This window comes from Erythranthe guttata, chromosome 9, assembly GCF_056151865.1.
Source record: "Erythranthe guttata isolate IM_541 chromosome 9, IM_541, whole genome shotgun sequence".
Taxonomy (NCBI): Eukaryota; Viridiplantae; Streptophyta; class Magnoliopsida; order Lamiales; family Phrymaceae; genus Erythranthe; species Erythranthe guttata.
Genome location: NC_142541.1, coordinates 5,537,008 through 5,609,096, shown reverse-complemented (window position 1 = coordinate 5,609,096; position 72,089 = coordinate 5,537,008). Strand labels below are relative to the sequence as shown.

At 35.0% G+C, this 72,089-nt stretch overlaps 4 protein-coding genes across 8 annotated transcripts; all 4 read right to left on the bottom strand.

Annotated features, from left to right (window-relative positions):
* Positions 1-16,049: 16,049 nt before the first annotated feature.
* On the bottom strand, positions 16,050-22,741 carry LOC105949247 (uncharacterized). Its single transcript, XM_012972533.2, has 17 exons — positions 22,076-22,741; positions 21,198-21,299; positions 21,039-21,105; positions 20,775-20,950; positions 20,412-20,663; positions 20,074-20,157; positions 19,940-19,987; positions 19,778-19,842; positions 19,048-19,096; positions 18,339-18,666; positions 17,656-17,792; positions 17,332-17,412; positions 17,178-17,252; positions 16,987-17,041; positions 16,832-16,892; positions 16,596-16,746; positions 16,050-16,518 (listed from the first exon to the last, which is right to left on the bottom strand). The coding sequence occupies exons 1-17, from the start codon at positions 22,691-22,693 to the stop codon at positions 16,315-16,317; spliced, it is 2,553 nt and encodes an 850-aa protein (XP_012827987.2). The 5' UTR covers positions 22,694-22,741; the 3' UTR covers positions 16,050-16,314.
* A 9,529-nt stretch (positions 22,742-32,270) lies between these two features.
* LOC105949248 (uncharacterized) lies at positions 32,271-40,134 on the bottom strand. The gene is made up of 17 exons (XM_088822648.1): positions 39,503-40,134; positions 38,409-38,510; positions 38,248-38,314; positions 37,992-38,152; positions 37,491-37,748; positions 36,949-37,032; positions 36,801-36,848; positions 36,658-36,722; positions 35,813-35,861; positions 35,244-35,481; positions 34,520-34,626; positions 34,095-34,175; positions 33,934-34,008; positions 33,281-33,335; positions 33,128-33,188; positions 32,888-33,038; positions 32,271-32,811 (listed from the first exon to the last, which is right to left on the bottom strand). The coding sequence occupies exons 1-17, from the start codon at positions 39,953-39,955 to the stop codon at positions 32,611-32,613; spliced, it is 2,256 nt and encodes a 751-aa protein (XP_088678774.1). The 5' UTR covers positions 39,956-40,134; the 3' UTR covers positions 32,271-32,610.
* Positions 40,135-44,737: 4,603 nt separating this feature from the next.
* On the bottom strand, positions 44,738-51,668 carry LOC105949244 (uncharacterized). Of its 2 annotated transcripts, XM_088822646.1 has the most exons (18): positions 51,539-51,668; positions 50,858-51,304; positions 49,883-49,984; positions 49,728-49,794; positions 49,376-49,536; positions 48,967-49,221; positions 48,509-48,592; positions 48,369-48,416; positions 48,228-48,292; positions 47,703-47,751; positions 47,260-47,536; positions 46,679-46,800; positions 46,376-46,456; positions 46,208-46,282; positions 45,747-45,801; positions 45,609-45,669; positions 45,375-45,525; positions 44,738-45,273 (listed from the first exon to the last, which is right to left on the bottom strand). In XM_088822646.1, the coding sequence occupies exons 2-18, from the start codon at positions 51,281-51,283 to the stop codon at positions 45,076-45,078; spliced, it is 2,277 nt and encodes a 758-aa protein (XP_088678772.1). In that variant the 5' UTR covers positions 51,284-51,304; positions 51,539-51,668; the 3' UTR covers positions 44,738-45,075. The 2 variants fall into 2 exon arrangements, with proteins under 2 accessions (XP_088678772.1, XP_088678773.1); XM_088822647.1 differs by lacking the exon at positions 51,539-51,668 and having other exon boundaries at positions 50,858-51,396.
* A 13,428-nt stretch (positions 51,669-65,096) lies between these two features.
* On the bottom strand, positions 65,097-72,078 carry LOC105949243 (uncharacterized). 4 transcript variants are annotated; one of them, XM_012972530.2, is made up of 17 exons: positions 71,563-72,078; positions 70,776-70,877; positions 70,607-70,673; positions 70,256-70,434; positions 69,660-69,914; positions 68,927-69,010; positions 68,780-68,827; positions 68,636-68,691; positions 67,845-67,893; positions 67,095-67,359; positions 66,799-66,920; positions 66,579-66,659; positions 66,428-66,502; positions 66,165-66,216; positions 66,014-66,083; positions 65,753-65,903; positions 65,097-65,683 (listed from the first exon to the last, which is right to left on the bottom strand). In XM_012972530.2, the coding sequence occupies exons 1-17, from the start codon at positions 71,983-71,985 to the stop codon at positions 65,483-65,485; spliced, it is 2,280 nt and encodes a 759-aa protein (XP_012827984.2). In that variant the 5' UTR covers positions 71,986-72,078; the 3' UTR covers positions 65,097-65,482. The 4 variants fall into 4 exon arrangements, with proteins under 4 accessions (XP_012827984.2, XP_088678769.1, XP_088678770.1 ...); XM_088822643.1 differs by having other exon boundaries at positions 65,240-65,683; positions 66,014-66,074; positions 71,563-72,067; XM_088822644.1 differs by having other exon boundaries at positions 65,240-65,683; positions 68,945-69,010; positions 71,563-72,067.
* Positions 72,079-72,089: the final 11 nt, after the last annotated feature.

The following is a 72,089-nucleotide window of genomic DNA, read 5'->3' as shown; positions in this document are numbered from 1 at the left end:
GCAACAAAATACGGCGTGTCTTTTTGGAGTGAAAAATATCTCTCTTTTCTTTGTTGCTTATACAGGAGTCTTTCCCAGGCTATATAAAAAAGAGAAGCACCAACAGAATATGGCGAGTCTTTTTGGAGACAAACATATCTCTCTTTTCTTTGTTGTTGTTGTTGTGTGCTTTTTGGAGAGAAAAATATTTCTCTTTTCCTTGTTGCTCTTCCGGCGACTTTTTATCGAGAGAAGAGTTCAGAGAAAATATTTTTTTTCTTCTCGATTTTATTGCTCGATTGTGATACGTGTTTTTTTATAGAAAATATATCGGCTTCAAGACTTTGTAGTAAAGACACCAAGATTCAAGGATTATCACAAGTTTGCTTCTTCTATACAAAAAGAAGATCGGTTCTTCGGGGGAGGGGCTTAAACATATCTCAGGAGGAGATCGATCCGCCTACTGAGGGATTCAGCGTTGAAGGGAGTTCAACCGTTCGGAGCAAGGGACGTGCTACAAATTGAAGATTTATAATTCAGCGCAGTATACAAGAACGGCGTCAACGAAGAGGGAGTCTTTGTATTTTTATTAAGTCCTACTATTGTATTCGTAAAACAAAAAAATAGTAAATTTTGTTTGCAGGTCTTCGTGGATGTAGGGTACAATTGTATCCAAACCACATTAAATTTGTGTCTCGTTTATTTCTATTTTTACGAAATGTTTCACGAACTGTTGAAACACTTTACGCAATAGTAACGAAAAACTGAATCTAACACAAATATTTAATCTGTACGAAATAAATTCTAACAATTGGTATTAGAGCTGTGTAGCAGAAACACCTTCTCTTCACAATGCTCGTTATTTGTCCTGTATTTCTGTACAATTTCAACAACTGTCTGATGCACTGTCTCAACAGTTGTCTGAACTCCTCCTGCATTCCTGCACTGTTCTAGCAACTGTCTGATGCACTGTAGCAACAGTTGTCGGAACTCCCCCTGTGTTCATGCCAGCGTAGCTGTTATTTTCTCCCCCTTTCTAGGCAATCACCATGCATAGATAAATCAAAATGGACTATTGATCTCGATGTTTCGAGCAATCTATTCAAACACTTAACAAAAAGATCAAACGAAGAGAGAATCTAGAAAGCAAGTGAGAAGAGTCACCATACATAACGTGCACACAAAATCACAAACTCATAAAGTCAATACCACACGAAAATTACAATGCGAAAAATCAAAGGATAGTGATATCAAATCCGACATTAAATAACAAATACTACAGACTTTGCCAAACTTCATACGAAACGTGGAAATGTGAGAAGTAAGCTCAATAGATCCGGATCCAACAAAAAAATAAATTTAACCGGCACATAAACAAAAATCCCGTCCCTTTTTTTTTTTTTTAATGCGTGAATGGGATGGACAAACAAAACATATGAGATTTATCTTCACATTCACGATAGTAAACATGAGTGAAGAGACATGTGTAAATAGGATGGACAAACAAAACATATGAGATTTATCTTCACATTCACGATAAGCGCAATTCCCAAAAATCCGACTGCGAATGCAACCAATAAACTTAATAATCCCAAGTCAAAAAAAATATGCCCTTATTAGGTAGCGTACACACACGTCTAATGGTAGCCTTTTCCCATTGAAAACAGAGCAATTAAAAGGAACGAGATTATGGTGGTCGTGCAATGTGTAGTCCCCTGGGCTTTCTAATTGACCCTTGCAGTGAGTGTTCGGTCAAGTGGTTTACTGGCTCGACTCAACTAGGCTTCGAACGATTCACTGACCATATATATAATTTATATTGGTCGTGCAATGTGTAGTCCCCTGGGCTTTCTAATTGAGCCTTGTAGCGAGCTTTCGGCCACGTGATTTACTGACTCGACTCAAAAAAACTTCGAACTACTCACTGACCAAATGGTTGTAGATATATATATTAGTAACAGTAGTTCAAGAGTAGCTTTCACTCATTAAAAGAGGCAGCTTTTCCGTACAAAAACATCCAACCATGACAAGACTATTCAGAGAAATAAATAAGTTGGATCCTTTTAAGTAATCATTTTGGGAATTGGTGAAGTTCTACCCCCACAAAGTTTAGAAGTGCTCGTAGTATCAAATTCACATTTGTCTCAATCATATGCACTATGCTTAATGCAATTCCTATATGAGATGCAAAAACATATGAAGTGTCCTACCACTTAAAGTTGCAAGTCTGGACACACAGACTGTTCCAACAGTTCATGCAATTGCATCAGATTAAACAACATAAATTCCGAGCGATTTTCGCAAGGAATCAAATCTCTGTGCATCAAGGGTTTTTGCAAGTCTACCAAGACAAGTAAACAGAGGGGAAGAATGAAGTCATGTACAAAAGGAGCTCTGCCCACGGACCACCTACAGGGGGGGAAACACATGCAGGGGGAGCTGACTCCGTTGTGAACCACCTGCCAAAGCCACTACTTTTGGAACAGTTGCTCTAACTGTGGCACTTACTGCTACAATAGTTCATGCCACTCTTGTTGCCAAAAGAGATGATGATGATGAGTTGTTCCTTTGATGTTGAGGATGATCATTGGTTTTATTGCTTCCTTCTATCCTCTATTGTTTCATTTTCAGGAATTTTACTCAGGGGGAGAAAATGATTAGAATCAATCAATAACAAAGGGGGAGATTGTAAGAATCTAATTGGATTCTAATAAACAAGGGATGAGTAAAGACTTGTGCAACAAGTCCTTATGTACCGTGGAACACAAAAGGGAAGTCTTCTTGTTTAGTTTAATTCCTTAATTTGTCATTAATTGTTTCTTTTATATAGGAAACTATCTTATTAATTAAAAAGAGTTATTCTTAACTTAATGACTTGTGTAGAAGTCTTGTGAAAGAAGAATTCTTTCTTTCCATACATTTCACACAGACGTGTGGGAATCAAGAGAAGGGATAATTCCTTTATAATTTTTTTCTTATATTGTCATTAAATGGAATATTATTATTTATATGGGATCTCTCTTTTATTTTAATAATATATTATTAGATAGGTATCTTATAAATATCCTACATCTCCTATACGTATCTAACCTTAATTAGTTTGCTTATACACAAGTCATTAAGTTAAGAATAACTCTATTTAATTAGTAAGATAGTTTCCTATATAAAAGAAACAATTAATGACAAATTAAAGAATTAAAGTAAACAAGGAGACTTCCCTTTTGTGTTTCACGGTACATAAGGACTTGTTGTTCAAGTCTTTACTCACCCCTTGTTTATTAGAATCCAATTAGATTCTAGCAGATACATTACAAAATAATACAAACACTATTACCATCAGATGATCAAATTGCCGACAAAATAAAAATGGATTAACAATCATCCAGTTCTACATGACACATGGGAAAATCAATATGTATGGAAGAAAAGATTCGTCTCACATTTCTCTACGCCGTACGATAAGAAGAACCACATGATGATTTCTTGCTCAGAGAACTTTGCCAGAAAAAAGGAAAAAATCTATGATAATTTTTTCTAGAGGAAAAATTGATTATGAATTAAGGAGATTGATGTAAGTGGGTCTAAAGTTCAAGAAAAACTATTAGCTTTGACTATAATATTTTTTTTTTCATTTGATATGAATTAAGTTTTAATTATTAATTTTCTAATTAAATTTCCAGTTTAATTAAAAAGTTGTTTAATGTAATTTTACTTGTAACGTATGTACCGTACTATTTTGTAGTGGGTACGTACTAATCCTATGTGGAGCATTTGTATTGGCCGGTAATGGTCCGACAAGTACAACCCTCTCGAACCCTAGAAAACCCCATGTTTGTTTAGGTTTTCAAATTCTTCTCATTATATTCCCAAAATAAAATTATCTTTCTCAAATATTTTCAAAAACTTCCCCAAAAAATAATTCAAATATTTCTCTATCTAACAGATATGATTTGACTGCTACAGTGAAGATTGTTTTCACTAAATTACAAACTAAAATCACTTTATCTTTCAAATTCTTCTTTCAGAATACCTTTTTCCAACACATTTTAAACATGATTTAACTTGCTACAGTACAAATTGTCTCATCTCAAAATACACACAACCTTTATTTTGTTTTCAAATTCTTCTCCCAAAACGTCTTTTCTCCATAATAAAATGGAAATGGAAGCCCAAAAGCTCACCAAACATATCCATTATTCTTTCATATTTCCCGTCAAACAAAAGCCACCCACCCGACCCCACATTTTCATCATCTTCACCGTCATACCAAACCCATCAACCACCATCCCATCTCTAAACCCAAGCCCAACACCTCTCTGTTATAGACCTCAAAAATTTGAAAAATTGAATTGAAAAATTCAAAAACTTCATTTTGGGTTGAATCTGTAATTTTTTAAAATTGTAATTTAAACAGTATTTTGGTCTTTCGGGTCAAAAAGTAACCCCCGGTAGCCCACTCTGCGCGCGGTGTCCACGATAAGCTGCCAAGGACCTATTTTGATTTGACTGATTTTCATTGGAGGGTCCTTGTTGATTTTTTTAACATGAGGATTTTTTCGGTAATTCCAAATTACAAAGGGCTGATTTTTGCCTTTATTAAATGGGGCACTTTGAGAACGTCCAAAAACTTTCATTAATTGGGATATGTCCAACCCATATTTCAATCCTGCCATGGGTTATTTTAGAATTTCACTAAAGAAACCGAGGGTTTTCGTGGCTGGTTGAGGAATTCGGGTTTCGGTCAGAGGTGACCCTAGCCGTTTAGGAAATAGAAATCGAAATTGACATTTTTCGATGAGGTCAAGATAGACATTTTTCGATGAGGAGGAGATGTTGTGTTAAGGATTGAATTAAAAATTGAGATCGATGTTCCAATTTTGAGTTAATTTAGAGAGAGGGCGCTTCTGAAAATTTGAAAATTTGAATTGAATATTTCAAAAACTTCATTTTGGGTTGAATCTGTAATTTTTAAAATTATAATTCAAACAGTATTTTGGTCTTTCGGGTCAAAAAGTCACCCCCGGTAGCCCACTCTGCGCGCGGTGTCCACGCTAAGCTTTTCAAGGACCTATTTTGATTTGCCTGATTTTCATTGGAGGGTCCTTGTTGATTTATTTAACATGCGGATTTTTTCGGTAATTCCAAATTACAAAGGGCTGATTTTTGCCTTTATTAAATGGGGCACTTTGAGAAAGTCCAAAAACTTCCATTAATAGGGATATGTCCAACCCATATTTCACACTTTGATGTAAACCCAGGCTCCTTTCCGTTCCTCAATAATCCACTATCTTTTTTCCAACTACACACATCCCCAGTTTGGTTCCTCCATTTTCTTAATTAATTTTTGTTTTTAATTTTTAATTTTTTAATATCTTTTTAATTTAAAAAAAAAAAAAAACTGTTTTTATTATTATTTTTTTACAATTTTTTGTAATACTTTTTCTCTGTCAGGAATCAATCGACTAAGGGAATAGTTGATTAACGAACTAACAACTAAAATTGTGGTTGAATAATAAAATTAATTACTAAAAGTAACAACAAAAACAACCGTAATATATTCAATAAAAACCAACACGATTAAAAAAATAATCCAAACAATAACGAACCGAAACAAATAACAAAAACAACTACAAAAAAGAAAATGAAAATCAGCTATTTTTTACAAAACAAAAGATATACAAAAATTGTATTGATTTATAGAAATTGGATGATGGATTGACAATGACAGAACAAAATCACATTACATAAATTCCCCAAGTCCGACTACACGTGGCAAAATCGGGAATCAATAACCAAAAGTTCAAAAATGAATTAAAAAACGTAATGATTAACTTTAATCGACTATTGATCATAGTCGATTAAACCTTAATTAACTACTGAGCATAGTCGATTAAAACTTCATATAGTCGATTAGGGGTCTAGCATGCGCGACTTTCTCCGCCCCGCCGGATCTAACCAAAAACTCTAGATATGTCTTTCCATTGTCACCATACCGTTGTCACACCACACCATCACCATCCCCACCATCGGCACCACAAAAACACCGTCTAATTTCCACCCGCATGAAGACTGGTCTCATTCTTCTCGGACGACAATAATAGATCGACTCTCATGGCGAGAAGGGGTTGTTGTTGCTCACGAGAGCAGCATCGTGGTGGTTCAGGCCTCATGGAGCGCCGCCATGAGGGCATAGAAGATATGGGGCGCAGACAATTCTCTGTCTGACCACTTGCTTCTGTGAGAGAGAAGAAGGATGTGGACGAAAATTGGAAGGGGATAATTACAACTCTCGTCCCTATATTATACACCATTTTCGATTTTGGTCGATAATTTTTTTCTAGCACGAAATTGGTCCTCAAATAACCAGTTTTCTTACAATTTTCGTCCACCGTTTGAAATTGCCGTGTGTTTGGATGGAAAAGTCACGTGTGAGGCACGTGAAAATGCACATTAAACTCTTCTTTTTACCTATACTGTTTATTTATCCTTAATATCACTTTATTCTTAGAATTTCGTCCAAATTAAATTCGAGTTGCAATCTCTTTCGATAATAGCATTATGTTAGTAAATAGACATTTTACTCTGTACAACTTATCATCAGAGTAAAACTTCTGAACAAAGAACATAGAAAATAAAAAGTATGAAGCATGAAATTTCAATTGTGACAAAAAATTAAAAAAAATAGCACACAAGAAATTATAAATTATGGAGCTCACGACTTCGACAATCTAACTTTTCCCTTTTGTTTATATATACTACAAGCATCAAAATAAAATAAAACAAATCCCCCCCACATTGGTGAAATCAAAAGTTGCGACATTCCCACTGCCGTCTCTAGTCCATTGGACCAGTTCATTCTGTTGCTGGTGATAATCTCTAAGATGGAATGGACGAAATGGCCCCGTTTTCAAGATCCTCATCAGAAGTTTTCTATTGAATGTTGTCGATCACATTTATTTTGAAGACAAAAAGAGGATATATACCTAATAATCTCCTCCAAGAGTGCAAGTTTTGAAGCGAGCCCACAGCCAGGTTTTGGCCATTTAGCAAAATTGACAAAAAAAAATAATTTTTTTATGGAGGTTAGAGCCTTCGATGATGAATTGAACGAAGAATGATAATGTCATGATTTTACAGTTCAACATGAGCTATGACTTTGTTTTATCATATACCATAAAATTTGATAGCCATAGTTAAAACAACACGTGTAAGGAAATTAGATCACATGCTGCTTGCATGATCTGAATCCTGCACAAAAAGCTAAATAAAATGATTGCCAATTTAAATGGGAACAAAAGGTCAGAATTTATTCTTTCTTGTTTGCTACAGAAAATACTTATTGTGCTTAATTAACTGGCAAATTCAAATATCGAGGGATCTTTTCAGTAAAAGTATCCATGCATTTTCCTCAACCAACGTGATATGAGGCTTCATATCTTGTCACCTAAAAATGATAAACTGATACTCCAAGTTCAAGTTTAAGTTAGCTATTGATACCATATGGCAAACGTTCTTTTCAAACTTATATATATATATATATATATATATATTATATGTATTTTGTGAATGAGGGAATCCATTTCTAGCTAATTGAAGAGAGAAAATAATGGAGAGAAGAGAGAAATGGAGAGAAAATTCAAGAAATTAGGGTTTTAAATGGAAAAGACAAAAATAACCTTGGATTTCGAATGTGCAGCGCACATGGGTTCAGAACCGGTCATTTTGACCTGGAAACGGACAAAAAAGGGTAAAGTGGCACAATTAATTGAGTATAGGTGAACTCGTACAAAAAAAAATTGTTCAGGAGGTGATCCGCAAAAACTTAAAAAGTTCAGGTGGTTCAATGCTATTTACCCTTATTTTTATGATGTCCAAGTTCCAACCTCTACTATTTGTGTCATCTTGAAAAATTGTTTTAATCACATGTTAATTTGTTGTCTTAAGTTACTATTCACTCAAGTAATCGAGCAAATTTATGGCCATATGAAGCAATTATAACTCCATCCTTTTGTGACCACAGACAAGATAAAGAAGGCATAGACCCTATGCCTAACCCTCAACTGCTTCAACAACCCTCGATGGTTTTGCAAATTTCCGCAGCAAATCAACCTCGAGAGGTAAAGTAGATGATCTAGATGTGTATATATATACACACATATACATATACATATACATACATATATATGTACATATGTATATATATATATATATATATATATATATATATATATATATATATATATATATATATAATTTTGTGGAATCTTTTTTATTTATTTGTTGCATCATGGACTTTATCATGCTGTTACCATAGATTTTGAGATATGTTTTTGCATAATTTTAATCAACTTTTGTACTTTCAACTTATTTGGGAACATAACTTGGAGCGAGAACAAGTCGGAGAAGGTTCTGTGAGGCCTTGTGGACCTTCGAAGAAGAAAAAAGCGAAATTAGGTGGTTCAACAAAGGTATGCCTTCTCTTGTAGCTATGTTATCCTTGCATGCAAGTGTCATTTTGTCGCGTATATATCCTGCTATCTATGTTGTATTAAATAAATTAATTCTTGCTTGCAACAATTGAATAGATTAAGAGATTTGGACATGGAAACAATGACCTGTCAACTGTGAATGGAGGCTTCAATTTTTTAAATATTAATTTTATTTAACATTTTGTGCAGAAGCCAATTAACAAAAGAAAAGTGGATGACAACTCGTGGATGCGCCGAAGGATGGGTGAAACGAGTAAACAAAAGGTCGTTGACTGGAAAATTTACCGGATACGAAGACAAGGTAATTTACGCTATATTAATTGTTATATCTTTATTAGTTTGTCCGAAATTGCAATAATTTTTCTACATTCAAAGGCATAAAAACTCCAAAACATTTTGATAAAATATGTATTTCTCTCGAGTATGTATATGAGTATCACCTAGGGGTGGATTCTGTACGGTTGTCGAAAATTTGGCGCAGTACTGCGTACCTATCATATCTTATGGTATTGAATAATTTAATACTATTGCCTTACCAAAAATTGCGGTATGCCAATGTTCGATGTACCGTTACTTTCGGTACGGCATAATCGGTACATGGTACTCTACCATCAATTCATTATAGGTGGGCTTAGAGTGATTTAAACTAAAAATGTGAGAGAAAATTATATTTTTCAGTTCTTAAAAATAAATAGGGTAAATTACACCCACACCCCTAAGGTATGCTTAAATAACTGTAAGGTCCCTGTGGTATCGATAATTACACTCACCCCCCTGAAAGGTAGTTAAAAACTTTAACGGGATAATGCATTGGATACATTATTCCGATAGGGTTCTAATGGACTATTGGTTTCAGGAAGTGGTGAAGACAACAAAGAGTTATAGGTGATTTAAAAAATATTGGGGGAGCCATGTCACCCCATAACTCCCCATAACTCTATGTTATCTCCACAACTACCTTTCAGGGGGGTGAGTGTAATTATTGATACCATAGGGACCTTACAGTTATTTAAGCATACCTCAGGGGTGTGGGTGTAATTTACCCAAATAAATATATCAAACCTCAAAATAACACAAGAAAACAATACGAGATTGAAACTGTTTTAAAATATGACTATTACTTTAAAGAAATCAAATAAACTGTTACATGGTAAACAGTTGATACTCAAATTACAGTAAATAGATTAAATGATGAGAACTGAAAAGATGGTTCACAACAGCCATGATAGAATAAGAGTTATGATATCAAAAAAATTATCGACGGCCATGATAGAATAAGAGTCAATGATGAATTGATGTTTTTGTTTTTATGCAGAAATACTACGCACCGGGTGTTTCAAGAGCATTCCGGTCAAAAGTTAAAGCTCTAAGATACATAGAGTAACGGCAAAATCTACGGCCACTTGTATTTATTGGCATTTAATCATTTCTTTGTATGGCTTTTAATGTTCATTTTCTTTATTATGGAAAACTATGTTGAAGTGTGCTCATATTTGAGGAAGTAAGTTATTTTTTTGTTAGAATATAGAGGTGAATTAGCCTTGTCATAGAATTTACAAATATTACTAGATTGGCATTGCATAGGAATAACTTTCCTTGTATCGACTAGATTCGTAAAAGTTGAATGCATGCATCTATTTATTGCTTTAGTCACTCAAACTATTTTACGTGTGTAGAAATATTTTCCTAATTTATACTTTTTGTGCACCCAAAATGCTCTTTTTTTCTCATCATTTCGGAAATATAAGAAACAGTTTTGGCTATCCTTTTGCACACACTTGCTGATTTATTTTTATGATGTCCAAGTTCCGACCTCTACTATCTGTGCCATCTTGGAAAATTGTTATATATATATATATATATATATATATATATATATATATATATATATATATATATATATATATATATATATATATATATATATATATATATATATATATATATATATATATGAAATTATATTAAAGAAAGCCCCACCTACTATCCGAAATGGCAACACCACATTTAACATGCTTGTTAATAATATATAACATAATAGAATGAGAAGTCGACTAGATTAATTTGGGTGTGTATATGTATATGTACGTTATCTTGTGTTATTACTTATTTATTGAGTTGGTCGTATATATCAGGTCTGAAAATTTTGGAGGGGCTGTAGATTAAGGTGGGCTAATTACGTGTGGCATAACATTAGATTTGATAACCATTATTTGATGACGAGAATAGAATACATTGTATACTATATGAAAGAACTTAAACAGTAAGCAAGACTTCTATCATTTTGCGTTGATTAAAAAGCTTAAAAGTTTCTCTTTCAGGCAAAAAAACTCCTTTTAAATTTATTTCGAACAAAGTTAGTTGCCGTCGATTTTTCTAACTTCCTCGGTCTTTTTGCTAGTTTGGAATTATGGAGTAGGCTATATTTGGTATTTGTTTTTCTTTCTGATTGGTTTTCTCTATCTTTAAATCTTTTTATTCCTTTATTCCTTTATCATCTCATTGCAAGAGGCCTTCCCTAGGTGTACCGTGTATGCCATTATTTTCTTTTTGATAAATTCTTGCTTTGTTTATATCCAATGGTATACAAAGGAATGTGTTTTGTTTCTCTTGAACTCTGCATGTAGTTGTGACCCGTTTTTTTCTACTTCCTGTGTGCTTGTTTTATTTCTATTGGAGTTAGTTTGCTTTTGTAATAGCTGGACTTTATTCATGTCTATGTCTGTATGTTCGTGAATTTTACACGTATTCATTTAATTTTGACTTGATTGTAAATTCTTGATGTGTGATGATAGGAGTCACAACATGGGTTTGGAATTTATTTCATCTAATCAGATGTTATTTCGTACATTGATTGAATTGAGATTGAGTTTCTCAACTGAAACCTTCTTGGCGAGTAACACGATATAAAATTACTTTTTTTTTCTTTTTTTTCCCTCGACTATTGTGGTTGTGTTTTAGCATAAAATACTTACTCTGGTATTTTAGCTCTACATGCAGAAAACATATTACAAGACCACCTCATTGATTTAAAGTTAGCTGCAAGTCTATTGACCTTCTTGCTGGACAAACAACCGAAGTTTCGGTTTTTGCTTACGAATACATCAAAAAATTGGTACGTTATTTCTTCTGCAAATCAATCCAGAATTTCATTTTAAAGTAAAAAGGGGTCAATATTGTCGATCTCTTCTGATCCTCGTTTTTCTGCATATGTTTGTATCTTATATTACTTGGGCAAAATGCCTAAACACCTCCCACCTTGCAATTATTGGGTTTAATAATTTCCTAGACACCATGTACCATGTCTTTATTAATTATAAAATTGGCAAAAAAATCTTATTTGTATTGTAGATTTGCAAGTCATTTGTTCTATTTATGAGTTATGACATTAATCAGCATAGATATCCTCTGTTGTCGTATCTCTCGATGGTGAAAGATGTGTTAATTGACTGTGAACCGATATTGGGTTACTTACATAAAGACATGGACATAATTGCAGAAAATCGAACAATTATACAATTACAATACTTGCCTTATGTAACGCGTTGGGGTTATTTATCTACAATGTTCACATAAGCAATAATTGTAAATGTATCCGAAGAACAGCTAGGAAATATTCACTTACCTAAAAGGGCTAGCTAGCAATATCAAATCTATTATGTTGGAGTTGAGTCGTCTGCTACTCCGTTCAATATTTGCATACCCCGAAATATTTTGCGCCAATAAGACACAAGCATTTGTGGCTCCCGTTCTGCCCATCCAATCCCCTGAATTCGCCACATAACAATCGCAATGGAAATTAATTAATGAAAATAAATCGGCACATGTATAGATATATATACTAGATCGGTAGATTTTTTTTCATTAATAATGAAGGAACTCGATCACAACAAATAATATAAGTACAATCGCGCATACCTCCACTCTCATTCAATAACTTGCAAAATTCGCAATTGATAACATCAATCTAGGAAAAGCTGGCAAGGCCGTTTAAGCTTCGATTATTTGACTTAATGATCTGAGTAGCTTTAGTTTCATGTTTATCTCCAAAGTTCAATAGTTGAAGCAGCATTATGCATGTAATGTAGATATGATTTTTTTTTTTTTTTTGGTCTAAATGGCGGTAATTAGAACTCAGGACCTTTAGTTATATTTAATATTTCGATAGTTAATGAATTCTAGGTATTAAGAGAAGCACCATATATATCCACCAGATTTGTATATTTGTATATACTAGCAAGGTGCACATGTGTTGCACGTGGATGGTGATTTTCTCTATGTATTATTTTATGTTTTTTTATTTTATCTTTCTCAAGATTCTTTATTAATTGAGTTATTTGCACATAATCCCTGTGTAATTTTGAATGGCCAAAAAGACCATTGTATTGAAAAAAATAGCAAGAATCACCCAATGTACTCTTTAAAAAAGACATTGCCCCTTATTTGATATTTTATTGTTGACATAGGTGAAATGAAAAAATTATGCATAATTAAAAATAATGCAGGAATGTCCCAACCCAAAAAAAAAAGTGAAAAACAAAAAAAAAAAGAAAAAAAGAGAGAAAATAAGCTATGTTTGTTGTTTCTTGTTTTATTTTTATTTTTAGGTTTTATTAGATATTTTTGCCGAGTCGAATTTTCAAGCCAATTTTGGGGCCAAGAAGACCTAGATCGCAATACAGGAACTGGGTATCGCGATTTGAGGGTTATCACAGAACGAAAAAGGATCAAGACCCAGATCGCGATCTGACATTCTAGATCGCGATATGGGGGTGTTCACAAAAGATTTTTTGATCAAGATTCAGATCGCGATACACATATCTGGATCGCAATCTGGCATGGCGGTGGGCAGTTCCCCGAGGCTGCCAGATCGCGATCCAGCCAACCCAGATCGCGATCTGGGCACGACTTTTGAGAAAGATAGTTATTTTGCAAAGCTTCTTGAGGAAGCTTTGCATTTCACTATAAATAACAAGGCCCTTTCATTCTTCATGCTACTTCGATTTTTTTACGGTTTTTGACAGTCCTTCTCGGGAATCAGCAATGGGGGTTTCGACTTGGGTTTTTCTTACGCAATTTCTTTATGTTTTGTTCTTCATTTCTTGTGTACATTCTTTTGACATTATGTTTGTTAAGAACTAAGAACATTTTCTTCTAGGGTAATGAAACCTTGTATATATTGATTTCGATCGTCATTTCTGTTATCTATTTATGGTGTTTTGATTTCGTTTATGTTTTCCTGTATTAAATGCTTCTGATTGTTTGATCAGCTCTCGGATTGATATTAAATAGGAATGAACTCTGAGAGAGGATTTCTTGTTTGAAGTTAGCAAAACATAGCTCGGGGTGTGGAAACGGAGACGTGATCCACTTCGGATAGCCCTTAAAGACTTGACATAAATGCTCTCTTAATAGCAGGTTCTGAACGGAGACGTTGGACCTGTGGGTAGACTCTAACTACATTGGAGACGGGGGTTAGAGTACTTTAACGTCTGGGTTAATGAATAGGAATGTGACTTTAGATAACGGATTTGTAGATCGTTGTTGATAATACATAGATGGATTTGGTCCTAGAAGTCCCTTTTAAATCGAAGCCCTCCCGTGTTGAGTTGTCGTTATTTTATTTACGTACTTCTATACTTGCATGTTTACGATCTTGCATTCTTTTAAACTAGGGTTTATCACCATTCCAATTATTTACAATCGGCTAGATAATATAATTACACTACTTAGCATGTGAATCTACAAGGTCCCTGTGGATCGATATCCGGAACAACTGTTCTGCAAAATGTGATATTGTATACTTGCGGTAATTTATACGTGAGGAAAACGCGTATCAGTTAATCTCATCCGTTGATTTTTTTTTTGTACGACCTAGTACGATCTAGTACGATACTAGGATTTTTCAAATAAAAGTACGAACCTAGTAAAAACAGATCGTACACCATCATACACACATCGTACAGTTATATAAATTACCTAATTAACGTTACAAACTCAACCAAAAAATGTAAAATATCCATTAAACAAATATTACAATAATCATAATCAATTAACAAAATTACAAGAAAAAATAAAATCAAAACTCCCCAAATTCTTCATATAAGAATGCAACCACTTCTCTCCATCCCAGCCGATCTTATGCGGATAGCGGTGTAGCCGGTTGGCGGCGGCGACTCTTCCGACAAAGATGAAGAACACAAAGAAATTTCTTAAAACTAAAGAGGTTTTTTCTTAGCTTGTGGCTATTGTTAAAGCTCCAGGAATGTCGAATTAGTCAGGTATATTTTGGAGGTTTCATATTACTGCTTTGGGTGCTAAATTACTGTCTCCAACAGTTATTTAACTGTCTTAGACAATAATATTAACAATATTACTGTTCGGGAAAATAATATTCATAATATTACTGTCCGAAACAGTAATATTACTGTCTGAGACAGTAATTTAGTAGCCAAGACAGTAATATTAATAAAAATATATTTTTTCTAAGCAAAAAAAATTCAAAAAAAAAAAAAAAAAAAAAAGTCAACGCCGGAGACCGGCGGTCAACGGTGGTTGACCGGCCGGAAAACAATTTCAGGAAAAAAAAAAGTTTTCAACAAAAAGAAAAAGTCAACACCGGAGAACGGCGGTCTTTGGCGGTCAACGCCGGAATCTGACCGGAAAAAAAAAACATTTTAGAAAAAAAATTATTTTCTGAAAAAAAATTGGGGGTTAATGTGATATATTTGTTTAAATTCGGGGTCAATGTGTAATATTAAGAAAGTTAGAGCATAATGGGTGGAATTGATAAGAATTATATTATGGAGGGTATTTTAGACTAAAGAAGTGGGGATGGGTTTAATTGAGAGACTGTTTTTTTTGTGGACAAAAATGCATTTAAGTCCTATGTGATGAGCCTGTTTGTCATTCGCCATTTTATTTAAGATCTTATAATGAGTAAAAAGAGGAAATAAGCTCATTATCCAAACACTCTAAAAATTAATCCTATAAATAAGATGTAACAGCATCAGCTCTTAAAACATCTTATCAGACGTAAGAGCTTATCAGCTGTTTAAAATAAGTTTCGCCAAACGCCCTCTTAGTCCAATTCCATTTGGCATCTTTGGTTAGTAAATACTTTAATAATGTTTTGAAAAAAAAATTATAATTTTTGTTTTCAGTGTATATAGAAGGATAAGACAATAGTTGTTAGGTGCAAAACTAATTGGAATCTAAAGGGAATGAAATCAAGAAAACATGATGGAAACCAAACATTTGACAAACCAAAGAAATAAATGGCAACAATTCATAAGCATTACAACATGCAAAGAAAATCTTGTAATTAACTATGTATGATCTAGCAACCATTCGAAACTCACATTCATTGAGAGCTAAAATGCAGATAAATATATTATCGATAAAAAATGCACTATCCAACGCAGATGTTTCATGATCATATAATTTCTGATCAGAATATTAATAAATTAATTAATTAATCATCCTATATAAATAATTATTAGAGCTAACAAAATGACAGAAGCTGAATGGAAGTTGTTTGAAAAAAAGTATCAGCTATAAAAAACAGTAGGCGTGGGTGGCTTTAACGTGTAGAAGAGATTTTCACATCGAAACAGAGAAATGTACACAAGCTGCACATTGGATATATAGTTCAAATATACATCGAAACAATATGTAATGCTAATTCGCACGAATTATGGACATCTTATGGAAATGTGCAAAGTAACAGGTGGTTTATTTTCTTATGTATAGCTGCTGCAACTGCAACTAGAAGATAGAGTAGTAGTACCTAACAAGCATTTTACCTACCTATTCCAGCAATACGATGTATGTTACGTTGTCGACATCATATTAGTGGCCGAATCAGTTTTGAGGCCTTTATGACTTTTTTGGTCCACCTGTGCTGGTTGACCAGCTCTAATGATCTTTCAAGTTTATCACAAGCTTTAGAAAGATCCTCCTCCGTGATCGGAGATTCGTTCTTCAGGGCAAATATTACCTCATTGAAATATTCTTCCACCTCGAGGGATACGAGGCTTTTGCCAAATACCTGCATAACAAATTAACTTTGGAATCATCTTTCTTTCTTTTTTTAATACTTTTATTTCTCAAAAAAATTAAACACACCTTCATTAAACTTGAATATATTGGAACCTTCGCAGTTGAGGACTTCGAGCCCAAATAAATGACGAACAAACCTTCCTTAGAAAGGCAGTTTTTCGCGTTCTGAAAAAAAGATTCCTCAACAAAATCTGCTGCAGGGCAGGCCAAAGCAGATCTGCACAGTAAAATTAACAAGATAAAAAAAATGAAAACTCGACAGAGCATAATAATAAAGATGATATTAAAAGCCGCATAATTGCCTTATGTTTGGCGCGTCGACATCAACTATGAGTATGTCTATTTTGGAAGTGGATTCTCCTTCTGCATGAACCACAGTACAGTGCAAACCTTCAGTAACTCGTAGTTGAGCATATCATTCTTTGTTCGTGCAATCGACTTAAACTTTTTTTGTTACCTGCCCCAGAATCTGCTTTATCCCTCACAAACTGTATTCCATCAGTTACACGTACCTGAAGAGGAAAGATAGAGAAATAAAGGCAACAGGGAAAAGAATATTAGCTTCTTGTAAGATTTCATAATCGTGAATTCATGACGCGTGCATTTTTGTAACACAGTGTAAGAAGAATATTAACTTCTACATATTACCCGTAAGTTTTCATCTTCTTTAAAACCGAAATGTTCTTTAGCAACATCCAAAACCACCTGATCTAGCTCGACAACCTGTGAAGAAATCAAGAATTTTCACGAGGACATATAGCAGAATAAAAATGGTACAAAGTGGTTCAGAGTTTCATTATACCTCAATGTTTAGATTAGGTATCCAATTCTTCATAAACATAGGAAGCAATCCTCCTCCAAGACCGATAACCACTGTTTCCACCTGGAAAAAGGCACCTTCAGTTTAAGATCGTATGAAAAACAAAGCTACCAGAACCAAAAATTCCGACTGCTCCAAGGCATTATCGGCCTAAACCTACTATCTTTTTTTGATTCTCGCGTTCGTTTATTTTTTCAATACTCATACATCAATATGACTGGCAAATTGAAGTTACATCAAGTGAGGTTAGCTTTTTCCTCCATGTTGAGTAACATTTAAGCTAACAAGAGAAAGTAGATGGCTCACCATGCCCCGAGTGGAGCTAGATTCTTTCAGATGTAGAGAAATCAACATCAATCCAGAAATAATCGCATTCTGGTACGGAAGTGCCAAATAGTTGTAGTCAACTTTCCTTTCGTTTCTTGATGCTGCCCCGTCCGCATCTATGACAATTTAGTAAACAAAGATGAATAAACATTGTGATTCCTTAGTAATATTTAACTGTAAAAACTAAAAAGTGTATCTAAATGAGCTAACACATACGAAAGTAATTGAGCGAGAACATTATGAATATAATCTTCCTTTGCAACATGAATCCTAATAAATATTTGGGATTGTAAACACAATGCAGAACCATGCAGCAGCTGCAAGATACTAACAATCTGAACTGCTACTTAATCTCGTCTTATTAGCACGAAAAGATGCTTCACTAGAATCATTTTTACATGCAAAGACTTCCAATCTCAGCCGCTAATTAAAACACCTCCGGTTTAGGATATAAACCTTTTGGTACTATACTTCCGACGAGACCTAGAGACCATCTTAATTATGAGAAGGCAACAAAAACAGTGAGATGGATATTCCTACTACAAGCAGGATATAAAGTCATAGCTGAAAATAAATTATCAGCTAAATCATGAGAAAGTTGAACTGTAAACACTAAGAAAAAGGTGAGAGAATGAGATCTCTTATTAAAATGGACCCCCCACCATCAGCCCTCCTAGATGGGCGAAAATAGGATCTCTTCTGCTTTCCTTTCTTCTTCACTTTCCTTGGTTTTGAAGATTTCTGCACTTCGTTTTCCTCAGTTAAAGGTTCTGCAGTTGGATCAGTTTCTTCACTTGATAAAAGAGCTTCTGACTGCACCACACCCGGGGATCTTTCAAAAGTAAGGCGGCGGAATACTAGTTCTTTATGTTCAGATTCGCAATCAAGATCTTTAGATTCAGATAGGAAATCAAGATCTTTATTATACTTATCAAGGTTACTATAGATCACTTCATCTACAACAATTGGACCCGTCACTGTAGATTTAACCTGATGGAGTAACCAAACAAATGAAACATAAAAAAATGAACAACAGAGTTGTGAACTTAGAGCCACATATTTGCATTTCAGAATAAACATCTCTCATAATGGAATAAGTTGATTCTCCTAAAACAGGAATCGATCGTTAAAGTTCACAAGTCAAATATATTAGTCTCTTTCTTCCTTCCCCTTTTCTAGTTAATGAAATTCAGTTACCTCAAGGACCATTGGTAGACATTACCAATGTCTACCAATGTATGAATGTTGTAATTTCATAACTATTGTAATCATGAGAACCAGACTACAGAAGTTACTTATTCACAGGAAAATGGAAAGAAAATAATGATTATAGATCTCGCAAATAGAGATAAGAGATAGTAGTTGCCCAACCTGCTTTACATTAAATTTGCGCCAAATTCTGTCATTTACGGTCAGAAACCTGAAAAAGATCCATTTATCATAACCTCTACACGTGGAAAAAAGGATAAAGTTCTGAAACCAAGAAGCCAGTCAACCAGCCTTATCTTCTTTTAAATTTCTTGAATCTTAAGCACCTAGCATAATTCACTCTCCTTTGTTTCAAATGCTTCCGTTTTTGTTCCCCCAACAAAAATGGTAAAGAATTGCATGTATCATACAGTTCTTGAATCCTCTTACAGAAAATGTAGTCTCATAGATGCCATCACAATACCAATATCAAACACATGCAAGGTATCAAGGCCAGTATCCAGAACAAACTATGGTCTTCAAATTTTGTATGAACTAGCTCGTTGTATTGATTATCAAAACATGACGAAACTTAAACTGAGATCTGGTTCACATAGACGGTATTGCCTAGCTTGGTATCACAACCGAACCAAATGTATTAAACCATTTTAGTAGGAGAACTTGCACATTCTAGACTGCATCTAAAAAAGATGACAGATGCAAAATAACAATGGTTCTAACTGATGCAAATTTGTAAGCTACAAACAGAAAAAAACACGCCAAATATCGATATATCACTTTTCAAGTGTTAACCACTCACACAAGATGAAAGCAAGATCCAAAAGAACTACACAAATGAAATCTACTATTGGATATCCTATTAATGAATAAATAGCTGTTGATCAGCACTTACGGAATTTCAACTTCATTCTGACTGAGATTTGGAATTAATTGCTTGAGTGAATGATCGAGCTCAATCTGAAATAAGGAAAACCAAATTTTTAAGAAGGCACCAAATTTCAAATGTAATGCAAGCGAAAAGTTTACAGCTATTGAAAGTACAGCTGGATGTTACCTTCAAAATCTCCATGGAAGACCAAAAATTCATCGAATCGAGTAAAATCTAAAACAATCCAAATAATTTTATAATTAAAAGAAAAGATAAAGGAAGAAATTTAAATAAGTTTATCTGTGCAGATAAGATCTTACAATCAGTAATCTACAAGCCTGTGATTTTGCGAGAATGAGATTTTGTCCTTCTTCTGATGAGAAGAGCCAGTCATCAACTCGTATCTGAAATTTAGAATTTAGTCACATGACAGTTGTCTCTTGCACCAGAGGAACAAGAGACAAGAGAACAATAAATAAATAAAGATAAACAAAAATAGCAAATGGTGCATACTAGTTGAAGCTGCTTCAGTTGGGATTACCAAAGGCATAAATTAAATGGAAGCAATTTTGTCCTTCTGACAATTGTTGAATAATAAATTAAATGACAAACAAACAAGCTCCAAGATGTCAGAGAAAAGTAAGATAAAAAAACTTACATATGGAACAATTAATACAGCCATGGGAGCCTTGAAAGGTCCTGAATCCTTCTGAGCATCAATAAGTATACCCTTATAAAAGGTGGATCCTCTTGGTTCACCTAAAATTAGTTTTATTCTACGACCTTCTACAAGCACATGAGGGTTTCCGTTCTTCCCAACATCTTTAAGTGAGTATAATGTATCACTGCCACTGGAGTACTCTAATCGAACCTTTTGTTCTTTTTCAACGGCTTCATAGAATTGGCGAGCCTAAAGCACGTTGAGAAGGTCAAATCACATTCTACAGATATAACAGTAAACTAGCAAAAAGCATCAAAAGCACTCAACCTAAAAGAGAGAAAAAAGTGAAAATGCTTTTACCTGATTACCGTGGGATCCAACAGAGTATTCATCCATGTATGATGATATCATAGAAACAGAAGCACAAATGTCTTTCTCAACAACCACCATAAAGGTCTGTAGTTTAGAGGATGGTTCCTTGGGAACGGTATAAACACTCATTTTCCATCCGAACCGGAACATGGAGAAAAGTAGATCTGAGGAAAAGAAAATACCATGTAAAAATAGAATCGCACAACACAAAACATATGTTTGATTACAACATCCAAAGCTCTTAACCAATACCTGACACATGTGATTCACCTAAGGTGAAACAAATATATTTTCCGCCAGCTTCTAAAATCCTCTTTACCTGGTAATGCACAAAACATAACAGGTAAGTCAAGCTTTTCGACCACTCAAGGAACCAAGGATCCAAGTCGGCATCACTTTCAATTAACGTACGTCAGCCAAATACAGACTCCCCTCTGTAGCTCTAAGCTCATCCACCATTAATGTATCCAATCCTGCCTTGTCGATGATGGCATCCATGGTCTTACTATCGAACTGAATGGGAACCAAAATCATTAAATCATTAGAACTGAATGGTAAAGAAGAGAAGGATATGATTACGCAGCTAGATGAACGTGAACAAAATAAATATTTTAAAACAGTAAATAGCTAGCAGAACTGGCGGTATCCATATAGCATTGGTGGTTGTTGATCAACCGACCACAGAAACTACTTCCACATTAACTGTTTTAAACACCGTTAAAATATATTTAATCAGTTGTCTCAGCACTTCTTCCATATTAACTATTTTACCCAAATTTTTTAAGTGGCAATTTGGGCTATTACGATGGCCATTCGCTAACTTAACCCCCCCGTAGAAAAAACATCTGAAAATAGCACGTAAAACTATTTTATCATTTTGAAATTAGGCCTCCAATCATCAAGCTATTTTGGTAACTATTCACAACAACCAGTTCTTCAGATAAACCATATCATCATCAATCAGTCGGCAGCAGAAAACGACAATAACTTCCTAGTATAATTCATTTCATTTGCAAACATGTCTTCGATAAAAAATAAAATAAAAAACCTCGACAAACCAATTAATTCAGCTCCTCTTTACCATCAACGGAATGGATTATTTATTACTTTCTGATAAACTCGAGAAATACAACGACGTCCAATAATGAGTATGGACTTATGTTTGTCCCAAATCAACTAAAAATCGGCACTCGATCTTCTTAATCCGATTACCGTAATACAAACCCCGAATCCAATTGCATGGGCATGATTTAAATTGTTTTAGACGAAGAAGAAAATAGCAAAATTACCTGCATATCTGTAATATCCATAACATGCCACACCATCTCCGGCCTCTCTGTCAGATTCCTCTTCTGCATTTCATGAATCACCACCTTCGAGAAATCCAGGTTTATTATCCCCGTAAACCCATCATCATACAAATGCTCCGACAGCTTCGAGTTCCCGCATCCAGGCACCAGAATAACCAGCAACCCCGCTTCAAGGGCCACAGGCGCCTCGCCGGCGGTTTTCGGCAGTAGCGACGGCGGCGATAAGAGCTGTTTCGTGAGTAAGCTCTGGAGCTGGGGCCAATCGGCGTACCACTCGAACGAATCGCCGCTGCCTCTCATGGCGAAAAATAGGTCCCATTCCTCTTTGCTCGTGAATTCGCGAACGGACTTGAATAGATCTCTGCTGTTTTTCGGTGGTCGATTTTGCTGTTGCTTCTTCTTCTTGCCCCCCATTTTTTTTTTTTTTTTTTCTGAGGCGATTTGGTACTGCGTGTTTTTGGTGGAAATGGCGGTTATTGGATTTTCAGAGGGGGGATTTTTGCTTTTATAATGTTGAATAATTTTCGATTTGAATTGAAAGGAAGAGAGAGTGATGAAGTTAACGCGCGGCAATTGGAATAATCGAGAAAGATTCATATAAGCACCGCAACTGTATTCAGTTTTTTTTTTCTAATAAAATAATATGGGTTTTATTATTTTTTAAATTAGAGAAAAAACAGGTGTCAAAAGCAACAAACTCGAACATTTTCTATCACGTGTTATTTTGCTAAAGAGAAGATATTAGGAAGGGGAAACTACAGATAAATCCCTAATCCAAAACTCAAAACACAGATCAGTCCCTAGGTAGTTTCCCCAAGCAATTCAGTCCCTACTCACGCGCCTAACATGCAGATCAGTCCCTAATAAAATGTGCAAATACTAAAATACCCTTTACTTTATATTAATTTTACATAACTTCTTTTCAACTTCCAACGCGCCGTTTGTATTACACGCTCTTTGCCAGTTTATACCCATTTTCAGACCAAGAAGAAACAGAGAAGAAACGAAGAACAAAGAAACGAAGAACAAAGAAACAACAAAGAACGAAGAAATTACGAAGCACGAAGAATCAACAAAACGCAGAAAAATAATAAAGCGAAAGGAAAAATAAAAATAAACAAACCCATTTATAGACAATGGTGAAGCATGGTAAACAACAAGGTTTGATTTTTTTTTTTTTTTCATTTTATTGGAAACAGACCCATTTGGGTGTTGCTTGAGCTTGCAAAAGGTTAATTTGTTATAGAATTGCATGATTTTGAACATATCCACTCATGGGTATTATGCCTCGACTTTATTCGGTGTTTCCCCTAATCATTAAATCGGTTCCAATATCTGTTGTTCTGTTGTTTGGGTTTGCAAAGATCATTTATTTGTTGTCGAATTTCATGATTTTGTAATAGTTTTCTCTTGGGTATTATTCTTATGATATGGGAAAGAGGCTTATTGTATTTTTCGTACTGGTTCTATAGTATGTGTCATGCGCAGTAATGGTATTAATAGTGCATTTAGATGGTATTGACACAGGGTACTTGAAGTATAATGTTTGGTGGTTCTGTAGTATAAGTCATATGCCACAATAGTATTGCTAGTGCTGTTGAGTAATATTGCTAGTGCATTCGAATAGTATAATGTTTGATTGTAGTGTAGTATGTGTCATATGCAACAATGGTATTGCTAGTGCATTTGGATGGTATTGAACGAAATTACTGGAAGTACTAGTAGTTGAACTTTATAGTACGTTGTATTTGTTATAATTGTAGTTTTATGTGTATGTAATTGCAGGAATTGATGTAAAAGAAGATTGCAGTAAGCTATCAATAGGCTGCAGGTGATCACCGATCGCTTTTCAAATAGATGAATGTGTTTTTTGTGCCATAGACAATCTGTCCTTTTGTTGTAGAGCTAATAATACTATTGATTAGCTCTACTCGTACTTTTCCATTGTATACATTGTACTACATGTTTCGATGAAATGTACTTACCTTTTGAACACATGGTACTTTATTTTGCGATTAATTAGTTTGTATAAAGAATATAAGCGTACCATAAAAATGAGCAACAAATACTTTCTAGTCTATTCAAAGATACTTTGTCAACACTAGACTTGTACTTACTTGATGAACAAAGCGTACTTCACATGTGTATTCACGAAAAACTTACCATAATCGATGTTGATCGACTCCCACATTGTTCCTATTCATTCTTAATAGTCTTAAACTGAAGAGTTGTGTCTTAAAATGCGATCATATGGATGCATTGGCCCAACAATAATATATAGAGTGTAACAATACTATATGAATGGCAAACATATACTTTATCAGTGAACAAAGCGTACTATAGTCACGAATCACTTGTACTTCACATGTGTATTCATTGTACTTACTTGATGAACAAAGCGTACCATATTTTTTGATGAATTGAATTGTACCAATTTCATTGACGCTTTAATGATCAATAAGTACGGGAGATGCATAAATTATGTTTTAGATGATTATTTTAAGGTAGGTGAGCATTATTGTTGCGTTTGGAATACAAGATCCCATAAATATGTTGAATTTCATACATGATACTCATATACTATACAATATATTCATACAAGTCTATAATGCTCAAGTATAAAACTAATATTTTCCTCAATTGTTACCATAATCGATATTGATCAACTCCCACACTGTCTCCATTCATTCTTAATAGTCTTAAACTGAAGAGTTGTGTCTTAAAATGCGATCATATGGATGCATTGGCCCGGAAATAATATATAGAGTGTAACAATACTATATGAATGACAAACATATACTTTATCAGTGAACAAAGCGTACTATAGTCACGAATCACTTGTACTTCACATGTGCATTCATTGTACTTACTTGATGAACAAAGCGTACCATATTTTTTGATGAATTGAATTGTACCAATTTCATTGACGCTTTAATGATCAATAAGTACGGGAGATGCATAAATTATGTTTTAGATGATTATTTTAAGGTAGGTGAGCATTATTGTTGCGTTTGGAATACAAGATCCCATAAATATGTTGAATTTCATACATGATACTCATATACTATACAATATATTCATACAAGCCTACAATGCTCAAGTGTAAAACTAATATTTTCCTCAATTGTTACCATAATCGATATTGATCAACTCCCACATTGTCTCCATTCATTCTTAATAGTCTTAAACTGAAGAGTTGTGTCTTCAAATGCGATCATATGGATGCATTGGCCCGACAATAATATATAGAGTGTAAGAATACTATATGAATGACAAACATATACTTTATCAGTGAACAAAGCGTACTATAGTCACGAATCACTTGTACTTCACATGTGTACAAAGTGTACTATATTCACGAATAACCCTAACTTTACCAGCTTATACATTGTACTCTTATGTTCACTAATTAAACAACAGTACATAGGTTTTACATAGCATGTAGACTGCAAATATTACTAGATTCAACACTATCAAACTATGAACTACTCCACCTTCAGAACTGCAATTCGTCACTTCACTTTCTCGATGGACTTGGTTCATCGACGCACTTGTAGCTTCATTTTCTTCACGATTTGAGTTGGAAAAAGTTTGCCCAACTTCAAATGGTTCACACCAATGGGAGTAACCATGGTGTGGGCAACAGTAAAACCCGAACTGCACTTGTGAATGAATTCTTTTTGTCTTTCTACGTCCTGGTCGAGTTCTCAATCAGCTGCATTAACAAAGACATCGGGCGGAGCATTACACGCATCGTACAAGTCAAAGTCCTCATCAAACGAGGGAATTGGGTTAATCGTGAATTGATATACCTGCTTGTACGTATCCGAATAATGGTTACGTACTGTCTTCCCCATTATATTATACTATGTTTTCCCACCAACAGTACCAAATTTACCTATCACCCATACTATTCAGATGAAGGTTACGTACTATCTTCCCCATTATATGATACTATGTTTTCCCACCAACAGTACCAAATTTACCAATCACGCATACTATACGAACAACGATTACGTACTGTAAGTACCATACGTCCATACCATATTTATATTAGCATGATACTATTACGTGCCATATTTTATACTATGTATCACAATAATTAACGACCATAAAGAAATGCATTTCAGCAGTACAGAAAAATATGGAGACCTACCAGCCATCGGTGCGAACCCTCTTTCCACGCGAATTAGCTTCATCTTTGCGGATCACGACAATGTCGACCACACTCATCTTCATTATCAGATGCTTATATCGACAACTTCCAAGAATCACAGTGGGTACATCATTAGATACATCATTTGTAGCCATTGTGGGGTGGGTGGGTTTTACAATGATATTTTCTTTGGAAAAAGAGGAAACCAGAGGAGAGAAAGAGAGAAGAAATAGAGAAGAAAGAGAGCAGATAGAAATGAAGAAAGAGAAGAAAGAAAAAGAAGATGAAGAGAGAGAAAATGAAGAGAGAGAAAATGAGGAGAGAGAAAAGGGTGAGAGTGAAAAAGAAGAGAGAGAATATAATAAAATATATAAAATTCACATTAGGGACTGATCTGCATGTCAGACGCGTGAATAGGGACTGAATTGCTTAAGGAAACTACCTAGGGACTGATCTGTGTTTTGAGTTTTGGATTAGGGATTTATCTGTAGTTTCCCCTATTAGGAATGGGATATCCCATTAATTAATTAATTAATTAATTTTTCTGGATTTGGACTTTCGATAATCTACGTGTCATAAGTTCGAACCTAATCATCGACGTCCAAGACCTTAGGCGCTTCGAAATTGGACCGGATAGGATATCGAGTAGTGTTTGCATGTTCAATTTGTTCTCATGTGGAAATGGACAATTTACAAGAAGTCCTTACAAGTTAAAAATTATATAATAATTGAACTCATATTCTTAAATTTTATTTTAGATTTATGGTTACTTGAATATCCTCAGATAAATGAGATTCTTCAATTTTAATCCCACTTCAATCTATTCAATAGTCAGAGTAAGTGCTTTGATAGTTTCATCATCTATGATTGAGTTGCGAAAACTTTTGGATGCGTTTTTTAACATGTGTACCCAATTTATTTATGATGAAATACTATCTTCTAGTTGTTTTGGAAAAAAATGGGAGATTTTATAAAAGAAATATGAGCTTCTGGCAACAACATACTTGTTCTCGATTATGGTTCGGAGGCATAACATGTATTCATGTGTGCTTAAGGATCTGGAGTTTAATCCCATAAATATTGCCACTAGCAGGGCGAGGCCACCCAAGGGCTAGGGAGGACTCAATTGCCTTCACTTTTAAAACTTTATCTCTTATATAATATATACTAGAAAAGGACATTGTTTTACATGTGTTTAGTTAAACGTACATTTGAGATCAATATTATAATTGCATGTGTGATTTAAATTGAATGAAACATTGTTATAAAACTCTTACAGGTTACAATTTGATTCCATGATTCATTTAGAATTTTCAAATGATTCTTATGAGAAATTATATTCAACATGACTCTATCATATTTTTTTTTTATTTAGTGTGATTTTAATTAATACATTTTTTTACGATACAATCAATTTGTGAATCCAATATGTTGAAAGAATTACGACATCAAGAATTTATTTTTGCCGAATCGATCAATGAAATTTTACTAAAATACTTTACTTTAAGTAATTATTATCAATAACTTTTTTTTAAATATATCTCACATGCATAACTTTATATTCTTTAAATATATTTAATAAACAAATGTAAGGGTGAATGTAAAATTTATTATTAATATCCCTCTACCTTGATAAAAAAGGACTATCAGAGAGAATCTCCTCTAGTATTTTTTTAATGAGAGTGGATCCACCCACATTTTTCTTATTAGTAGTAGATCTAGTTATTTTTTTATTCCAAATTTACCCTCCTACTATTCCCTACCTATAACCAATTACTTGATATTTTTTTCTTTTCTTTTTTTTCTTAATTCGATTTTTTGTTTATTTATTCTTATTTCTTCTTCTTCCTACCAACAAACCCTCCTAAAAAATCTCAAAACTAAAGAAATCAAAAACCTTACACAACTTGCAAAATGGAGTCAAATGACAATAAAATGGTAGTTTACGAGCAAGGAGAACCCATTAAGGTATGTATCCATGTCTTTTTTGAGCTTAAAAGTCAATTTTGAAGATTTTTTCTGCCCGACATAGATTTTCGACACATACAGGTCGAATTTTTGGTCATTTTTTGACACCAACTTATCGAAAATTGTATTAAAAAGAACAAATTCGGCACATCCATGTCGAAATTTCTCAAATTTTTGACATGTATGTGTCAAAATTGTTTTTTTTAATATAATTTTCGACAAGTTGGTGTCGAAAATTGACCAAAAATTTAATCTGTATGTGATGAAAATTGTAGGTGAATTTCAAAAAAAAAAAAAAAAAAAGAAACCTAAAAATTCGATTTTGAAGCTCAAAAAAGACATAAATGCATACATTAATGGATTCTCCTTCCATGTAAACCACCATTTTATTGTCTTGTGACTCCATTTTATAAGTTTTGTTATGTTTTAATTTTTTTGAATTTTGAGATTTTTTGGAGGGTTTGTAAGAAGTTGAGGATGAAGAAGAAGAGAGGGTTGAGTTTGGGCTTCCGGGAGAAGAAGAGAGGGTTTGGGTTTGGGTTTGGGTTTGAGTTTGGGGAAGAAGAAGAGAGTTTTTTAATTTTTTGTGTTGAAGTGAGAAAAAAAATAGTTTATTCTGTAAATTGTATTTTGTTTGATGAGGATATTTTAGTACTTTGCTATTAAAAAATTATTTGTGGTATTAATCTAAGAAAAAAAGATGTAAAAACTTCTCTAAAATATGGTATTAAACTTGGTGGTATTGAAATAAGAAATTTTTAGTAATAGTTCCAGCCACCCCTTTTTATTAAACAATCAATGCCAAAACAGGATTCACACAAGAACCTTCTGAACTTACAAAATTCGTAAAGTAAGCTAAAGCGTGAGCAAGGCGATTAAATGAATTAAATGATTTAGTCATCTCCAAGCAGTCGTCCAAGAAACTTAACAACAGTCCATCATAAATCGTCCAAGAAACTTAACAACAGTCCATCATAAAAACCTACCTACAAAGTCCCTAACCAGTGTTGGGTCCCGACAAAGCATGCTGAGCCTCAAACAATGGAACACCAAGCCTCCCACTTGGAGCTCGTCAAGTCGTCTGCCATTTGCGCACCGAGGCTCACCATTTTTGTTCGGCACCGATGATTCGGGAATTTCGCACAGATTCCGACAATTTCCACCACATGGTTAGTTTTGGGCCATAGCTCTATACCACTATTGGGTCCTGCCGGAATAGCACAAACTCCACATTGGTATGATATTGTCAAGATTGGGCCGAGCCCAACTGGTTTTGCTCTTGTGTTTTCCCAAAAGACCTCATACCAATGGAGTTGTTATCCCTTGCTTATAAAGGAGTGAACTTTCCCATATTAAACCAATGTGGAACATTGTTTGCACCTCGACAAAATTTATTGAGATTGTGCCCCAATGTATTTTGGGCCTGTAGCCCAAATTCTCCTTTTCTACCTACACACACCAGTATTGAGAAAGGCCTATCAGCGGATAAGCCCATTTGTTGGAATGTGCCGGAAGACTTAATCCTAGCCCTAGGATTAAGCCTTGTGATCCTGGCTATTGATCTTGTCTGACTCTCCCTCTCCCTTGTACTCTATTGCCCGTTTTGTGCCCTAGGCAGTCTATGTTTTCCCTCTTTGTTCCCTTCTGCTCTTTACTCATTTTGCTCCAGCAGCCATGGGTCAAACGCCGTCGTCCTTGGCCGTGCTTGCCCCAGTGGGGGTCCCTTCGACGGTTACCTTTGGCTGGAGCTCCTATTTAATGCGGGGAGTGGAGTGGCAGAAGGTAAGACCTAGAGAAAAACCCTAGTTTGTCATGCCTTGTCCCACTCTTCTGTGAGTTGGATCTGTGGTGAGTGGTGAGTTGTTGAGTGCCTCGTTTTCTTGGTCTTGCCTCTGATCTGGGTTGGCTAGAGTGGAGGGTAAGAGATATGTTCTCTGTTGGTGCAATCTCAATGGTGTGTAAAAAGGTTGAGACCTTAGTGGATCTCTGGTGTGAATCGGTTTGGAAGGGTGAGCTGTAATTTGTTCACTAGTATCTTTGATCTTTCATTTTCTATTTACTTTTGTTTATCTATGTTTGTAATCTCAGTTCTAACATTTTTGTGTGTTTCTGAGATCATCTATTTAGTAAGATTCTTCGAGTGGAAACACAACAACCACCATCGCAATTAAGTAAAAAGCTTTACTTGTAGGGAAAGCCGCGTCAATATTGATCGTCACAATTCCTTCGGGTGGATTCAACCAAGATGATTGATGTTGGCGCCGAGTTACCTCATGGACGCTAGCCTTTTCTTCTCCGTGCAAAATTAGGTTATGTCGTTCCCACGCCTTCCAACTAATCACAACTGCCAGCAGAAATTCAGCCTTCCGGTTTGATTTTTGAAGGAATTCGAGCGGAGGGAAAATTTCCAACGATATGTAAATCAAACGGGTGGATCTCCACACATCCTCCATTCCCCGACACTTGCAGATAACATGCATAATAGATTCACCTTTATTTGTACAGACCGTGCAATAAGGTGAAGAACCAATTTTCTGACGAAACAATTCCGCATTGGTCGGAAGAATGTCCAAGCATGCTCGCCATATGAAAACCCTAATTATCGGGGGCACTTTTAGGTTTCATATAAATTTCCACAAAGAATTTGACTCACCACTGATCCTTCTCTTTTCGTCACGAGTGCGCTGCTCTCTTGACTGTTGTGAAACTAGAGCTTGATAGCATGTTCTTGCCGTAAATTGACCCGTTTTTGACAAATGTCAAAAATGGGTTTGTCTTTTGCAAGTAGGCTTTCGACGGGAACAACCATGATTCTTTCCTTGTTTACCGGCCAAAAGATCTCATCAATAAGATGAGATTTCCAAGATCGAGTGGCTATGTCGATTAAGTAGCCTACTTTGTCGGGAAAAGCTGTGTGAATGGGAAATACTTGGGAATGCCGGCGGCATCAATGGGAAAATGAAGAAAGGATATTTTCAGATTCCTCAGAGATGGTACATGGGCTAGAATCAAAGGATGGGGAGAAAAACAGTTGTCTCTAGAAAAGAGGTTTTAATTAAAGCGGTACTTCAAGCAATTCCTTCCAACATTATGAGTTTTTTTTCTCCCACAAGGACTTATTCGAGAGGTTGAGTCGGCAATTCAACGGTTTTGGTGGAAAATGGTACGGATCGGCCAATGCTTTGGGTGGCCCGGAAAAAAAATGTGTTTTTTGCCAAAGAGTTAGGGGGTACGGGTTTTTATGATCTCAAATGTTTTAACTTAGCTCTTTTAGCCAAACAAGGGTCGAGAATATTAACACAACCGGAGCTTCTTCTGTCTAGAATTATCAAAGCTCGTACTTCCCTCATTGAGATCTTTGGTCTGCCGTTCCGGGATCACGACCGCGAAACGGCAACTTGGCGAAGCATCGCATGGCCACACCTTGATTTGGGGGGCCTATGGCTAATGGATGATTGTAATTTTAGAATTCTTACCACACGCTCTTTTTCTTCGGCATTTCTGCATACGGTTTCAGATCTTATTTATTAATCAAGTAATTCATGGAATTTGAGTGTGATTAATTCGACTTTTTTGGCCTATCGATGTGTATAGAACCCTAGCGGTTCCTGTTGGCGGTTTTTTGGCGACGGACAAAATTATTTGGCCCATACAAATACGGGCAGATTTCCGGTGAAATCATGCTATCACAAAATCATATCGAAGCGGATTGAGAATGTTACATGGCGAGGAAGGGATGAAATTGAAGGAACTTGTGGGCTGGTGCTCTTCTTTCCAGACTTCGTTCCAACAAGCACAGTTGTTGGCCATCTCACCTAAAGCGAATCAACACCTTACCAATGTTCCGTCAGCGGGTACAATGAAGGTAAATTTTGATGCTGCAATTTCCTCTAGATAGGGATTTTTATTAGCCTAATATATGCATTGGTTTTTTCCTCAAAAAAACAAAAAATATTTTTCAGTTGGGCAAAATATTTAAAATGACAACAGATTATAGATAATCAAAAGTCGAAATTAAAGGGAATAGCTGTACCATGAGTGCTTTTGTCATTTTGAAGCCAAATACGCAAATTTATCTTATATGAATAATGCAATGAATAAACCGGTCGCAACCATATAGAGAAATGTACACAAGCTGCTAATCGGATAGTTCAACTAAACAATACTAGATCGTTTGAGTAGGCGATGCACCGCATTCTGGCCTGTGCTAATTCAGACGAAATGAAGATATGGAAATGTGAAACAGCTGGTTGCTTCCTCGCCTTTATGTAAAGCTGCAATTTGAATATATATTTTCTTATATGTAACCTAATATCCCAAGACGAATCGAGAATTGCGTAATATTTCTCAAAACTTTACAGCAAAAGAAAAAAAACATGTTTTCTCTTCATCATCTTAGTGGTTGAATCAATTTTGAGGCCTTTATGACTCTTTTGCCCCACTTGCGTGTGACCACCTCTAATGATCTTTCAAGTTCATCACAAGCTTTAGAAAGATCCTCCTCCGTGATCGGAGATTCGTTCTTCAGGGCAAATATTACTTCATTGACATCATCGTCAAGCTTGAGGTAGAGGAGGCTTTTACCAAATACCTGCCACCCAAAAAAAAAAGGCTTATACATGAAATGATTTTCGAATCATCTTCCTTTTAATTTGTGGCCTTCTCACCTTCCTTAAAGTCGAATATACTGCAGTTGTCGCAGCTGGGGACCTCGAGGCCAACCTAATGATGAATAAACCTTCCTCGGAAAGGGAGTTTTTTGCGTTCTGAAGAAAAGATTCCTCAACAAAATCTGCTGCAGGGCAGATCAAAGCAGAACTGGCACAAGAAAAGTAACAAGATGAAACAAATGAAAACTCGACAGATCAGATTAATAAAGATGATATTAAAAGCCACTGCATAATTGCCTTAAGTTTGGCGCGTCCTTATCAACTATGAGTATGTCTAGTTTGGAAGAGGATTCTCCTTCTGCATGAACCACAGTACAGTGCAAACCTTCAGTAACTCGTAGTTGAGCATATCATTCTTTGTTCGTTCAATCGACTTAAACTTTTTGCTACCTGCCCCAGAATCTGCTTTATCCCTCACAAACTGTATTCCATCAGTTATACGTACCTGAAGAGGAAAGATAAGAAATAAAGGCAACAGGGAAAGAATATTAGCTTCTTTTAAGATTTCAGAACCATGACACGTGTATTTTTACAGCGTAAAAAAGTTAACCAATTGTTTCTTCAACATTGAACTCGTATGATGAGAATGCACCCCCCTCACCCCACAACCAACAAACAAAATGACAACTATAATAGCAACTAAATAAATAAACAAATGCAGTGATAAAAATTATAATTACATAATAGTATTAGAATGTAACAAGGCATAGACAAAATATTACATCCTAGTCCTAAAAAAAAAGAGATTAATGCAATTGAGCATAAATACTCTTTGTGATCAAACTGTATAGATTGTTGAAACATTTCCTCCCCATTTCCTCATGCCCCATATTTAAATTTGATCACATTTTGCAGAAGAAATCCAGTGAAGATACTAAACAAAACACATTCTCACATTTTACACCTACAAATATTTATCTTAATCTAAAAACCTTTCTCAAGAAAACGTAATGGAGAAATCTCGTTACGATGAAAACCGTATAGGCCTTCGATTTGCATCTAGTTAGTAAAAACAAAAACCCAGGAGTTAATACAGTATTTACCCGTAATTTCTCATCTTCTTTAAAACCAAAATGTTCTTTAGCAACATCCAAAACCACCTGATCTAGCTCGACAACCTGTGAAGAAATCAAGAACTTGCATGAGGACATATAGTAGCAGAATAAAAATGGTACAAATTAAGTGGTTCAGAATTTCATTATACCTCAATGTTTAGATTAGGCATCCAATTTTTCATAAACATAGGAAGCAATCCCGCTCCAATACCGATAACCACTGTTTCGAACTGGGAAAGGGTAAAAAGGCACCTTCAGTATGAGAGCTTATAATAATTATATAATAACTAGTGATAATATGATTTTAACTTTAGAACTCAAAATTTAGACATCAACTGCAAGCCTTTGATATCCTTGCTCTCTTGCATAAAACTCATATAATCAAAAAGAGTTCCACTTTAGCAAGAAGATATTGATATGCAATTACGAATTCTATATAACACCATTACTGTTATTGTTAATATTGGTCATAGTACTGTTTTAGTTTTATTCCTGTGCTTTTTTGTTTGGCGGGGATGGGGGGGAAGCAGAAATCAAGATTCATTATGCTTTCAGGAGAAAGTAGATGGCTCACCATGCACTCAGTGGAGCTAGATCCTTTCAGATGTAGAGAAATTAACATCAATCCAGAAATAATCACATTGTGGTACGGACGTACCAAATAGTTGTGATCAACTTTCCCTTCATAACAAAGACAAGAAGGACGATAAACAGAGCTGAATACCATTGTGACTCTTACTTATACTGCAAACGTTAAAATAAGACAGTGAGGACTGCACTAGAAGTTGCGGCTATTCGTCTATTTGCATCTCAAGGAAACTTCTCTGCGAATAATCCATAGTTCTTATCATTCTCACTACAGAAACCTGACAAATGCACCAACAGACAATTCTTTGCCTAGTATCTAAAAGAGAAAACACATACCAAATTACTTGAGCTGGAGCATTATCAAAATAAACTCCCTTTGAAACATGAACCTGATGTGGATGAATCCTATTAAACATTTGGGGTTTAGAGATTCTGACGAACTTTAAACAGATTGAACTTCACTAACAATCTGCACTGCTACTTAGTTTCATATTGTTAGTACGAAAAGAAGCTTCACTAGAACCGGTTTTACTAAAACGCCTAGATATATGTCCAATCTCAGCCACTAAAATGCCTCCAATTTAAGATACAACCAACCAGGAACTTTAAAAAATTGCTTTCTAAGTGAACAACACATGCCTAATTTTCGACTAAGATTTTCATTATTTAAAGAGGAATGAGTGAGAGAAGAGCACAAAGCGGGCCCTCACCGTAAGACCTAGATGGGCGACAATAAGATCTCTGCTTTCCTTTCTTCACTTTTTTCCCCTCTATTTGACCTGCTAAAAGAGCTTCTGATTGCACCATATTCGCGGATCTTTCAAAAGTAAGGCGGCGGAATATCAGATCTCTATAGTCAGATACCAAATCAAGATCTTCATCATATTGATCAAGGTCAAGATAGATCGCTTCATCTACAACAATTGTACCCGCCAAGGCAGATGTAACCTGGATTAACCAAACCAAAGAAACATCGAAAATGAACAAAAGAGATGTGAACTTAGAGCCGCATAGACGATATCATAGAACAAGAAGGGATCAGTCAAGGTCTCAAGTCAAATGTATTATTATCTTCCTTCCCAGGTCAAATGCCTGGATTATAATTTCTATCAAATAAGAATAGTACCGGTGTTTACCATTATGAGCATATTAAATTTGTAATTAGGGTACTCAAAAGAACCAGACTACAGAAGTTAGGTATTCTAAACATGAAGGGACAAGAACAACGATTAGAGATCTTGTAAAATAAGAATATTACAAGACATAGTAACTATGCAACCTGATGTACAACTTCTCGCTGATAAGTTCCGTCATTTATGTGCATAAACCTGCAAAAAGATCCATTTATCATACCCTCTACATGTGAAAAAAAGATAAAGTTCTGAAACCAAGAAGCCAATCAACCAGCCCTATCTGCTTTAAAATTTGTTGAATCTTAAGCACCTAACATAATTCCACTCAATGTACAGAAATGCCATCTATTAAATGCTTCTCCATCTTCCACTCTCCTTTGTTTCAAATGCTTATTTGTTTGTTCCCCCAACAAAATGGCAAAAATTGCATGTATCATACAGTTCTTTGATCCTCTTACAGAAAATGTAATCACATGGTTTTCTCAAAGATGCTATCATAATAGCAATCCCAAAACACATGCTATGGTCTTCAAATTTGTATGAACTTGCTCGGTGTATTGATTGTCAAAATATGACGAAAGTTAAACTGAGAACTGGTTCACATAGACAGTATTCTAGGTACCATACCCGAACCAAATTATTATACCATTTTAGTAGGAGAACTTGCACATTTAAGACTGTAACTACATCTAAAAAAGATGACAGATACAAAATAAAAATGGTTCTAACTGATGCAAACTTGTAAGCTACAAAAAGAAAAAAAACACGTCAAATGTCGATATATCACTTTTCAAGTGTTAAACACTCACATGATACCAATATCACAACACATGTTATTGACTAAAACTAAAATCACATGCAAGGCATCAAGGCCTCTATCCAGAACAAACTATGGTTTTCAAATATTTATAAACTTGCCAAGGCGAATTGATGGTGAAATCTAATATTGGATATCATATTAGTGGATATATAGCTGCTGATGAGCACTTACGGAAATGTATCGCTATCATCACATTCTCTTGGAGCCAATTGCCTGACTAAAGGAGTGAGATATTTCTGAAATAAGGATAATAAGTCATCAAATGTAATGCAAGCCAGAAACTTATAGCTATTGAAAATACAGTTGGATATTACCTGGATAAGCTCCTTAGGAACACAAGAATTGCTAGAATCTAGTAAAATCTAAAACAATGCAAAATTTTGATAATTAAAAGGTGAGATACAAAAAGACAAGATACAGGAAGAAATTAAATTAAGTTTATCCGTCCAGGAAACATCTTACGATCAGTAATCTAGACGCCTTCGAGTTTGCGATAAGGTTCTTTTGTCCTTCTTCTGATGAGAAGATCCAGTCATCAACTCGTATCTGATATTAAAAATTTAGTCACACCACAACTGGCATTCAAATTAGTTTAAATAACGCAAACTTTTTAAAAAGAGTTTAAGGGACACCTTCAAACTACTAATAGGGAACAAGAAAACTAAAGTTTCAAGGTATATCAAATACTTTGAAATTGGACAATCGAAATCACTGAAAAAACAAGGAAATGATAAACGTAATAAATAAATGAAAAACAGTGCAGAAAACGGTGCATGCTAGTTGTAGCTGCTATAGTTGGCATAAGTACAATGGTAAAAAAAAAACATAACCAATATTATCCTTTTGAAAACAGCTGAATGATAAATTAAATGACTGGATGAGATTCTACCCAAAAAAAGTAGTTTATAACAAACAAAGAAGTTCAAAGATGTCTAATTTCAAACATTACTGAACCGAGTGGCACCACAGAATATAAGTAAAATAAAGAGCCATTTGGAACTTACATGTGGAACGGGTAATACAGCAATGTGATATAAGAAAGGGTCTGAATTTTGCTGAGCATCAATAAGTACACCCTTATAAAACTGGGATCCTTCCGGTTCACCTAAAATAAGATTTATCCTACGACCTTCTTCAAGCTCTTTAAGGTTTCCTTTCGCCCCAAGCTTCAGATCTTTAAGTGAATACAATACATCACAGCCACTGCAGTACTCTGACCGAAACTTTCTTTCTCTTTCAAGTGCATTGTAGAGTTCACAAACCTAAAATACGTTGAAAAGATTAAATCTCTTTTCACAGATATAACAGTAAACAATATGTTGAACTGAACTAGCAAAAAGCATCAAAAGCATTCAGCCTAAAGCATCTGATTAGCATGTATACTGAATGTATGGAGAAGAAACTGTGAGTATAAAATACTGTTTCGTCAAAAACTATTTCAACTTATTTCATTCCTTGAAAGGGAAATGGAGCGTAAAAGAACAGAAAGCTGAAAGTGCTTTTACCTGATTACCATGAGATTCAACAGAGTATTCATCCATGACTGATATCTCATGAACAGAAGCACAAATATCTTTCTCAATGACCACCATAAAGGTCTGCAGTTCCTCAGAAATGGTATGAAGACTCATTTTCCATCCAAATCGGAACATGGAGAAAAGTATATCTGAGAAAAAGGCATATGATGGAAAAGGATAATCACAGCTCAGAACTGCACAGAACATATCTTTAATTACAACATTTGAATACGAGGAACAATACCTGACACACGGGATTCTGCTATGGTGAGACAAATATATTTTCCGCCAGCTTTTAAAAGCCTTTTTACCTGGTCATGCAAAAAAAAAAGAACAAGATAAGTCAAGCTTTTGGACGACTCAAAAAAACAAGATGCAAGTCGGTTTCACGTTCGAATAATACACCTCAGACAAATACCGTCTCCCTAATCCAGAGCCAAGCTCAGGCACCATTAACGCATCCAATCCTCCGTTGTCGATGATGGCATCGATGGTCTTATCTTCGAACTGAACGGAAACAAAAAAAAAAAAGAAATGATAATTTGGCATTGATGAAACAATATCATGAATACCCAGCTAGATGCAAGTATTCAAGTACTTCAAAATAACGTGAATGAAAATATATGCCAATCAGAAGCATAACGACTTATATTGCAAATTTGACGAAATAAATATTAAAAGACAGTATGCAAATTTAGCAAAAAATAGCTAACATAACTGACTGTAATTTAATTGAATAAAGTCCTACATTTTCTGTATGTACAACTATCCATCAGTAGCGTTGGTGATTGGTAATCAACCATAGAAACCACAGAAACTGGGGGATTTATTTTAACCAAGGAACCATAACTAAATCATCTATCAAAATAATAGATTTTATTCATTAAAATATGCGAAAACATCGGTAAAAGATAGGAGAATTAGAGAACAACCTGTTGAAAGCTAAAGATACAAACAGGATTCTTCAAATACCAGAAACTTGGATGTGCAGTCAGTTATGTAAGCACTAATTCCACGTTAACAATTTTATACAAATTTTCGTTTTGTGCTCGTGCAGAGAAAATGCCAATTCGGCCCAATCAAAGGGGGAAAAGACATTCAAGGAGTTTGCTTACTTTCCTCCAAAGTTCTCAGTGTTTGCATATATGATAACAAAATAAGAAGATCGAAAAAAATCTATCATTACTAGCTTTTAAGTTGCCCTATTTACTGGATTCCAATCCAGTACAACTGTAATTCAAATTATATTTTTCTGCACCAACATTTCCACAAACTCAGCAAGTCAACGTTCTAGTCAACCTATTCGTCTAACTCAACCCCCGTATACAAACCATCTCAAGGTAACACATATAAGTTAAAACTATTATAGCATTTTGAAACTAGGTCTCAAACATCCCAAAAAACAACAATAGGAAAACAATGAGAATACATAACATATCATCAATTAATGAAGTGATTTTTTGCATTGTTTTAGATGAAGAAGAAAAACCAGAAATTACCTGAATTCTGGTAATATCCATAACACGCCACTTCATCATCGGCCGTTCGCTCAGGTTCCTCCTCAACATGTGAGCAATCGCCACCTTTGAGAAATCCAGGTTCGTTATATTCGTAAACCCAGCATCATACAAATGCTCAGACAGCTCAGATTTCCCACATTTCGGCACCAAAATCGCCATCCCCGCCGCCTGTACGGCCGGAGGCGCCTCTCCGGCGGTTTCCGGCGGTAACAACGACGACGATGAGAGCTGCTCCGTGAGTAAGCTCTCGAGTTGGGGCCACTCGGCATACGACTCGGAGGAATCATCGCTGCCAATTTCGTTGAGAAATTCGTCCCAATTCTCTCCGCTCGTGCAGTCTCCGACGGACTTGGACGAATCTGGTTGATTTTCCGCGGCGGTGCTGCTGTTTTCCTGCGATTGTTTCTGCCGTTGCTTCTTCTTTCTCCCCATTTATCAATGGCGATTCGTTGCTGCGTGTTTTCGGTGTGAAATGCGGTTACTGTGTTTTCAGAGGGGTTTTAGTTTTGCGATTTGAAATGAAAGAGAGCGAATGAAAAAAAAGTTTCACGCGGCAATTTGGAATAATTGGAGAAAGATGACCACCGCAACTGTTTACTGTTCGTAATTTTAGTATAATTTCAACTTCAGTAAACTAATAATATTTTTTTTTATTTTTTTATTTTAATCACCATAGAAATTAATAATAGTGAGTTGTTTTCAAAAACCAATTTAACAAATTCAAATTCCAATATAATATAAAGAACTGAAATGTTATTCATAGTGCTCTTTTTACTGATTTACGACGATGCGACTTTATTTTATTTGTAATACAGTATAAATCACAACTCTTTCAAATAATTTCCGAAACATGCGCATTTCGTGCTATTGAGCAAGAAATGAATTGAAGAATTCCGTGTAAAGAAGCACATAATAGTAAGGTTTTAAAGTTTAGAGTACGAAGCACGGAATTTTGTATTTAAATTGGCAAAAATCACCATCACACAAGTGTAATTACAATGAGTCTAATTTTTTTTTTCAATTTTTTAAGATAAAATTCAATTCAGCATTTATTAATAAAATGTAATAAATTATCACAATTATACCCCTAACTGTATATTTTAGGATTGAAAAAAAAATATGTAATATATTTTCCGTTTATGTCTTAACATCACCTTCTCAAATAATCCCATGATCCTGTCCCTTGATTATAGAGAACCATTTCAACGTAATGAGTATTTTTACACTAATAATTTGTGATCTGATTGCATGAGCAGGAAAGGCGGCTAAAGAAAATACAGAGGGGTTTTCGTGGCTTTACGCGATATGTGTAAGTTCATACTAGTCGTGGTTTGATCACTGTTCTAAATAATATTAATATGGGTGCACATGTTTTTTTTCCTTCATTGTTATGTTGTTGTTAGCAACCAGTAGATTGATTTTTCAAATTATAGAGTGGTTTTCCCATCATGCCGGTTTTCGAAGTTACATGTCTGTTTTAAGTATTATTTTCGTACATGTCAGATTTATACTGTAATTTCCCATCAACACATCCGCGGTAATCTGTTTTTTTCCCTTGTTAATAACATGAATTTTTTTTATTTTTTCAATCCCTTACTCTGTTATTATTTGTGCAGTTACATGAATTTCAATGTGACCCTTGTGTTGAGATTTTGAGGGATTGTTGCAATAAAGCGATGGTCTGATCGCATGGGTTTTTATTCGCTGATAAAGTATGATTGGTCAAAGTGGGACGCGATCAATGGACGTAACTTCACGTTGTCTTATAAGTTCGACGTGTATGACGACTGCATCCTTGCGAACGACGATGATTTGACCTCAATGTTGTTCATCATGCGTGAGATTGGTGTTGGTCGTGTCGAGGTAACCGTAAAGAAACAGGAAATTGTGGATGCCATTCCAGTTGATCGTATCCAAACGCAACATGTGCAGCCGATCGTAACATTGGTCGAATACGATAAGGCTGCCTTCGTTAGCGAACATCAAAACATTGTAAACGTATCACTAGGTAACGGCAAGAGATTGTTGAATGCGGAATGGGCTAACTTAATCAATTAAACATGAACGCCAAGAATTTGCTGGTGGTGCTAATGAGTTTAGGAAGTCGCTTGTGATGTTTTCGGTGGAGATTGGGTCTGATTACGTGTATTTGAAGAATGAGACATCCAGGGTTGCGGTTGAATGTCAATTTAAGGATGAAAAGCAATGCCCGTAGAGGATACATACGTCTGTAGACAAGTCTAATAATTACTTATACATTCGTAAGTACAACAACAACCATAGATGTGGCATGTTTTTCGGCACTACTAGTAAGAAGCACGTTAGTTCAGATGTAATCATGGAACTCATCGATGGTTATATCCGAACGATGCCGTCCATTACTCGTCGTCAAATTCAAGCACAGATAAGAGAAAATTACGGGCTTGACATAACATAATATGTGTCGTGGAGATCAACCGATGGCGGGATGGACAAGATTTGTGGCGATCATGGGCTTTCGTATTCGTACCTCACCGCGTATTTTCGAGAAGCGGAGCGTGCAAATCTAGGAAGTGTTTTCCATCTTGAAGTTGATGAGGTCAAAATTATCTTTCGCCGATGTTTTTTTTCATTTGCTTCTTGCTTGGTGGGCTTCAAACTGTGCCGTCCAGTTGTTATGATTGATGGTACGTTTTTTAAGGGCAAGTATGAAAGAATTCTACTAAGTATTGTGGGAAAGGATGGTGACGAAGGTAATTTTCATTGATTTTGTCATCGTTCTTTATTAAAAAGATTATCATAAAAATACTACCATTTCATGTAATTCACTTGCAGGTATATTCCCAATCGCATTCGCAATTGTTAGTGAAGAGACTAACGACACCTGGGATTGGTTTTAAAAATATTTTAATGTTGCAATAGGGACGGACGGAACGCTAGCCTTCGTTTCCAACAGAAACCACGCCATTCTTCAAGGTGTCAAGAACGTGTTCCCGGATTGTGTGCATGGATATTGTTATAAACATTTAACATTGAATCTCAAAGATAAATTTAGGGGTGCTACTAAGAATTATCGGAACACAATTCTCAAATAGTTTGAATATTGCGCATATGCTGCGAGCAACGGGAGGACCCAAAGGTTGTAAATTTCTATTAGATGCCCCTAAATATAAGTGGTCCAACGCATATTTCGTAGGACAACGGTATGACCAGATGACGTCAAATGGTTGTGAATCGTGGAATTCACAAATTAGGATGGGAAGATTACTTCAGATAATGAATTTAATTGATGGCATTCGTATATTGGTGATGGCGCAGATGTCACATAGACTAGGTGAGGGGTATGATTGGCCAACTTTATTGTGCGACACCTTTGATAAAAAGATGAGGTTGTTGGTTGATAAAGGCAGATCTTGGCAGGTGAAGACGTCGTCCGATTATGTGTGGGAGGGAGCTTTTTTCTAACCCGAATGTTGTTGTTGATGTTCGCTCGGGAACATGCTCTTGCAGAATGTGGCAAAATAAATGGTATACCGTGTGTGCATGCTGCAGTTATAATCTTTCACTATATGGGTGGCGCGTACCAACACGTCAATCACTGTTTTTATAAATCGACATTCATCCAATGCTATTCCCCGACCATATTTCCGTTTGTGAAGCCGGCGACAGATGATGTAGCTGCATTCATAGGCCCACCTGAACATCGAACTCATCGCGGGAGGCCGAAGAGGAAAAGGATTCCAAGTAGGGGCGAATTGGTCCCCTGTACTATTAGGTGTGGCAGATGTAGGGGGGTGGGACACCATAACAAGAACTCTTGCAAACTAGTTGCATAATGATCGATGTGTCGCCTTTTATATTTTTTATTTATATTTTTCCTCTCAATGTATTACTAATTAAGTTGTCGTAGTAGACCCGTTTTGTGGATTAATAATGAAATTTCGAACTTTCCCACCATTCACCACAATGTCCTTATTTTTTCAGGGAAAATTGATTTTTTTTTTTTAAATCTGAGTGACTGTGAGGACCACGTATGACTCCTAATATCCACTCAACTTCTTCATCACCCATCCCTAATTTTGTGCCCTTCAACTCAAACGAACACCAACATTTCCTTGAGTTTGTTTGCCTTTTTTTCTTTTTCTTTGTCATCTTGACCGAGTACTTATTTGCCACGATACTCACCCACACACTCGCATGCAAGTAACATACGATCTTCTACATCTATTGTTCCCTGGGTTTGAAGACTTCGCTATTATTACCATTCCTAGTCACCTACCAATCTCGTGCACCCATATGACTAAATTGTCGTTGCAACTCGTCATAGTTGGTAAATTCATTTCCATATTCCAAAGCTAGTTACATACTCACATTAACTCCACTAACGCGCTAGGTACAATTATATGAAAGAAACATGGGGAATTTATTTAAAAATTTGTAACACATACAATTCGACACACTAATGTCGATTTTTGTAAGAAAAATACATTATTAATTTTTCCACAATTTTTCGACACTGGATAATCAATTTTTGTGAGAAAAAATCGACATTTTACTCGTCGAAATTTTGACCACGGTTTTTTTTGTAAAAATGAGAAAAGCGATCTCATGGCTAAAAAAAAGTACAATATTTTATACCTCATTGTGTTCTTCGTCCCTGAAATCCCCCATATTGATGTACTGTGACTCCATAATATCCTCTTTTGCAAGTTTTAGTGCGATTTGAGGATTTTGGGTTTTGAGATTTTTTGAAGTTGGATATAGTTTTTTTTAAAGAATATGTGTGTAATGTGGTTATCAAGGAGAGAGAGGGGTTTTGTTGGTGTGGTCTTGCACAAAGGAATTTGGTATTTTTGGTGCTTTTGGGTTTTCTTTAATTATAGTAAGGGTATAATATCTTTTAATTAAAATAATTAAATTTGGCTTTCCCTTGAGCAATTTGTGGGATTCCGAATAGCCGCCGCCTTGATTATATTATACAAACACGAAAGGGGTAAAATAGGGAATGCAAGTGGTTTTTTTAAATAATTAAAATTAAATCATAATATTACATATAATTCGGTAAAATGAGATGATTTGAGTGTGAATATATCATCTCTTATTTTTACTTATTTTATTTTAGTACAAAGAAGATGGTAAAATTTATTTTTAATATAAAAAACCAAGATAAATTTTGAATCTCGTATAAAATTGCAGTATGTCGTAAAATATCCATAAGAGTTATGTAAACTCAAATTTCTCATAAGATTCAATTTTCAATTAAAAAATTAGAGACAACTCCAAACAAGTTGATGAATTGAATCTTCAATTGTAACACTTTGACAACAAATGCATAAAAATGCAAATCTATTGTGAACCTGAAACAATCATATAAAAGCTGCTCATATATATACAAGGCTAACAACAATATGTACTACTTTCACAAATCTAACGATCGAAAGCATATATGCCAACCGTTAGATCACTTAAACTGGTCAGTAAATTTGTCAATTCAAGATTCTCAGAGCTGTATTTGCATTATTTAAACCCGAAAACGTGACGAAATTTTTCAGCAATAAAACTTGGCTTCTTGATCATCTTAGTGGCTCGATCAATTTCGAGTCCCTTATGATTTCACGAAACCTGTGCTGATTTTTATACTGTAAAGATATTGCAAGTGAATCACAAGCTTCCGAAAGCTGATCCTTGTCAACTGGAGCGTCACTCTTGAGGGCATAAATCACTTCATTGAAATCTATTTCGCTCCAGTAGTGGTAGAGGTTTCTAAATACCTGCAAAATTTATGTATAAAAAAGAATGCCATGCTGAGAGAGAGAGAGAGAGAGAGAGAGAGAGAGAGAGAGAGAGAGAGAGAGAGAGAGAGAGAGAGTACCTTTTTCAATCTTGAATGTATTGCACCCCGAACACCCGGGAACCTTGAGACCAAATTAAAGATGAATATACCATTCTCAGAAAGCGACTCTTTTACAGTCAAGAAAAAGGTCTCCTCAACAAAATCTGCGTCTGGACAGACTAAACCGGAACTGCATAATAAGAGTTTCAAGTGAAACGAATGAAGACTTTGTAACAACAGTATAAACATGATGAAAATTGAAATGATTATTACCTCGTGTCTGATGAGTCCACGTCAATTATAAGTACGTCAATTTTTAACGAGTCTTTTCCTTCTGCATGAAATCCATAAAGTGCATGCATTAATACTTCTTCTTGAGCATGTGATCTTGGTTATATTGTTGTACTTTACCTGCCTTAAAAGTTGCTTTGTTGGAGACAAACTTCATTGCATCGGCAATATGTACCTGAATAGATGGAACTTAAAATATGACTGTAAGCATCTTTAGATATCAAATTTAAATGGTGAACTGGTGTTTGAACATCGTAGAATTAATCAGTTGTTATCTTCTTGTTCAATATGAAACGAGTATTTGACAAAATACTAATATATTGACTATTATTCCGTTTTCCCTAGCCTGAAAACTATGGCACAGCAAACTTATTCTGTTAAGAGTTATTTCTTTTTATTGTTTACTATTAAACTCGAGGTCCTACGCGCATGGCATAAAGCGATAACTAAGCACAACAACAAATGAAAAGTGGAGACCGAACGAAAGTTTTTAACAACATTAAGCCAAATGAAACACACTTTTTTTTTCCCAAACTCTAAACTCTATTTAGTTAGTGAAATGGCAGAAGGCAGAATATTACCTTCAAGTGTTCGTCTTCTCTAAAACCAAAATAATCTCTAGCAATATTCAGAACCACGGGATCAATCTCAACGACCTGCAAAATTTAAAAATAAAATAAGGACAAGACAGTTAGCTATATCTAAAACTTCATTATCCTATTGATATTGGAAGAACCCAACCGATTCACCTCAATATGTAGAGAAGGTAGGCAGTTCCTCATAAACATAGGAAGTAATCCTGCTCCAAGACCAATGACCACTATTTTGACCTGTAAAAGAGGGGGATTTTTTATTCGAAGCATCATTTCGAAAACTGAAGCCGTGACCTAAATGCAATATCAATTTTTAGAGGTAAAATAGGTCATATGAAAAATAGAACCATGTTGCAATATTATCCTCTTGCACAATTGAAATAATTCAATTTTTTTCTTTTTTTCTTTTTTTTAAAAAAAAAAAAAAAAGGGACTTTAAAGAGTAAGTAGATGGCTCACCAATCCACCAGTTTGGCAATGTAGTTGTGAATAAAGAGAAAACAACACTAGTCCAGCAATAGAGTGAGTGTGGAAGAAACTTGCCAAAACTTTGTGATCGACTTTAGTTTCACCACTTGATGCTGCCCCATACAAGATCAAGAAGACCGTACAATATAGTTAATTAAGGTGAACAATTGTTCCTACTTTTATCTCTCAGCCGTAAATAACACTAGTACCACAAGGTTTCTCACTTCAACCTATAATTTCGAATTCAACATGGCCTAACCCTCATATTCTTGAAGGTCTATAGAACCTATTGCCCCCATTAATCGAAAATAACTAAATTTTGCACAGAATTTATATAGCCTGTAACTGACAGTAAGAAACACTTGAACCAAATTTGTCTACAAGAATTCCATAGAGTGGGGATGATGAACATAAGGTCTATCAGGCACTGATCCTATTAGTAAAATTCAAAAACACAATTGAACAATTTTCCGTTTCCAATTGCATGTAAAATTATATCTGAAAATATTGGAATCCAAGCCAAGATATCTGATTTCATTGAAATTTAACAAACAATGAAATAGATGTCAGACCTTCACGATGAGAATCAGATGAGCGAGAGTCAAACTTTCTCGATTTTGCTTTGGAGGTTTTCCGCGTATTCTTTGTGTCAACTTCACTTGAAATCTCATTTGGTCCTTGTGTGGATAAAAGAGCTACAGAATGCACCAAACTATCAGTTCTTTTAAAAGAAAGGCGGCGTAAATTGAACTCCTTAGGTAAGCATTGAAGATTAAAAGCAACTTCCTCCGCTCCGGGGGTGTAAATCACGTCGTCTACAACTATTGGACCAGTCATGGCAGATGTAACCTGTAAATGAACCAAAATAAAGAAAGATCTTAAAAGCAAACACATAGCAACAGTTTATGTCTGAACTAAACATATTAGTCTGCACAACGACCAATGAGCACATCAAATTTTAAAGCTATATTACAGACATCTCGTAAAATGAAGTAAGAAACAGTAGTTCACGAACCTGGTGCACAATTTTCGTCTCCTTCATTCCATCACCTGCAGGCGTAATTCTACAAAAATCCCATTTGATAAACTCTGTTAAGCCAAGACGCAAATATATGTAGAGTCATTCGAATATCTTAAACATCATAACTAAGATGCAGCCAAATACAAGTCCGATATCTCAACTGCAATGAAGGCACTCCTTTACCTATTTCTTACTCAGAACTATTTCACCTATAGGTTACCTATCTTGGTAAATTGACAACTCTTTTACCCGAGACAAAGATGTTATACCGTTCAAGTAACAAAACTTGTCAATAATATTTTAACCATAAATTGCACATAAGGATGTGGCCGATTGGCCAACTGAGGAAATCTAGTATCTAAACAAAATATATGCCAACGGCGACGTGGTAATAAAAAATTCATATATAGTCTGAAAATTCTGGTGTGAATTGAAGAGCTAAAAGCATCATCTGAGCGGAGTTTCTCAGCCAAAAATATATCCTACTGAGGAATAAGTAGATGCTGATAAGATACTTACGAAACACTAACTTGATCACCATATCCTCCTGGGGACAGTTCACTGATAAAACCATAGATATCTTCCTGAAAAAGAAAAAACCCAAATTTAAGGAACCATCAATTTACAGCTCACAAATAGAAAAATAAAGTTGAATATTACCATGGCATCATGCAAGCAAACGTGAGCATGGCTTGAATCCAGTATAACCTAGTAAAATCAATCAGTATGTATAGTGCCTTGAGTGAAAAATGATATTGGAAGAAAGTAGATTAAATTTGTCAGTGGCTTGAAAGAATTACAATCAACATTCGAGCAGCCTTTGCGTTGTTAGCAGTCGTCCGTAGCTGCCATTCCGATGAGAGGACTCGCTCAGAAGCTCGCGTCTGAAATCCAAAATTAATCACGTAACGGTTAGACAGAAAGGCGAAAACAAATCCAATAACATAATACGCTAATAGTAAGCGGAAACCTATGTTGATTGATCATTTTACACCAATTTTTAACCTTTAAGATATGTAATAATTGAATATTTCGTAGTAACTCTAACTTCGAGGGGGAATACTTTTCTAGCAAAGGTTTTGCAAGCGGAACTTTTTTCATAATAGAATGTTGATATTTGATGAACTACTTGTAACGTAAAACCTCTTAAGCATGTTAAGTATATCTATCTTCAAACTTTCCTCAACTGGACAGTAACAGAATCTCAAACTTTAAATAAAATGACAAGTGAAGAATTACCGAAAAGGAAGGAACTAACTTTCTCAAAAAAATATATACATAAGCCATCGGTGAAAGTTCCAGATTCTTGATTAGTGTCAATAAGTACAGCGGTATAGAAGAAACGGGATTCTCCAGGTTCACCAAAAACAATCCTTACAATACGGTCAGTTTCAAGCACTTTAATATCTCCTCTCACACCTAGCTTCAGGTCTTCAAGTGAGTGCCATACATCAATGCCATTGGAGTATTCTGTACGAACCAAATTTTCTCTTTCAACTGCTCTAACAAGTGCCTATAACATGTTCAAGAAGTAAGTCCAGTCCAGATTTTTTAGACCAAAACAATATTCAAATTGCATTCCAGAATTGATAATAATCCAAAAAATATTGTCCGTATGATATTGAAGTAGTTTCCTTCGTTTAAAGAAAATGTGAAAGTGTTCTCACCTGGCATTGTACAGAAGAATATTCATCCATGGATGATAATATATTGGAGACACTAGTTGAAGTATCTTTCTCAGCAACCACCATAATGGTCGGCAGTTTGGTCTGAGCGATGCCGTAAAGATTGATTTTCCACCCAAACCGAAACTTTGAAAAAAGTAGACCTGAAAAATTCGTATGGTTGAAAAGAACATCAAATCCAAACACTGCGTAAAAATGTAAAAGTAGAACAGAAAACGAGATAGCAAGTAAAGATCAACTCCTCTCCTTACATTCGCCAAAAGAATAAAAACAGTAGGCGTGGAAATACTGCGTAATGATATTCACCAATTCAATCTAATCAAAGGAACGATACCTAATACAACAGATTCTGGCAAGGTGAAAAAAATATATTTGCCTCCAGCTTTTAACAGTCTTTTAACCTGTTATAACAAGACAAATCGTTGTACCATAAAAAGTAACAAGATCAAAAAACATTGTAACGTTATCAAATAAGAGTATATCATAAACCTCAGATAGGTATAGTGTTCCTAATCTGGGGGAAGACTCAGGTTCCACCAGAACATCCAATCCTCCCTTGTCAACGATGGCATCAAAGGTCCCACTTGGAAACTGGATCCAATACGAATTCATTACATATAGGAAGAAAAATCAAGGCAGAAAATTATACGTGTGCAGCTATGCCACATCTGCAAGATGACTACAAGTTTAGCCAATAGAACAAAACACCAAACACTACATTTTTCAACTCACTGACCGCACTCGTGCAACTAAGTGCATGTGAATCAGTTAGGTCCTGTCTACATTTTAATAGTGCCAATATCCATCGCATTTACATTGTTCGTAACTCAATCACAGAGGCAACCCTTGCTTGCACTTGTATAGGCACTTACTTTTTCCTTGGTTAGATTGCTATTCATGCATTTGTCTCGGTGTACACAACGGACCATAACTAACTAAACTTCAAATAAATATGTTTTTTACTAATTAAGATTCTGCTTTCCGACTAACCGTGTGCCAGGCCAAAAATCCCCTGACTTACCTGTTACCCCTTAACCACTGCCAACCTAGTCTCCCATTTATACATGTCTAATGCCATCAGAGAATGAGATGGAACGCGACATATATAGATTTAGAAGACAGAAACTGCAGAATAGTACAAGCTAATTACATAAATCAATTCATTAGACATAGGCACTACGGAAACACATTACTACAAAAAAAAGGTCCCGACTTATTCCGCACTACAAAACCAGCTGATACAACTGCATAAATATCATAAACTCCCCAAATATCACGACCACAATCTCGATTCTGCTAATTAAAACAAATACTTCAAAGATCCCCACCTTATCTAGACATGTTAGCTGGGAACTATGGAAATTCCTAATCAACCGAAATCCATTTCCGAAGTGAATTCTTATAATCAAACAAAACCAGATTCAATATGCAAAAAAATAAAAAAAAAAAATAAAAAAAAAATACCGTCATATTGGTTATGTCCATAACGCGCCACTTCATGAGCGGCCGTTCTCTGATGTTCCTCTTTAACATGGCCGAAATAAGCACCTTCGAGAAATCGACGTTCGTGATATCCGTAAATCCATCATCGTAGAGATGCTCCGACAGCTTCGAATTCCCACACGCCGGCACCAAAATACGCACATTCTCCGGCGGAGGGGGCACTTTCCACGACGGGAATAAGAGATGCGCTGTGAGTGACGTCCGTATTCGCGGCCAATCGGAGTACCACTCGCAGAAATCATCGCCGCTTCTACTGGCGAAGAAAAAGTCCCAACTCTCTCGAACGGTGAACTTTCCGAAGGTAAAAGGCATCTCCTTCGCTACGCGGACGATGTTTTCCTCCGGCGAGGGCTTTTGGTGCCGTACGTCGCCGTCGTCTTCCTCCATTTCTTCGACCACCGCTTTGATCTGTACGTGTTTCGTGGTGTGAAATGCGGTTATTGTTTTTTTTTTTCTGAACGAACAGTCGCAATAAATGTGAACTGATTTCCCGCCCAAACGATGCTTATATATATATATATATATATATATATATATATATATATATATATATATATATATATATATATATATATTCCAATTTCAATTACGAAAAAGAAATAAAAATAAAAAAGGAAATCGGAATGAATTTGAAGTACTTACCTGAGTTTTGTGTTGGATGGAGCCATTTACGCTTTCCCCTCCCTGGCTTGAGAGGTGTTTTCTCTCTCTAACTTGTTCTTCAATAGAAGAAAGGAGAGATGGGCAGTCAACACACAGTCAACAGTTCATCAGGAAATTGTATATTTTTCAGCAAGCACTTCTTATTTCTTTTATTATTTTTATTTTATTTTATTTGAGCGCTATTTCCTAAATAAATAAGAAAATGGGTAATTTACACCTACACTCCTGGTGTATGCTAAAATAAATTTAAGTTTCATGTGGTACCGGTAATTACAATGACCCCCTGATACATTGTTAGAATCCCTAATGAAAAAATGCATTGAATGAGTTATTCCATTAAGGTTCTATCGAACTATTAGTTTCACGAAGTGGTAGAGACAACATAGAACTAGGGGGTAACATGGCTCCCTCGACATTTTTAAAGTCTAATTATTTTACATATTATTTATAAATTTTCGTCTATGATAGCATTAACGGTACCGTGGAAAATAATATAGTGCATATTGGTCCCTATGATATGAAATCTTGGATTCGGTAATTGTTTCAGGGGTGTGACTGTAATTAACAATACCACATGGACATTAAATTTATTTTAACATACCTTAGATATGTAGGTGCAACTTACCCTAAGAAAAAAAAAACGCTTTTAATTTCTCACTTTTTGTTATTGTTTTCTTTTCTATGAGATTTTTTTTTCAAAATGTCTACTTCTCACTAAACAGGACCATTGGTTCGGCAACCGGAATCGAACCGGAGTCAACGATTTTGTAACTGCAATGGAACTGGAAAAATTGGTTCGGTTTCGTTTCCCTATTTTTGTAACCGCTAACCACCAGTTAGAACTGGTCTAACTGATTTTTTTAAATAAAAATAAAAAATAAATAATAATTTTCAAACAGCCAGATTTTCCAAAATTAAAAAAAATAATTAAAATCCACATGGCAACTCAAATGGTCAAATTTTCAAAATAAAATAATCAAACAAAAGAAGAAAAAAAAAAGCAATGCGACGGCTGAAACTATCAAATTTTCTATGAAAAAAGATTATGGTTTTACAATTAAAACAATCCTTTTCAATTTAAATTAAAGGGGTTATATGAGATAACTCCTCATACAATTTCTATAGAGGAATAAATCCATTTTTAATTCACTATTAGGGATAATCCCTCACTTAGCATAATATTCAATTTACCCCTATTACATTCATGGATTAATATGAAAATTAATTTAAAAAAGTCTGAAAATATGCAAAGTTGCAAACGCTCAGATTCTTTTTTTTTTTCTTCTTCTTTTTTTTATTTTTTTTATTTCTACTTAAAAAAAATAGTTATTGATTTATTTATTATTTTTAGTTTGTTCGATTTTTTTATTTGTTTAATATTTTTAATTTTTCGTTTTTTTAAATATTATTTTTTTAAGTATTAATTTTTTTTAAATATTTTTTTGTAAATATTATTTTTTTAATATTTTTTTCCTGTTTATTCTTTTAATTAATATTTTTTATTGATTTTTTTTTCACTTTATTAAATTGAAATCCACTACACACTTATCGAATTTCACTATAAATATTTCGAAATTTAGTGAATTTTTTTTTTCCAGCAGGTTTACCAAAAAATAAAACCCGCTACACATCAAATATTATGAACATTCACTATCTAAAAAAAATTAACGTAAAATCCACTGAAAGACTATCGTAATCCACTGTAAATTAACACAATCCACTATTCACTGCCCGAATTTGAAATCCACTATTCACTGTATGAATTTGAAATCCACTATTCACTGCTTGAAATCCACTATTCACTGCAACCCCTATTTCTCTAACTTAATCCTCTATTTAATGTCGCTTGAGAATTCGAAAACCACTATTTACTATAAGCGCATCGACATCCCCTCCTCTATTGCGCGCGCCTGCATCATGTATATATTGTCTGAAATCCAGTACAAGTTCATAAAAAACCACTACAAAAATATATAAATCAACTACAAAAGATCCCCTTTACAAAGAAAAAATCCACTAACAACCTGCCTAAATGCACTACGAAAATCCACTTTAATAAAAAATGTCATCACAAACAATAGTAGAGTCACCCGAGCATCACCCAACCTCGTCCCACTTGTTGCCATCACTCCACTAGTGCATGAACTTGAACCAAAGAAAAATAAGACAACAACGTGTAAATTTATTCATTCAAAACAAAATCAGTTTACAAAGCAAGAATTTTAAATCTACTACAATCTCATCCAAACCCATTACCAAAAATATCAAAATCCACCAAAAAATTAACATAATCCACTACGAAATTAACCTAATCCACTACAAAACAATTACAAAAATATTAACGTAATCCACTGCACTTATCTTTTACCAAAAGATCCAAAACCATCATTCAAGTTCTCTATGCGCACATCTTTCTTTACCCCTGTCACACCATAATCTAATTCACACACAAATTCTAATTAGCATCCATAACCGCACCAAAAAATAATTTTTAAAAAAAAAAAGTCATCTTGTCTTAACAAGAGAGGGGCCAAATATGTATCTAATCGGTTGCTGCTACTAATCATCACCTTGTAGTAAAAAATATGAATTGCTTTTATACAAAAACTCTTGATTTTATCCTCAAACTTCTTAAATTCTATATGGATTCTAAAATTGTTGCGTATACAATTAAATTTTAACCTTAAAAGTTGACGATGCGCTCCCAATAAAAGGCACTATATTGAGATAGAGGATTTCAGGGGCTGGAAATTGCCAATCTGGATTGCTTTTATACAAAAACTCTTGATTTCATCCTCAAACTTCTTAAATTCTATATGGATTCTAAAACTGTTGCGTACACAGTTAAATTTTAATCTTAAAAGTTGACGATGCGCTCTTAGCAAAAAGCACCGTATTGAGATAGAGGATTTCAGGGGCTGAAAATTGCGCCAACTTCCGCCGTCGTGATGGAAAAAACATTGCATAGAAAAAAGAGACGGAAGAGAGAATTGAAGAGAGAATATGGGTAGTTATTGAGAGAGAGAAGGAGATCCATAGAGATAATTTGCAGTGGTGGTGTTGGAGGGAAAAGAGGGGGACGGCCGGTGGGAGACCTCGCAGAGGAGGAGGAGGGTGGAGATGGTGGGGCGCCGAGGTGCGGGCGTGGATTGTAGAGAGATCAGAGAAGGGAGAGAGAAGAGAAACGAGAGACACGACTATATGAGAAGTGGCTAGGTTAAAGAAATTGAGAAAGGAGAAAATAGATTATTAATAATATAATTTGCTTAATAAAATACAATTGAATTTATCTAAAAAATGAGTAAAAAAAATGGATCTAGTCTAACGATAAAATGCATATGAGGGGGTTTTCTCAAATAATCCCTAAATTAAAACTACAACTAATTCCTTCATTTTCAATTTAATTTTTTTAAAACTACAACCAATTTAAATATTTAAAAGTACAAGCCTTTTCGAGCTGAAACGATAAAATTTAAAAATTAATTGCAAGCATTTTCAATTTATTTCCTTTTCTTTTTTAATTTTTAAAACTACACTAATTAATTCAAATTTTTAAAAGTACAAATATATTTTTTGAAGTATTTTTAAAAAAATTGAAGTACTTTTAAAAAAAAAAACTTGAAGTATTTAAAAAAACAATTATGTTTTTAAGTATTCTTTCCACTGTTTTTTTGTTTACAAAAAAATAACTATTTTTAAAGTATTTTTAAGTACTTTTTAAGTTAATTATAATAAATAAATAAATAAGAAAAATAATTATTAAAAATCGGCCGGTTCTACCTATCAGTATCGGAACCAGAACCGTTCGAAATTGAACCGTAAAGAACCGAAAATATCCGATTCGGTTGAAACCAGAACTGAAACTGGAACTGACTGAACCATGGTCATGTCTACTTCTTACTATTTGTTCTATTTAATGTGTATGTATTTGGTATCAACATGATAAATATACTAAGATCTAAAGTACTGTATAACATTTTATTTAAAAAGTAAATACATAACATCCACCCATGATATATGAAGCTTGATTAGCCAAACAACATATGGACTATATAGGTGTATGAGCTTTATAAATATGGGCTCTATAGATATAAGCTTTTGGGGATATCGGAGGGTGTTTTTCCCGAGACCAGCTCGACTTCAACAAAGGGATACCGAAGGGTGTTTTTCCCGGCGTTAGCACTTCAAAGATTAAGTTAGTCGGAATATAATGATCATTGTAGAGGAATATGTAATTGTATAAGAGTATATATGTATGTATTAATCTAAAAAATGGCAACCTTTAGATTGTTCTGAGAGATTATGAGCCCACGGGTCCCATTTTGGCCATGTGGGAGGCTCGTCGTAGTCTAAGCTATCGTCGCCTGCCTATCCTACAATGCCACGTGGGAAGTTGTCGTCGCTTACCTATCCTATCATGCCAAATGTCCCTTCGCATCAGTCTTTCGTCATTTCGTTTATCTTTAGACGAGTTTAATGCACTTTGGCTAGGTTACCCAGCGCACATCCTCCTTGTGGGCCCTATGCTACTTCACAGTTTCAGAGCGAGGCGATCGTGAGTTGACTTTCTTTTGGCGAGGTTATTATGCTTTTTACTCCTGACACCTTTCTCTCAGGTTGTCTCGTCTGTAGGCTTTCCGCCTTGTTCCTGACACCTTTCTCCCAATTGTCCTATTTATCCCCACGTTGGTGATTGCAAGTGGGCTTTCTGCTGCTGCTTCTGTATTTTTTGGACCATGCATTTATTAGACACAGACAAACCCAAATTACTTGGGCCGTGCGTTTATTAGAAAAAAACCGGCCAGGAATATACCATATTATTCTTTAAATTTTTTTTAAGTCTCGGTTATACTACTTTATCATAATATCACATCATTAATCATCCACAACATTGAGCGTAATACGGTCGGGAGTAACATAAACTTTTCAATTTCAGTATTAAAACATGTTCTTTTATGGTCAGTAGTTGCGTCAGAATCTAAAAAATGATGCGTGTAATTGTGTATGAAACAAATGCATAATATAATACTTAAGTCTGGAGAAGGCATAAGTAATCGATTTTCTTGTCCCAACACATAAGCCTAACTGAGGCGCGCAACCCACAACAACGACAATGAAATTTGTATATGAAACAAAGGCATCATATGATATTTACGTTTCAAGAAGACAAAAGTAATTTACTTTCGTGTCCAACACATACACCCAAGTGAGGCTCAACTCACAAAAACAACGGAAATGTATTGGTCGCAAATTTGTGTCTCGACCAAACACGATGACAATAAATTTGTGTATGGCCTAGGTTTGAAAACATCGAAATCGCCATCGATTGTATTTCTAATTTATTGGAAAAAATTAAATTGCAAATCCCTTTTTCCGTCTGCCATATTTTTTGTAGGTTTGATGCTTAAAAATTTTAAGAGTTTATTTAGAGAAAAAAATAGTTCAGAGAATTTAAAAACCTAAAAAGAATCTATATTTCTATTTATTTGTTATCTGTTTTTAAATATTTATTCAGTTAAGCTAATATATTATGCAATAATTATAGAGAGAGAATGCATAGTTCATTAAATCAAAATTTTGAAAAAAAATATTTACTGTATAAAGATTATGAATTTATGAAGGGGTAATTTGCTACAGGTCCTAAAATAATATCTTCTCGTTGTATAAATTCAATCCATAAGTTTCAATTTTGAGTAAATATATTAATTTTGAATTTGTCAACAGTACACCCTAATAATAATGGAAAAAAAAATATCTAAGAATAATAATCCAACAATTTTCTCCCCCAAAAAAAGCATAATTACTGCCTCATTCCCACCTGTATTGTAAAACTAAATGTTCTTTCCCAAACAATTTGCATAAAATTTCTTCTTGACCGCCATAATCACCAAACCTCGAAGAAATCGTTTGCAATTTTGGTACCGCTTGTTGTTTGTTAATTGGATTCCGACTAGTGTTTGCTGTTTGGGATCCGATTTTTGTTTTTTTTTTTTGTATCAGGGTTGTTGTTGCAATGGAGTAAACGTTTGTTGGTGTTTCATTAGCATTTGGATCGGTGTTTGCTATTTGGATTTAGTGTTTGCTATTGGGATTCGATATTTGGTATTTTGAAATTTTAGTTGTATTTTTGAGTTATTATATAATCAGACTGGTTTCCCAATCTCTCCTATCAAAATCGCGTATTCTATTTGTCAAGCGTCTCTCTCACACGTAGGGTTGTTCATGGGTCGATTTTACCCAACAACCGACCCATTATCGGCCCGACTTTTGTGGCCGATAATTGCCCACCAACCGACTCGCTCTGGTCGGGCCGATAATTTTAACCGACCCATGTTTAGTTGGGTCGGGTATAGTTTCTAATATGATGAAAAGTCGGTTGGCCGATAAATATCGGCCAACCGACTTTTTATTTTTATTGCTGGAATTTTTTTTTATATTTTTGTATTTTGTATTGTTATTTGAATTTGAAGTCTGTAATTTGAGATACATGTTGAAACTTGATTTTGGGATGTAGTTTTATAATTGTTAGGGGATGAATTTTAATCAGGCTAAGCAAAAAATCTGATTTTTTTTTCTTTTTTTTCTTTTTTTAATTTTACTGTGGCCGATAATTTAGAACCGAACTATTTCGGCAACCGACAAGTCGGTTGCTAACCGTTACCCGACCCATAATAGTCGGGCCGATAATGGTTTTACATTTTTGCAATGGTCGGTTGGTCGGGTCTGGCCGATAATCGGCCGATATTCAACTGACCCGACCCATGAACAACCCTACTCACACGTACTCTCCTCAATCAACCTGATTAATGAGATTTGTTTCCCAACTTAACTTAAATAGACACTAGTGGTACTTATTTATATTATAATTAGTTTTTTTTTTTAGTTTTTTTTGGGTGGTAGGACATAAATCTATATTCATCTAGTAAATATGATCTCCACTCATACAACTTCAAGAAATAGGACCCATTTATTATAGCCGTCATTGAGCATTTAAACATTAATATTTACGCACAAAGAATAGTGTATATTTTTTATACTTATCGTTCTTCGATAAAATATTTAACGTCACAATTTGATATAAAATAACATTTTGCTAATTTTATTTATTGTGGTTTGTACCGACAAATCCCCACGTGCAAACATAAAATGGGAGTCAATCCCCAGTTATGTTTCACAAGCGTGTCAGTCTCTAAAGAAAACATAAACATGCAGTTAACTCCCTAACTCTGTGTGCAAAGTTCGAAACACCCACCGTTTGGGAGACACGCTCCACGCCTTTTCAACTATCCGTCGCCATTCAGTTTTCGAACCATTTTCTAAGTAAATAATATATATATTGTATTGTATAATAGTATAGTTCATGTGGTTGTATGATGTTGTGACAGGGGAGCACAAGTACAATTAATATAATTACATAGTACCATTATTATTTTACAGTTGTATTTTTGTTGATTATTTTTTTTCTTTATAATCGTAATACATTTGTAGAGGATGACGCACGACAAGCTTGTAGGTGCTCTCCTAGCGCGTTCAAAGAAGAAATGAACTTAATTAAGTCAATGATGACGGCCAGACATTTTACTGCCTTGGAGGAAAATCCTTTCAGACACTTCCTAAACATGCCTAAGATGTACCATAGTTTCTTAAAGGTGCAAGTTCTATTATGTACAACGTGGAGGAACGTAGATTCTGGTTCAGAGGTAAAACTATCCCCGTTGTATTTGACCCTATGGAGTTTTGCATTATGATGGGATTGCATTTTAAGGGGGTACACATCGATAAAAGCCTGGAAATAGAAACTCCTTTCATTCGACATGTGTTTGGGGGTAAATTGACCCAGGTGAAGTGTTATCAAATTGCTGAAAAACTGGAGGAATATGCAGTTAACTCCGTCCAAAACTAGCACTTGTCTTTTTAAAGAACCAGGGAGTGGATAGGGAGACAATAGATGCTGCTGCTTTGAGCATATTTTGAAATTGATTTTTGTCTATTTTTTTCATGAACGTACAATCTGTTTTTTTTTTTTTGTTTTTTTTGGTGTTTTTCGGTTTCGGTGTCATGAAAAATTTGCTTTTGATTGTCTTTTGCATGAACATGTACTATCAGTTTAGGTTTCTCGTGCGATGATGCTATTAAACTTGTACCCTTTTTTTGGTGTTGTGACACCTATTTTGAATGTTTTAAGTTTTTTGCACATTGGTTTTTCATCTCAACTCTCAAGTTGCCTCAGTTCACGTAAATGAGTGATGAGATGGTTTTCTATGGTCATATTGGACCCCAAAGGATATTAAAACAATTGTACAATTGTACAATATATAAGCACTATGTATAGGTTAGCGTCATACTATGATAGTTTTCTGTCGACGTGTACAACCTACAGGTCTATACCAACAATGACGAATACCATAAATGTTGATGACATGAATTGCTCGAATTGTTTTATACATTTGTGATCCATGAGTATGGGAAGGACATGTAATACGTTTTAAATGAATGTTGTAAGGTTTTTGCACGTTAATTTTGCCTTTGGAGTCCAAAATGGAACAAATGTGTCAAATTCCTTACAAGATGCACTACTAATGTACAAGGCTTGTATGTAGAAGTGATGGTTTTCATCACAAGTGACCATATTTAACACCTATCAACCCCAAGTTAACTAAATTCATGTAAATGAGTCATAAAATGAATAAATGGGTAATGAGATGGTTTTCCATGGTCGTATTGACCACAAAGGATATTATATCAAGGGTACCATTAATAACGTACATAAGAACTGTATCGTCGGAACAAGAATACCACACGACGATTCCGTCCATACGTAGATTTGCACCTAATATACTGGTCTCCACAACAACCAATACTATAATGTTGATGACTTGAATTGCTCGAAATGTTTTACACATTTGTGATCCATAAGTATGGGAAGGACATATAATACGTTTTAAATGAATGTTGTAAAGTTTTCGCACGTTAGTTTTGCCTTTGGGGTCCAAAATGGAAAGAATGTGTCGAATTCCTTACAAGATGTACTACTAATGTACGAGGCTTGTATGTAGAAGTGATGGTTTTCATCATAAGTGATCATATTCAAATCTATCAACTCTCAAGTTGTCTAAATTTTTGTAAATGAGTCATAAAATGAATAAATGAGTGATGAGATAGTTTTCCATGGTCGTATTGAGCCCAAAGGATATTATATCAAGGGTACCATTAGTAACGTACATAAGAACTATATCGGAACCATAATACCTAGATATTGTACGTATTGTGCACGTGATATACTGCGCCGTAAAAAAACAAATAACCTACTGTTGATGACTTGAATTGATCGAATTGATGGCCCCAAAACGATAACAATATTGTATGAGTATGTTTCTTAAGAACAACAATAATTGTTTCATCAAAAGATTTATTTTATTTAGATGTACCCAACGTACTTACACATCAACATTACGATATGATTTAACGCGCTACAATACACGACACTAACTTATGACTCGTACTATTATGGTGATTAATTAAGAAACATTACATAGGTTTAACAAATCATGTAAATTGCAAATATTACTAGGTTTAACACTATCAAACTTTGAATTACTCTAGCTTCATCTTTGGAATTCTTCACTTTACTTTCTTGATGAACTTGGTTCGTCGATCCGCTCGTAGCTTCACTTTCTTCATATCGAGAGTAGTTGTGGGAGAAATTTTGCCCAATTTCATATGGCTCACACCAATGAGAATAGCCATGGTCTAGGCAACAGTAAAATAGCCTCTCGGGATTCAAACTTGTCCGCGAAACCATGATTATTGTTTTTTTTTCCTACAATCACGACGCTTGCAATTATCCTTTTTATATTTTAAGCCACTCTTTTGAGAGGTGCTACTCGAAGAAGTCAAATGAACCTAACTACGTCATAAAATTCAAATCGATTCATTTATTATTTCTTCTATTCACTATATTATGTTGTAAGTCATACCATATGAATGTAACAACAATATTATTGTAATTAAAACAATGCACCTTATGAATCAACCGTAAACTAGTACAATACATGATACATAGTACATAATACAAATAGATAAAACATAAGTGCAACTGGATAAATAGTACGAAGTAAAGATCAACAAAGTTCAAACAACATAAAAAGAAAGTACAAACAGCCACATTTGGTTCACTTCAATCCTTGTGGGGAGATGGACAACCACATGTTCTCTCCTCCACCTTGTAATCACTGATGAAAAAAGAACATAGACAAAGCAAGTTAGCAATGTCGTAGTTGCTGCGGGACTGGTTGATTGCAAGAACAATACAAAAAATATGGACCATTCACATATTAGAAAAATGATGTGCAAATTATCTTGGTACCTACAACTTCCAGGAATACCAGTGAGGAGGAGGTTTGATTCACCATTGCTGCCGTTGTGGGAAATTTCAATATTTTTTTCGCGGCCGGGGAGAGAAAGTAGTAACAGAGAATATGGGGAAAAAAGAGGAGAGATAAAGAGAAGAGAAGAAAGGGAAGAAAGAGGAGAGAGGAGAGAGAGTGTATAAAGTGAAATAATGTAGGGCTAGACATGCATGTTTATGTTTGCTATAGGGACTGACCCACTTGTGAAACGTGACTGGGGACTGACTCGCGTTTTATGTTTTGCACTTGGGGATTTATTGGTACAAACCCCTTATTTTATTGGGGAAATGCCAAAGATGGACATGACAATGGACTTAAATGCGCATTGGTTCATAAAAAAAATCTTTCAAATAAACACATCCCCATGTCTTTAGTCTAAAAGACCCTCCATAATATTTTTTTTATCAATTCCATCTATAATACACTAACTTCCTCAATATTACACATTGACCCCGAATTTAAACAAATATATAACATTAACCCCCATTTTAATAATTTTTTGAATTTTTTTTCATAAATAATTGTTTTCGGAAATTTATTTTTCCCAACCAGATTCCGGCATTAACCGGGCGGTTCTCCGGTGTTGAATTTTTTTTTTTAAAAAATTTTTTCTAATTTTTTTTTCTGGCCGGTCAACCGCCGGTCTCCAGCGTTGACTTATTTTTTGTTCGTTAGAAAAAAATATTTTAACTAATATTACTGTCTTGGTTGCTAAATTACTGTCTCAGACATAAATTTTACTGTTTGGGACAGTAATATTATGAATATTATTTTCCTGAACAGTAATATTACTAATATTACTGTTCCAAACAGTAATATTATTGTATGAGACAGTAATATTACGGTCGAAGACATCAAAATTGCAGGCCAAGACGATAAAATTAATTAATACATTAAAATTACTGTCTCAGACAATAATATTACCGTTATAGACAAAAATATTGTCGGATACAGTAGTTTAGCAACCAAGACAGTAATAGTAATAAAAACAGTTAAATTACTGTCTCCGACAGTTAAATTACTGTTGCAGACAGTAATTTAGCAGCCAAGACAGTAATATTAATTAAAATAATTTTTTTAAGAAAAAAGAAAGTTAATTAACAGGTAAATTACTGTATCCGACGGTTAAATAACTGGTGGAGACAATAATTTAGCAGCCAAGACAACAATATTAATTAAAATATTTTTTTTAAGGAAAAAAAATGTAACACCGGAGACCCGACTGTCAACAGAGGTTGACCTACCGGAAAAAAAGTTTCATAAAAAAAAAGTCAACGCCGGAGACCGGCGAGCGGTTAACAACGACTGACTGACGGCCTCCGGTGGTGGCGGGTTAAAAATTGAAATTATGGTCAAAATTGGTTAACTGGTGAAATTATGCTACATTGGGGTGTAAATTATGAAATTGATGTTGAATTAGGTTTCAAGGAATTGAGAGTAATTTTGGTATATGTAAAAGGGTTTTCTTTATTTGCAAATAAGTTTGAATGAGCTGAAAATATTTGAAAAACAAAAAAATTAGATGTCCCTTTTTTAATTAAGTGCCCTTGTCATGGGCCTCTTTGCCATTAACCCTCTTTTATATATACTAAAATTACCCTGAATTCATTGAAACCCAATTCAACTCCAATTTCATGATTTACACTCCACTTTAGCCCAATTTCATCAATTAACCAATTTTAACCATAATTTCAATTTTGACCCCAATTTTGACCCGCCACCACCGGAGACCGCCGGTCTCCGCCGTTGACTTTTTTTTTTTAGTAATATTTTAATTAATATTACTGTCTTGGATGCTTAATTACTATCTCCAGGAGTTATTTAACTGTCGGAGACAGTAAGTTAAATGTTAATTGACTATTTTTTTTTGAAACTTTTTTTCTTAAAAAAAATTATTCTAATTAATATTACAGTTTTGGCTACTAAATTAATGTCTCCAACAGTAATTTAACTGTATGATTACTGTATTAATTAATTTTATCGTCTTGGCCTGCATTTTTGCTGTGTTCGATTGTAATATTACTGTCTCCGACCGTAATATTACTGTCTCATGCAATAATATTCCTGTTTGGGAAATATTAGTAATATTAATAATATTACTGTTCGAGAAAATAATATTCATAATATTATTGTCCCAAAAAGTAATATTACTGTCTGAGACAGTAATTTAGCAGCCAAGACAGTAATATAAATTAAAATATTTTTTTATGAGAAAAACAAAAGTTCGAAAAAAAAAATAAAAAAAGTTTTCAAAAACATAAAAAAAAAAAAATCAACACCGGAATCTGGCCGGAAAAAACAAATTTCAGAAAAAAAATTATTTTCAGAAAAAAAAAAATTCAAAAAATTATTAAAATGGGGGGTTAATGTGATATATTTGTTTAAATCCGGGGTCAATGTGTAATATTAAGGAAGTTAGAGCATAATTGATGGAATTGACAAAAATTATAGGATAAATTACACCCACACCCCTGAGGTATGCTTAAATAATTTTAAGGTCCCTGTTGTATCGGTAATTACACTCACCCCCTGAAACGCAGTTAAAAACTCTAACGGGATAATGCATTGGATACATTATTCCGATAGGATTCTAATGAACTATTACATTTAGCTAGTGGTGGAGATAACATAGAGTTATGGGGAGTTATGGGTGACATGGCTCCCCCAACATTTCTTAAATCACCTATTACTCTTTATTGTCTCCACCACTTCCAGAAACCAATAGTCCGTTAGAACTCTATCGTAATAACATATCCAATGCATTGTCCCATTAGAGTTTATGACTACGTTTCAAGGGGTGAGTGTAATTATGGATACCACAGGGACCTTAAAGTTATTTAAGCATACCTCAGGGGTGTGGGTGTAATTTACCCAAAATTATATTATGGAGGGTATTTTTAACTAACGACATGGGGATGGGTGTATTTGGTCGGCTCGGCTCGTTTACCACCCCTAGCCTCACCCAAAGAAAAAAGAAAAAGAAAAAAAAGAGTAGGAAAGCTGGGGGATCCGATGAAGAGATGAATGGACAAGCTTGCGGTTGGCAGCAGCATACTTAATATAACAATGTCAAAAGAGTAAAAGTGCAGAATAATACAAGCTAATTACATAAATCGACACATTTCACATAGGCTCTACGGAAATGCACTACTACGAAAAAATGTCCGGATTTCATTCCGGAGTACAAAACCAGCTGATACAATTGCATTAATATCATAAACTATCACCAAATCGCCAGCGATTATCATCATAAAACTAGATAGTAAGAGACTAATCGCTAATGTTATTTGGCAAATATGTTGTGTTGTTTCACTTCAAAGTCACAATAAACGAACCAACATGCGTATACTATTATTCCATTTGTGGGGCTGTTATTCACTGTAACAACGGTTAGGCATATGTGCAAAGAATAAACCATTTCAAGCTACACTTGAAACTAAGGTAAAACCCCATGAGCTAATTAATACTATTTCACCTGTATGTTTTTCGAATATCCTAAAATGAATTAGCCACATCATAGTAGCTTGATTAATTTTGAGGAATCTACGACTCTTTGCTCCCACCCCTGTTTTTCTTGCAGCTCTAAAGATGCTGCAAGTTTACTCCAAGCTGCGGAAAGTTGTTCTTCAGTAACAGGTGAGTCCTTCTTCAGGGCAAATATTACTTCATCATTGGCATCTTCATCGGGATGGAGTATCAAAATGGTGCTGAATACCTACAAATTATTCAGACCAAACGGTTTAGATAATGAAACTATTTAGGAATTATATTGTGATGTTGTTACCTTCTTCAGAGATGAATACACCGGAAGCCTCACACCAGAGAAGCTTGTGACCAAATGAATGATTAATAAACCATCCTCGGATAGCGAGTGTTTTGCTCTAGTAAGAAACGGCCCCTCGATAAAACATATTGCAGGGGAAGCTAAAGAAGTACTGCAAAATAAACGTAGCGCTTAAAAAAATGAAAATTATGTTTTTTAAACAGACAAATAGAAAAAACAAAAAAAGATGATAAAAATGATTTTTTGGAGAAACTATGTTACGTTGGCAGTGGTGAGTCCACATCGACTACAAGTATGTCCAGTTTCAAAGAGTGGTCTTCTTCTGCGAGAACTACAGTGCAATTATTCAGTTACATTACATCCTCTAGAGCAAATCGTCTTGTTTTACTACAACCAGTTGTTACTGATTTACCTTCCTCAGCGGCTCTCTTGTCGAGATAAGCAAACGCATCAGTGATATGTACCTTGAAAGAGAATGAAAAAGACATAAGAAATGCTTCCTTCACATTTTTCAGTGAAAAATGAGATCTGCATTAATCTTCTCAAGTTACTCGATATTTCTTGAGTTGCCGATATATGTTAGAACTAGAAGTTGTTGCGAGCCTTTATGCCGTTTTTTTTTGCAAACTCCGGTTTATACTTTAGTTGATGAAGATGACAAAGTTAGAACGTTACCTTCAAGCGTTCATCTTCTACTAAACCAAAATATTTTCTAGCAATATCCACAATCACAGGATCTACTTCGACAACCTGTCGATTAAGACCATCCATGAGAACAAGTAAAGCAGGATGAAACGGTGTACAGCAATCAAGAATTTCATGGCACCTCAATATGTAGACAAGGTAGGCAGTTCTTCATAAACATGGGAAGTAATCCTGCTTTCAGACCAATAACCACCGTCTTGACCTGATTCAGACATTCATTTTTGTCATACTAACATCAATGTAAATAGAATATTATTCCACATATATTTACGTCCTATGTTGAGAAACATTCAATCTAAATAACACAAGATAACAACTATATGTGGAATTAAATGGCTCACCAATCCAGCAGATGAGGTAGATCCTTTCAAGTGTAAATAAATCAACATTAATCCAGAAATAATCCCGTTATGATGAAAGCTATCCAAATAGTTGTGACAAAGTTGCATTTCACCACTTGATGCTGCCCATAGATAACGGAAAAGACAACAGTATAGTAGTCAATACAGGTGAAGATATATTATTACTTCTATTTCTCAACAATAGATACCAGCAAGTGTTAAGGGTAAGACCGTAATAGAAATATTAAAACCTCATTCAAGTTATCTGATGTCAAATTAAAGTTTTCAAAAGATACCAGTTGATCGAGATATATGCTTTCCTTTCTTCTGCTTTCCTTTCTTCTTGGTTTTGGAAGCCGCTTGCACATTATCTCCCTCTACTTCACTTGCACTTTCATTTGGTGCGTCTACCGATAAAATAGCTTCAGATCGCACCATACTCCGAACAACGAAGCGGCGGATTTTCAAAAGTTTACATGGGAAGTAACGAATAAGAGCATCATCAAGCTTTTCAAAGATCAAATCATCTACCAGGACCGGACCATTCAAGGCAGATACAACCTGGATAAACCATTCAAGAAAGAGGATCGAAAAAGGTAGAGAGAATGAGCACATTGTGCTAAAAGCGGTTGAAATGAACTCGTAATAAAATATTATATACTAATTCTTATGTTTGAAGTTTCTGTTTATAATGACAAGTAACTCTATTTGGATGTGACGGCACTTACTTTTGCTTCTTCTTGAATTAAAACTGGTTTACATCTTGCAATTATCAATTAGTGAGATGGTTTGATTTCTAAGTTCCAGTTAAGATGTTCAGACATCCCTCCACCACACAAATAAAAAGTGGACGATGTCATAAAATAAATTGACTCTCCTTAAACCATAAGGGATCAGTAGAGTTCTGAAGCCATACCCTGCTATCCTTTGGCCCCTAGTTTCTTATAGTCATAGCACTTACATACTTAGATTCTATAACTAGTTCTACCATCGAAAAAGGAAAACCAATTAAATCATTAGATAACAAGAGGTACTCGGTTTTAGACCTCGCATAGAACTTCTCGCTGCTTAATTCCTTCACTTGCAACCACAAACCTGTAAAAGGCATATGTGATGATTTCATTCGGCAAATGTTTGTTCTATGAGGCATTGGAAAGGCGTAATGCACACACAACACGACATATACTTGAATGCTTGTTAGTTAGTTATTCAATCTTATTAGTGTAGCAAATTAAGCATAACACAAAGATCTGGTTATTTCTTATATGAACTTATATATTTGTTATTTCTGGTTCAGAAACAGAGAACTTCATTTTCGATGGAAAAAAAATATAAATTGGCATACGTTGCTTGCAGACTATGAAAAGAATGAATAGGTATAACGTCATGAGCAGAACATAGGCCCAAGAACAACATGCAGATTATATAAAAAAAAAAAAAGCGGCGAAAATTGCATCCATCGTTCAGTTCTAGAATATTCTTCTCAGAACAGAATACCCGTAATTTTCTCTAATTTTCTCTAGCATCTTACTTGCAATATCAAATCCATAAATTTGCAGATGATATTAAGAATCACCAATGTAACCCATTGCTAATGATCAACAACAGAAGTGTGATGTTCAAGCTACATAAAGTAGCAGGTGCTTCAACGACAAAATGCTTAAATTGGAAAGTAACAAGCAACTGAACGACATTTACCACAACAAATATGCTGGAGTCACTTTTCACAGATAAACTAGCATGCCAATATGCATTCAAGAACTAAAAGCACAATTAGAACGGAATTCTGATATTTGGACATGTAATGATTGATAAACAGTTGTCAGTGGATACTTACTGAATAGGAACTTCATCTCCTGGAGCCAAGTGTTTTACCAAAGGAGTGAGATCATGCTAAAATGAGCAAAAATCAATATAAACCCTCACATTTACAGCTAGCAAGCCAGATCCTTCAAGTCATGGAAAATAATGTTGACATTACCTGGATAACTTCGATCGTAAAACAAGAATGTGGGGTATCCAGCAGAATCTAAATTAAACAGAATAAATTTTACAGTTAAAAAATGTAATAAAAAAGACAAGATAAAGGAAGAAATTCACTTTATTTGTGGTTTCTGGAAAGACATACAATTGCTAATCGAGCAACCTTAAATTGTTTAACAAAGACCCATTGTCCTTCCTCTGATGACAATATCCACTCAAGAGTTCGAACCTGAAATCTGAAATTTCAGTGGCATACCACTATGGTTGAAAATAAACAATATAACATAACATACCAACATGGCGTCGAGTCATGTTTTACAAAAGGGATTACCTTCAAATTACTGACAAAAACAAGAAAACAACAAAGATCCTCTGTCTAATCCAACTTTCAAATTGAAATATCAGAAATATATATATATATATATATAAAGGCAAGACACGTGAGGATAAGTCATGCTTTAGTTCAAGAACTCCAAGGCTACTGCTTTGGCTAAGCTGCTTGCCCGAAGCTCTGTTCCTATCACTCAAATAATATCTTGCTTGTTCATTACCATGTCTGTTCGTTTCGATTACCAAATGGATGCAATGTTGTCCATATTTGTTGAATCAGAATACTAATTGGCAGTGATAACATCAGCCATTCATATCCTCTATTCCCATTCAGAAGTAGAAAAACTAAAATAAAACAAGAGATAAAACACAGGAAAAGTCACTTAAAAGTATCGGTTTAAATCACACAGTCATGATGTGCAAGTTCTGAATCAATTTGAGTATTACTATCTTAACATTAAACGGGATTAAACAAAAACCTAATCTCAATCAATAAATAAAATGAAAAATAAAGATCGCTGGAACTTGAAAGGGGCAGAGGAACTAACTTTTGGAACAATGAGTACTAGAAACTGATGGGAGAAAGGTCCTGAATCTCGTTGAGCGTCAAGAAGTATACTTTTAAACAGGAGGATGGATATTCCATATTCCCCTAAAAATAGCTTTAGCCTACGACCAGGTTGAAGCTCTGTCAAGTTTCCTGCTGCCAATACATCTTGAAGTGGATAGAATATATCAAGGGAACGCATTAAAATACTACGACACCCCTTTTCTCTTCTAAGTATTCCAACGAGTTCATGAACCTACAACACGTCCAAAAAGTACATCACAAAAGAACAAATTTCAACATTTAGTTGAAAATAATGCCGAAATCCTAAGCTTAAGAAATATCTGATGAGTAGAGCTATTCATAATGACTTATCTTTTCATATTTACAGATTAACAAATACTTATAAAAAATTAAGTTGTCTCAGTTTTGTATATTACCCTTCTTGGAAATGGGTATTTATTGAGTAAGATGGTATCATTACAGTTTTAAGTAGCTCTATAGATATATCAAATTGTGCAATAATTTGTTTTCACTTTTGACAAAATAATATAATGTTACATTATTTTGAATCCTTTCGAAATTGCATGTGTTTACCTGACCAACATGATATTTACGGAGGTCCAGAAGTGGTGATATCTGATAAACAACAGTTGAACCATCTTTCTCAACAACCACCATAAAGGTTTGCTGAACATGGTTCTTGGATGATGGTTCCGGATCAATAGCATGGAAATTCATTTTCCACCCAAAACGGAACTTTTGAAACAGTAGACCTGAGAAAAAATCATGATGGAAGATAGTATAACAGAATAAATATACAGCTCGTAATTTACTTTCAACAAAAGAGCACGGAAAATGTAAAGAGATGGTGGAAGGAATGAAGACAGGACACACTAGCCAAAGGCCATTTTTCCCCAAAAGACCAATTAATAATAGGAACATTACCTAACATCTTAGAATCCCCCAGCGTGAGACAAATGTATTTACCTCCAACTTTTAACAGTTGTTTTACCTGGTAATACACAACAAGATACCTGGTGAGTCGAGCTTTTGGAATCCCTCACAAATAACAATAACCAAAATGCATTTGTTTACAAGTAAGATTAGTATACACCTTAGTTATATATAGATTAGGATATTTTTGACCAAATCCAGGATCCATCAAAACATCCAATCCTCCCTTATCAATGATGGCGTCAAAGCTCTCGTTTGGAAACTGAATCAAAAACAAATTGTCAGAAGGAAAAAACAGAAAATTGAAGAGAATTACGCAAAATAGAGTTCCGTAATAGTGACCAAAATTGTATTGTTGAACTTACAATAGCTACCGATAGACAACCGTCGGTCAACTCATGATACCATAATTATAAAGGTCACTCAGATCCACAGAGCCAAAACAGAACAGATATAAATATCATTTCAACCTATCGTTTGATCTTCTTTTAAAAAAACGAACACAGTTTCTTCGATGCATATGCAAAAAATTCCCTGAACACTGTTCCTCAATTAAGAACCACAGAGAAAAGGGGGTTTCACTAATTGTAACTTATTCGTCATATTGTTTTTCCAACTAATCATACACCCACTTCCAAATATATGCCCAATTATTAAAGTAAAACATCATTGTTTTACCATTATACATGCACCCATAAAATCGAATTTCCACCTCTTAAACCCAGTCTGTATTCTTAATCACCCCACAGATAAACCTATCTTCCTCATTCATTTATCTTAAAATTCAATTCAACACCATTACAGTTTACTAATTAAGAAATAATTTATCGGCGTAGTTGATTATGCTAGAAATGCATAGAAATCCAAAATCGAATCGCCATGGAAGTATATTGAAATTGAGAGCCATAAAACAAACATCGAAATGAAAAAAAAAAAAAAAAAATTACCTCCATATTAGTGATGTCCATAACGCGCCACCTCATCCCCGGCCGCTGTTTCACGTTCCTCCTCAACATGGCGGCGATAACCTCCTTCGAGTAATCCAAATTAATTATATTCCTAAAGCCGACGTCGTACAAATGCTCCGACAGCCTCGAATCCCCACACGCAGGCACCAAAATACGGAGCTGATCCGGCGGCACGGCCGTCGGCGGCGGCTTTTTAGGGCGACTCGCCAGTACTGAAAACGGATACAGGAGATTTCTCGCGAGCAAGGTTCTGAGCTGCGGCCAATCGGCATACCACTCGGAGAAATCATCGGCGGTTTTGGTGGCGAAATAGAGATCCCAAGTCTCCTTGCTGGTGAAGCTTCCGAATGACACCGGCAGCTCTTTCGCGGGTTTTTGGTGTGGCTTGTCCTTTTCCGCCATTTCAATTCAAGCGTCGTTTTCGATATCTCCACACGTGTTCGCCACTCAAATGCGGTTATTTTTGTGAATTCACCCTTTTTATATTTTGTTTGTTATTATATATA

Coding starts and splice junctions, on each gene's coding strand:
- LOC105949244 (XM_088822646.1), bottom strand. CDS start 51,283: ATGGAGGAAGACGACGGCGACGTACGGCACCAAAAGCCCTCGCCGGAG. Junction 49,795..49,882: donor GAACACTATACCTATCTGAG/GTTTATGATATA, acceptor TTGTTATAACAG/GTTAAAAGACTGTTAAAAGC. Junction 48,417..48,508: donor AGGCTGCTCGAATGTTGATT/GTAATTCTTTCA, acceptor TGATTTTACTAG/GTTATACTGGATTCAAGCCA.
- LOC105949247 (XM_012972533.2), bottom strand. CDS start 22,693: ATGAATCTTTCTCGATTATTCCAATTGCCGCGCGTTAACTTCATCACT. Junction 19,097..19,777: donor CAGAATGAAGTTGAAATTCC/GTAAGTGCTGAT, acceptor GATCTTTTTCAG/GTTTCTGACCGTAAATGACA. Junction 16,519..16,595: donor TATATTCAAGTTTAATGAAG/GTGTGTTTAATT, acceptor TTTGTTATGCAG/GTATTTGGCAAAAGCCTCGT.
- LOC105949248 (XM_088822648.1), bottom strand. CDS start 39,955: ATGGGGAGAAAGAAGAAGCAACGGCAGAAACAATCGCAGGAAAACAGC. Junction 34,176..34,519: donor CTAGCTCCACTGAGTGCATG/GTGAGCCATCTA, acceptor ACCCTTTCCCAG/TTCGAAACAGTGGTTATCGG. Junction 34,009..34,094: donor TGCCTAATCTAAACATTGAG/GTATAATGAAAT, acceptor ATTTCTTCACAG/GTTGTCGAGCTAGATCAGGT.
- LOC105949243 (XM_012972530.2), bottom strand. CDS start 71,985: ATGGCGGAAAAGGACAAGCCACACCAAAAACCCGCGAAAGAGCTGCCG. Junction 70,878..71,562: donor TGGACATCACTAATATGGAG/GTAATTTTTTTT, acceptor TTTTTGATTCAG/TTTCCAAACGAGAGCTTTGA. Junction 70,674..70,775: donor CTAATCTATATATAACTAAG/GTGTATACTAAT, acceptor GTGTATTACCAG/GTAAAACAACTGTTAAAAGT.